The sequence below is a fragment of the Blennius ocellaris genome, assembly GCF_963422515.1.
Source record: "Blennius ocellaris genome assembly, chromosome: 18".
In the NCBI taxonomy this organism is placed as follows: Eukaryota; Metazoa; Chordata; class Actinopteri; order Blenniiformes; family Blenniidae; genus Blennius; species Blennius ocellaris.
This window is the reverse complement of record NC_137667.1, coordinates 8,499,242-8,559,890: the sequence shown is the minus strand read 5'-3', so window position 1 is coordinate 8,559,890 and position 60,649 is coordinate 8,499,242. Positions and strand designations below refer to the sequence as shown.

The window sequence follows — 60,649 nt, the reverse complement described above, 5'->3', positions numbered from 1 at the left end:
GGAGGTTTTAGTGAGTGGAGGGGGAGGACCCCTGCACCGGGTGGGTGTGGTGGTGCTGAATGAACAGCTCCTCTTCTGATAAAGTGATCAGAGAGCTCCTCTGCTCCGTCAGAGCAGCACAGCCATGAGCCAGCCCAGCTCCCCGTCCTCCAGACCCGCACTCGCACTCCGCCCGCGCCCCTAGCCCGCAGCGCCGCGCACCACAACGCACCGCCGCGCACCGCAACGCACCGCGCCGCAGCCACCATGAAGAGGCAGAACGTGAGGACCCTCGCCCTCATCATCTGCACCTTCACCTACTTGATCGTCGGAGCCGCGATCTTCGACGCGCTGGAGTCCCAGATGGAGACGAGCCAGCGGAAGGAGCTGGACCTGCGCAAAGAGGAGCTTCTCCGGACCTTCAACCTGTCCGAGGAGGGCTTCAACGACCTGGAGCGGGTGGTCCTGCAGCTCAAGCCGCACAATGCCGGGGTGCAGTGGCAATTCGCCGGCTCCTTCTACTTCGCCATCACTGTGATCACCACCATAGGTAAGAAGAGACCAGCTTTCATTTTGATGCAGGCAGAAAAGTTGGAGCCACTGAAGTGAAATCAGAGCAAGAGTAACAAGTGTCTGGATCCCGATTCTCAACTGGAGACTGTAAAAATAAGTGATGTTCTGAAATATTCCCTTCACAGCAGCTCTGATCTTGCTCCTCGCTGCAAAAAAAAACAAAAACCTAAACAGAATGTGTTTGCATGAAACGACCTCAAATCATCTTTCTATAACAACCTGCAACAGGTGCATTACAAATATCTAGAATTGCTCCAAATTACAATTCCTGACACACTTCTCGCATTTAATCATGAAAATGCTATTTTGAGTATATAGCTCAGATTTGATTAAAAAAAACCTATATCTGTGTAAACCATTAAAAACCCCACAGCTATGCTTTTTTAATTTTTTAATTTTTTATTACTTTGCAGTATTATTATGGAGTGGTAATCTCATAGTGAAGGTTAAAGCCATGCAGCTTGTCCACATCCATGTCATTTTGATGTATTGGTGGTATTCAGATGTGAATGGAACCAGTAACAAATATTGTAAATTTGTGGTTTTAGGTGCTTCACTTGAAAAACAATTGACTTTTATAATCATAATTAGGTATCACTTCCGAGATGTGTTTGTTTTCAGTTGCTTTTATCACTTTATAGGGCACAAAAAAGTACTCAGAAACTGATCAAATACATGCAATAACATTAAGGATATTAACTTATATGTATATTTCCATAGATTCAAATGTGCAAAAAATATAAAAGTGGACCAAAATTCCCAATTTTTCTCAATTTAACTTAAAAAATACATCTGAATTTGAAGGATTTTGTCTGTAAAGGATTTCAGCAGCCTGATGTCAAAACATTATATGACTCAATCCTCCAGTGTCAACATATTTGTAAATAAAGTAGCAAAGAGGAACTCACCATATTTTGAAAATAATAATTTACAGTCTGCTAGTGTAAAGAAATATGGAAGTTAATAATATGGCAATGTTCAATAATAAAAAAAATTCAAATCAGAGATTGTTACTCAGTAATTTCAATTAATATTCTACCTGCATTTTTGTTACCAATTCTGTTAAGAAACAAATATCCTCCTTTATATTTACACCCACCAGAATATAATCTAATTATATTTTCTTGTTTATCTAAAAAACAAGAAGTGCTTTGAAAATATATATGTTGTACAGTTGAATTGAACTGAACCCCTAATAATGACAATACAATTAAATGCAGTCTTTAAAAAAGTTTTTAAAAAAAATAGTTTCAGGTAAAATGAGTTGAGTCTGAAAGATACATTCACTCCATAAAGCTCTACATACATATATCATGCACATATTTTTTTCTTTAACAAAAGCCGTCGCTCATAATTGAAAAGTATTCAAGCAGTGTGTCATTTATTGTATAGATTTGGCCTGAACACAAATCAGACAGCCTTAAGAGTGGAAATATTTCCTATTGAAGCTCTTTGTCAAACCGAAGCTCTGGATCATGTCAGTTCAAAGTCATATTAGCAGCAGCCAAGCGAGAAACTCCTCAGGACACGCCAGTCCCTACACGTGAGACTCTGTTGCTCTTAACTGAAGGTTTGTTATTAAACTCGATGCTTCGGGAGAGTTAAGTTATGACACATCCATTAGCCTCCTCTCTGCTCGTGCTCATTATTAATGCTGTGGATCCCCCTCCAACACCACCAGGCTGCAAGCTCCTCTTCAGAGGCTTCAGCTTCACTCATCAGTCATCTGACTCAACATTAACACCCTCACTAAAACTGTGGATCCACATTTGCATTTACTACGTGAGAGTTACAAAGATTTAAAGGTTTTAATCTAATGTATTTCCAGTATTTGTGGAAATTTCTAGTATAAGCTGTGGAAAGAACTGGCATGAGAGTAATCGATTAGACTTAAATACATGTTTTATTGTCCCAAGCAAAAAACCCCACAAAAAACACAAAACAAAACATGCAAGCTTCGGTAGAACATCCAAACTCCGCACATAAAGAACCCCAAGCCTGAACATACAAGGGAAAATCTCATAGTGAGGTGAGGTTGCGAACCTCTCCACTCCTGTGCAGCCCACATATTGAATGAATGATGGAGCTTTACATTGGATTTCAGTTCATTTTTCATTTCACTCTCATCCCTCATGTTTCAGGATTTTGACCACAGCATTCATTTTTCAGTCAAAAAAATCTCTTAAAAACTTAATAAACACAATATACTCCCCATCAAAGGGCACACAGACACAGATGCAATTGCACTATCTGAAGTTGGCTAGCACCAAAAGCAAAATGAAAAGAGAGTTTTTATTAAACTAATATATACTAGAAGAAAAGAAAAACATGCAGATTGCTTGTCAAGTTAGAAAAGTTATTAAAAGAATTCAACATCTGTCACTGTTAGCCCAAGCAAACGACATAGGCACATTAAATGTGCTACAATTTTACCAAACAGCTTCCCAGACATCCTGCACGACTGTGGAGCTGAGCGGTATTAACTCCATTATTGCAGCATTTAGTGAAGGTTGGCTCTCAGATTGAACTCATTTAGTCTGTTCCGTCTTTGCATGTGTGAATGTTTTCTCTCTCATTCTAAAAATATCAAATCAGCCATAGAAAAATCAGATAAGGTCCACATGGGGGTGCAGTGGTTAGTATGCTGTCTTCAAAGTGGTAATATCTTTGGTTCAAGTCCATGTTTTGGGAATTTCTGTCTTTGATTCCTTGCACAGTCTGAAAATATGCGTTTGAAGTAAATTTCCGACTCCAAATCATCTGTGAATGTGAGTGTCTTGCATTTACCCTGCCTACACCCACTGTCGGGCGGCTGCAGCCCTGATAAAGTGGTAAAGGGGCTTCAGAACCAAAATCGTTGGGAAAGTTCAGACAAGGGATTTTATTTACATTGATTTTCAAGCTCACTTGCTGAATTGTGTTGTTTTGGAGAAGCCATGCTTATCCCCCCCCCCCCCCCCCCCCCCCCAGTTGGAGTCTTCCTGCTGTATTTAGTGACCGGGGCAGTTGTTAGTGGTGACCTGTGGCTTGTAACCCTATCAGATGCAGGCCGCTAATTGCACACTAAACCCAACCCTGGGTGTCTGTAACCGCATTCTGTAATTGTGAGCCTGCAGGCTGCTACAAACACAGTGATTGGCGTTTCAGCCTGTCATCAAGTATTAATGACAACACCAGAGCCTCACTGTTCCACTGGACCTCTGGCATACAAGATGAACACAGTAGATACTGTACGCTGCACACAATATCCCGCAGCCATGACTTGTAGCAGTGTCATCAACACCGCGAGCTTCAGAAAACAACTCATTTGTGAAGCTCAAATATAAGAAAAATACATGAGAGCGTTATTTCCTGACATATTCTTTGAAATTTTAATTACAGTGGTTTTAGAAACAAGGTCTGATTATAGACCCCAAAGGACCAGGCGGCTCAGCTGAGCAAGAAAAAAAGAGGAAGTGAGTCAGCCTGAATGCTTTGAAATTCATATTCTGTATGACATACAGACTGTTTATTTAATGAAAATAAATCATATCCTGGAAAGCAATGAATAAATAGATACTCGTGTTCCAGTACCTCAGCTGAGCAGGCGGCAGTGAAGAACAGGCGACACATGACTGGAGCCGCCCCTGGCATGCTCTACTAATTATTTAGCATAAGAGAAGAACGGAAGAGAAGCCACAATCAGTACTCACTCATCACTTTCCACAGAGGAATGGGGACGCAGAGGGCTGGGTGTCCATTTACAACTGTGTGTGTAGGGAAAAAGGTTGAAGTGCACTGAGATCCATCACATGAGTGAAGTAAATCAAGTTTGAGTGAGAGCGAGCCCTCATAGTGGAAAGCTACCGGGAAGCTTCTCTGCACGTTTGGGAGCTGGATGTGATGAGAGTCAAGAGCTCAGGGGCCAACTGAAGGAAAGTCCTCTTTCCTCTGCCCTCACCCACCTCCGGGGGGAGTGAACGTCTTGTCAGTGAGTGTGTGAAAGTGCTCCAGTCCAAGGTCGCCAACAGTTCGTAGAAGGCAAATGTACAACATGGAAACTCTGCTCCAGGACTAAGACATGACTCATATCCTGTGTGCGTGTGTGTGTGTGTGTGTGTGTGTGTGTGTGTGTGCATGCCTGCGTGTTGGAAGTCCAATGAGAAGGTGTGATTAAAGACATGCGAATAAGTTGTGATGAGCTTCATGAGCAGATGGTTGTGTCCTAGGTTTTTAAAAACACAGCCTAAAATCTAGTGCAGTAGCCGTTGTTGAAAAAGCAATATTGTATCGCAGTATGTTAATAGAGGTTAAATCAAAGGGTCGGGAAGATGTAATTCAATGAGCCATATGTTTATGACCACTGACAGGTGAAGTCAATTACACTGTTTGTCTTTTTATTGTGGCACCAGATTGTGGTTGAGATATATTTACCCTCAAGTGGACACTGATGTGCATGAAGAAAGAAAAATAAGGCGCATTTGACAATTTGACAAGGGGCAGATTTTGATGCCCAGACGAAATGACTGAGCCAGATCATCTCCACAACTGAAGCTCTTTCCAATCGGCAGTCGTCAGGATATAACACGAGTGACCCAAAGATGGAAAAGCAAAAACGGCTGATCCAAGTATGGATTCGGGTCAGGATGCTTGTTTGAATGCAAATGTTACATGCAGAGATCAGTGTGTGCAGCTCAGAGGTGGGCACTGCTGATCCTGTGGGACAACACCAAAATAAGAGTAAAAAGTTTCACGATAACAAGTCCTTCATGGTGTTTGTATGGTGTGCATCACTTAATTACATACACAAAAAAGAAGTTTGTCCTGGTAGTGTTATTTTTTTCTTCTTCCTGACAAACAACTTACAACAAAAAAAATTTTCTTTTACAAAAGTAAGCACAAAAGAAGCCCACCTTCTCCCACCTGCCTAGTTTTATGTCTCATATAAACTAAACGATAGTTGTAGAAGTGGAAGCCTGTGCAACCTTGAACAAAGTCATAAATTCATATGAGTGGAGTGCTCGTGTTGACTGGACTGGATGGTGAGTTCATCCAAAACAGAAAAGAAGAAAAGTCTGAAGACACAAATACAGTTGGACACAACCACTCGTCTGCTGAGATTCCTTTCTTCATGTGGACATAAGTTAGCCTCTGGTTATTATGCCTCATACCTGCAAAGTTATGAGAGAAAACACAGTTTGGTTACACAACATTTAGCACCTGTTTCATTGCTGCTCCTCTGGTTATAATTAAAACACACACGAGCTGGCAGAGTCATGTTGACTTTCTGTAAAAGCACACATGTATCAACACCATGATGACTTTTTATTTAATGTGAAAACACCAAATGTTTGCACAATTTATCACCATCAGCAGCACTCGGAATTAATCATTACCTTCAGATGTTTGAAGACAGATTGGGGCTGCGGGGTGGTGTAGTGGTTCGGCCTCTCGTCTTGAGGCACGAAGCTCGGCAGTCCAAAATGGTTCGACGGCCTTCAAGCTCATTTAAGAACTCACACCTGGTTCTTTCTGGTGGAAAAGCCCTACAAGTGGAGTTTGCATGTTCTCCCTTTGTGTGGATTTTCTCAATTTACCCTGGTTTCCAGCCACTGTTACTTCAACCCATTGTGACTCTCTGGTTTAAGTCCAGGCCGAGGAACCTTTCTCCCACATCCGAAAATCATGCATTTGGCATTCATTGGTTGAATACTTGGTGACTCTAAAATTACCATTAAGTATGAATATGAGTGCGTGTGAGTATTGTTCTGAATGGATAATGGAGCAGCGACATGTATTCAGTCGGGATCAGCTCCATCCACCCTTACCCTCAGTTGGACGAATAAGGATTGGATGGAGTTTGGATTAAGATTGCTTAAAAGCACAGAAGAAAAACATACATCCTAACTGAGGGGTCCTTCACGTCTGTGCATCAGATACATTGTAGTTAGTGCTGTTTGAAGTCACGGCTACTGTAGCCGCTTTGATCTCAATCAGCTGGTCGAGCATCACAATGTGGGAATCATACAGGCTACAAAATGTTGCTTGCCCATCAGACAGCATAGTATCGCTCCTCGTGCTATTGGAGTTTTATTTTTTATTTTTTGCTCAGACTAACGGAGCATGCAAGGTATGACCTGGTGCAGCTGCTCGAATCTCATTCTGCACCGATTGGAGAAGCACCAAGCCTGGCTAAAATAAAATGGTCATAAAGAATATTTTTTTGGCCAACGTCACATTATTGGTTGCTACAGACATGTTCACTCCGCCCCGGCTGCAGCACACCTGATCCCGAAACCCATCTGGGTCGACCTAAAAATATCTGAAAGCATCATAACATCATTTTGACCGATCATACACTTTTACAATTCATGTCTAGAACCAATGTGCAGTGCCAGTGCCGGTGGGGGGGCAGATTGAAGACAGACATGTGAAGGGAAAGCAATATTAACCTCGAAAAACTCTAATGATATGTTTCTCTGATTTGCCTTAACTAACAAGTCCACAGACTGATGAAAGTGCAATGTAGAACTAACGTCATCGTTATGAAATACCTCTCAGGCTTTTCATTGAATTTGACATTCACATCTAATGACTGTTGGTTGTTTTCATGATTAGCATAATACAGTGATAAGGTTTCTGATCAAACTCTAACACCAGTCTGTATGTACACTTCATTTCCAGAGGAGACTTAAATATTGCACAATCTTTTAAAGGGAAGGAAAATTCAACAGCATGGTTCAGTAAATCTGGATAATCCACAAGCCTCGTGGTGAACAGATTTCTCTATCCACGGAGGAAAATAGGTGCTTTTATGTGGTTTATGATAACAATGAATGACGAATCAGACATAAAAGATGTAATACTGTTCTGTATTTATATGCAAATTAAACAGAACTTCTTAGGCAAATATCTCAAAAGATGCATGTTCAATGACTGAGAAAATGTGTAATATGATTGTTATTCAACTCCTTTATATTAAGCTCGAATGTTGCTTTCCTCTTTTCCAAAAAGTCCTGGAGAATCTCTTGAACAATAATGTATTTAGTCTGTTTGTCTAATATCTGATCACTGAAGTCATTCATCTTCCCTTCTGGCTCATAAACACACCTTATTCTGGAATATGACTCTTTCAAGTCACCATATGGTTATAGTTAGAGGAGCATTGCTTCAAAGAATCACGCTATACTTGGATTTTATCCTTGTGAATCACGTCTTGTTAAACAGTTTTTGCACAAAAATAACTTGGCTGTTTGCCTCTTGTTGATTCAGACGTTAGGTCATTGTTCCGATAGAGGGGAGAAACTGAATGGAAATGCATGCACGACATGTGATGCGTGGTAACACTGAAACCCCCGAGGACAATCTCCCTTTATGTTTGCAGGCAATACTCCTCCAACACATTGGAAAATGTCTCGGACCAGAGTGCTTGGACCCTTCCAGCTCCGTTCTGGCTGCTCTGTCACCGCTGGTCCATCAGCTGTTGATTCACGGGGCGGCTAATAAGTGTGCAAACATGTTAGTGTATGAATGCGGCGTAGGCCCCAGCTGAGAAAGACCAGGCGAACTCAACAAATCGTCCCTGGGTCAGCGAGCCTGACATTCCTATATGCCAACTGGTATCATTCAAATATCTGATGGCTTTTCTATTTCCATCGCTGGCGTTGTCGTTTGATCTGGAGTCAGGTGTGAGTCCATTATCAGCTGTTGCGTAATTACATATGTGAGCACATCCTGAATTATTAATGATAATTACTTACATTAGTTTCATCATTACTCTGTCAGCTGAAGGGGTTGGTGCAGTGAGTGGCTGAGTGCATAAAAGAATATACCTCTCACCAGCTATTCCACACGGGCACCTGTCATTATCAGATGGATGGAGACGTTTACTTCAGCTCCTCTCAGAGGAGAGTGGACAGAGTGTCTATTGAAAACACACAAAAAGGTGGTACAAACAGAGATGACTGAAAATCCACCATCTCATCTGTGGATTTCCTTTACATCAGTCGTTGAGAGGATCTAAATGTTTTGGGTTTTTTTTTATGAGTGTTTTCTGATAAAGAAAGATCTAACAATGATGTCTTTTGGAGCTTTTTCAGTGCTTGACTCACAGCCATCAAGTTATCAATCCGGGCACATTCCCATTGACTGATGTGCAAAACTTAGAAGCTGAAGCCACCTGTGGTGTTAATTTCCCCCTTGAATGCCAAAAAAAACCTCTGCAGAGGAACAACAGGATGACATAATTTAAACACAGTAACAATCCAAACTTCATGATTTATCTTCGTGCCATGTATTATTGAAAAAAGGCTGCAGATTCATTAAAGCTACATGTGAACTTGACAAACATTTTTGAGTTATTTTTCAAAAATACAATTTATGTTTATGGATGGATGGATGGATGGATGGATGGATGGATGGATGGATGGATGGATGGGAAACTGTGAAATTTTGGGAGTGACACAATTATACTTAAAGGTGTCTCTTAAATCACTATAAAAAAAATCTTTCTTTAAAATGCCTTTTTTACTTTATCCAATTATTTTTGTATAGCCCATCTATCTACGCCCAAATTCTATAACACATTTTCTTTGTCTTTTCAATTTGCTGCATTGCACCAGTCTTTATATTTTAGCTTTATCTCTACTTCAGTTATTGGAAAATCTGAATTTTCACTCGAAGGCCACTCTTTTCCGCTTATAGGTTCGTATTGCACGTAGCAAAATAAACAGTGATAAAATAATGTATTTCGGGAGTCAATTGCCTCATGGGAAGAAGAAGGAAGAGCTGATATCAAGTGGAGATAAAGAATGGATTTAAATAGGATAGGGTTTTATTAAATGTTTCTTGTCAATCTTCAGTCAAGCTTTAGGGGTTAGCAGAGGGAGGGGAAAAAAAAGATTATCTAAAAATTCATAGAAAATACATTGTAGAGTTTGCTGAATCCATAGAGATACCATGATCAACCAGGACAGTTTCAGTTTACAGTTTAATTAAATTGAGGGAGAAGTGATCCCGGGCTGGCTGCAGAGCAGTGGCCGTGTTAGCGAATTAGAGGATAAGGTATCTGTAACTCCTCCAGGTTCTTGCATAAATGGGGCCCAAACCACAACATCCTTGCCACACATAACCCAGCCTACATCTCTACATTAAGACTCTGCTACCGAATATATCATGTAAACACTCTTGGATTAAATGTCATTAGCAACACAAAGAAACTTATTGAGAAGCAGTTTGATTCAACAATGGATTAAAAAAAACAAAAAAAGCCTAAAAGTGATAAATGAGAATAATCCAGGAAACCGAAGTTTTTCTGAAATTAAAGAAAAATGTTGTTTTTTTGGCAAAACTACCGGTAATTAAATGTTAGAAACCCAGAGAGGGCTTGAACAGGAACTGAATAATGATGATCAATAAATGAGATTAAACAGACACCAACACAGGGGTAAGTGCAAATACACAGAGGACGAGAAGGAAAAGGATGCACAACTACAATCAGGGGCAGAGGGGGAGCACAGGACAACAAACCCGCCAAACAACAGTAGACAGGAGTGAAATGTGCATCTTGAGGCATCTAGGAGAACGTATTGGTTTGATTTTGCCCAGTTGTTTGTCTGTAGGGCTACAGGAAGGTTTCACAATTCAAAACAAGGCAGGTGGAAGGAGGTGAGTGGGACACAGTCATCTGGGGAGGTGAAGAGGAGGCCCCCAGGAGAAGGTGTCAAAACACAGGCTGGAGGAGGAACATGCTCACACATAAGTGTTTATGTAGGTTGAAGCTCTTCAGAGGGGATTTAAAGATACTAGAACTTAGTAAGTTATTGCGGCGCCGGACGTTTCAAAACGTCTCTGGCTTGGAACGGTTCAAACGGACACAAAGTCAACTATGAACACTTTCAACCTTCTTTGGTGTTTTTACTGTGAACACTAAGAAGAAGCTGAATATTCTTAAGCTTGTGTGTGAACTGTATCTTCTGTGTCTTCTGCAAAAACAAATTTGAGCCACAACAAAGAGATATCATCACAATAGCTTACCTGTGCATGATGTGTGACCTCCTTCAGAGTCATTAAGAGTTGTAGACAGGTGTGGTTTATTAATTCAATATTGCCCTACATGTTTAATGTTCTGATGAAATGCTCATAAAAATTCCATCAGAAGAAAGATGTCTCCTCCGTGAATCCCCTGGACTCACTCTCTGTGAGGCTGAACGCTGCATTAGTGATTTAAAATAGTCTGTACTCTCATTGTGGCGAGTGCTAATTGTCTCTGATCACATCGGGTTTTAGCGTTGAGTGCTGGCCTGCACAGCAGCAAACTTTTTTTTCCTCCACAGAGACGTGGATGTGACGTCTGTCCTCTCATTATTCTCTGGTGGACGCGACCAACTGGCCAAATTCCCAGACACTGGCTGTTCATTTTGTTTATATCCGAAACCACAGCAGGCTTTTTAAAAGCCCCACTGGTGGGTTGGCATTACTCTTCACTCCAACGGTTTGATGAGCGTCGATATATTCTGTTTGTTCGCGACAAATGATGCCTTCAGTTATGAGTTTTAGTCCACAATCAAGGTTTATTATGCAAGTGTAACTAAGTACATACATTTAACCCAAAGCATTTATAAACACTGTACAAGCAGTTCAACTACCACTAAAGTAAACTTGTCTCTATCCATTCAAACAGACTAACCATTTGACGTTATAATCGAAGGATATTTGAAAACTTTTGTCATTTGCTACATGTCATCAACTCATATGTTGAAAAGCATTTTACTGCGGTAAATTACACATATTCAACAATTTCCAACATAAAAAGCAACTCAGCTGGGCACATCTCTCCCTGGATTACTATGAAGTTTCTGTAGTTTAGCCACATGCTACTGATAATGCTGTTTAGCTTCAATTTGTTGCACCACTTGGGTAAATGATTGAAAAATTACATTTGTTTTGTTTGTAAGATACCTATCTTATGCATGATTTTTCATAATTTAACATAATTTTTAAGCGTAATATATCAATCATCAGGAAGTAAATCGGACAGGGTAAGACAACACACCTGCAGCTGCTTCTACCACAGCGTTCAGCATAACGGTTTGATGTATTTTTATTATGTGACTGTTGTTAATGTAAATTTAGTTTGAAAGAAGCAGGGAAAAGCAAAAGTTTCCAAATATGATCACTTTAATATTTTCAAAACCATTAATTTCTACCGAGTAGATTTGATTGGACTAAATCAGACATTTTTATCAGCACTTTGATGTGTCTTTTTATCAGATAAATATATTTTGAGCATTGTGTAACATTTTTATATTTTTATATCTGCATAATGTGCTTCAATCATATATATTTTCTACTGTAAACCTAATCATATAGTTGTTATTTACACTGCAATACAAATACAATCAGTAAAATATAATCAAATCAGATGACATGCAAGACAAAATATGTGATCAAGTACAATTCAAGTACTGCAACAATATTCACTTAACTCAACAACAGAGTTGTATTATTTCCAAATACATAGAAAAGGAATGTACTTTTAATCTGATAATATGCAAATCACAGTACAAAACACCTTTTCACACACGCACGCATGCACACGCTGATTGATGAGGAAATGTTGAACTACTGAAAGATGTGAAAATGAGCACAGTTGGCAGTCGACCAACCCGTCCAAATCAGCAGTGAAAGCCATGTGAGCGAACCAGCAGTGTGTGTGTGTGCGTGCGTGCGTGCGTGCATGTGTGTGTGCGTGTGTGTGTGTGTGCGTGCGTGAGTGCGTGCGTGTGTGCGTGTGTGTGTGTGTGTTAATGTGCTCCCACAGTAATTGGTGATGGAGTTGCTCGGTCACATGTGGTTTATATGCAGCTGTGTCACATCACTGTTATCTGTCGCAATTCAGTGTTCCAATTCACAGAGGTGACAACTAACAAAGTATTTGACCTTAGTTACTGTTCTTAATGTATTTATTTTTTGGGTGTATGTGCTTTAGTGGAGGATTTACTTTTCCTCCCTACATTTGAAGACAAACGTTTGTTCCTCATTTTTGTTTTAACCTCTATAAGGAGGAATCAGAGATACAATGAAAGTGAAAGGATAAAAGCTGCTGATAGCAACATTTACTCAGACTGAAGCTGCAGAAGGGGATGAATTTAAGAGGGATCAGCAATGTTTGCAAGTCAAGATTTACTATTTTGAATGGAAATAAATAGCAAAACTTGACACATTTAGTCCCGATCTCTGTTAATCCTGATGGTTAAGCTGCTTAATTCCTGCTATTAGAATAACAGTAGTTGTACATTTTATAACATTTCATTTAGTTAAAGAAAGAAGTCCTTTTTTTTTGTTAATAGTTTTACTTGTTAATAAAATTACCTCTAAACCACAGGAGAAGCTCTGACATCAACATGAAGCCGTTGTTAACATCAAAATACTGATCATATGAAGGTGATGGCCTTCATTTTGAATCATGACAGTTTTTCTTGAGGTGTTTTATTCTTTTGTTTTTGTTTTTCTCAAACAAGGAGAATATTGCGAGGCACAAGGGAAGCTAACCATTTTACTCTGTAGATTAACTTTGGAAAAAACTACAGAAAAAAATAAACAGATTTTCCATTTCAAAGGTTTTTAGTGGGTTTTGAAGGACTCTCAAACACTAACTTATCAAAGTTACATTTCTTTCTTCGACACTCATTGAAATATTAAAGTTAAACCCATAAAAGAAGGTTTCAGTAGTTCTAAAGCTAAACCCCCGTCAACAAAACCCACAACACTATTATAACTCTTTTGTAAATATTTAAGTTGTATTAAGAACATAATAGTGACCAGATTTTATGATAATTCCCAAAGATTCTCGAGATTTTAAACCTTTATAGCTTGATGAAAAAAGATTGTATACACAAGAGAGACTGCTTTTATTATTTGGCAAAAATATCATAATTTTATTTCTTTCATATTTACAAGTTCAAGTATTGCCATACATTTACAGTTATTAGCAACATGAAGAATAAGGATAATAACTAAGTGGTCAAATGAAGGGTTAATGGCAACAGTTGAGCACCAGTGGTCAGATTCAGGCCTTCACACTGAAACAAACGGAGTCTGCACAGAAACATGTTGAAACACTCAGCTATTATTGGCAGAGGGAGCCCGCTGGTGGCCCAGCTCGTCTGAGAAAGTTGATGGAAGTGACTCTCATTGCTGCTTCTGCCGCGTTCACATGACCAGCCAATGTTTACCTATTGTGCGTCTGCTTTATGCTCCGCTGCCTCAATGGAAAGTTGAACGCTTGCCCTGACTCACTAAACACAACATGATGTTGTATTTATTAGAGTCCATCATCCAGCGGGGGCGGGCTGGACTTTAACCAAATAAAATAGTACACAGTAGTGACATCTCCACCTCCTTCACTGGAAGCTTCCTACACATTCTCATCAAGAGTATAAATATACTTTAAACCTCATGTAAAGATAGTTATGTGAAAGAAATCATTAAATTGTTTATTGTAATGGAGAACAAAAGTGAAAATAAAATGTTATTGTGACACAATACTTTTTTCAGAGCTTGTAATTCCTGTTTGAAGTTTACTTGCACAATGAAATCACCATTATTTGTTGTTATTGTAATAATCCATCACCATGGAGACAGCAGATTTATCATCAGGATTTGATTTGTATCATAGTTATGAGTAAGAATGTAAATAATAAAAAAAGCAATTTTACAGAACGTCTTGCAATTCAACTTTAATTGTGTAACTTTTACATTATTTATCTTCATCGTACATTTCATGAATACATTTTAATAAAAGACAGTTATGGAGTACAAATACTCTTTTACCTCTCTCCTCTCGGGGAAACGTACATTTTTTATGTATATGCCGGAGCCACTTGATTAATATCCTAATAATACATCCAGTAGAAATGTGAGATTCAAGCAAAACCTTTTACATTTGTATTATTCAATATGTACATTATCAAACAAGTAGGTGGAAAGTCACAAGTTGGAAATATGATTGTCCCTGGTTCAGTATATTTTCTTCGTTACTTTGCATGTTCTTACTGTGCATGAGTAGATTTGATTTTTTGTGTACTTTGGTTTCCAAGAACATGTAATTGAAAGTTAACTCGCTACTAAGAATTGCCCGTAGAGAAAACGGTGCGACAACATGCAAATTCCACAAGAAGGAGACAAACTCCGACAGTGTATTGTCTCACTGAGTGCTCATCCACATGTGTGTAAACTGATATATCTCCCTTGCTGTGTGGCATCATTGCTGACCACTGCTTTACCATGCCACCAGAAAACACAGAATTTGTAAGATTTTTACGAGACTCTTTAATATATTGGTAATTGAAAGTACTATGCGGCGTAACAGTTTTTGCTTATTTGTTTATTTGCCAGCAAATTTGAGTGCTTTCAATCGAGACTTTTATTTCCCAGGATGCATCAGCAGCTGTTGGATTCAAGCTTTTTGATTCAGTTAAAGTGGAGAGAAATAATTGCAGATAGACTCAACTCAAGGCTATTTCCCAAAACCCAACTGGTCTGGGTGTGTTTCAATGACCATCTTTCAAACATGTCTGCCTGTGAATTTGTGGGAACATTTTGTTTCTTAAGTAGATTTTTCTTGAATGCATGCATAATTCACTTCAACAACTTTAACAGTGTTACATGCAAAGATGTATGCATCTTCAACCCCCCCCCCCCCCCCCCCCCCCCCCCCACACCATTATAAGAAATAAAAACAACTTTGTTTTCAATCAGTACACATTTTCCAGAGCCTCTTTTTTTTTTTTTTTACCTAAAGACTTCTTCTCTGGCCTATATACATTAAGTAGTCTCATGCTCCCTGCAGCAGGATTTTAAATAAACATCACGTTCATCTTGAAAAATATCACCCGGTGCAACACAACAGTTCGCTGATGACTGTTAAAGAGTGTTTGGACAACCTCAGAGCCGCCATGACACCGAGCAATAACACATGCTGGGGTTTACTCTTGCTACATGGTCTAAAAAGCAATGTTCTCAGTCTTTGCTCCAATTAAATCTTTTTTTCTATGCCAATGCAAAGACAAGCTGATAGAGCGAGACGTGCAACGTGAAGCTCCGTGCTGAACTGGCGGCTGTCTCTGGAATAAGGCAGTGCCATTGTGTTTCTCCCGCTGTGACCTGAAAAGGAAAGGTATTGGAAACTTGTGCGCACAGTTTAGGATGTGATTCCAGGAACGATTCTCATCAGGCGAATGTCAGTGTTACGACTCTTTGTGTTTCCGATTGAGGATGACAGAGACACTGCAGGGTAAAGTTCATAATTCCATGTTTGTTTGATTATTGTTTTATTAAAACATGGATTGATGGGATTTCATTACATTTGTTTTCGGATCTGCTTTTTTATATGTTTGCAAAACTGCATTATGTGCATTGGGGACATCATAAATACTAAAGAGAGAGTACTAAAGAGTTACTTTATCTCTAAGGAGGCACAATACTAATTTTTAAAGGACGACTACAACTACAAGTACTAAACTTCAGCTACTTGCTGACACCGAGTACCAATACTTAACAAATACCATAAAGCCTTTCATTCCATCTCTAGATAATTTGGCAGAACATAGTTTATAGTCATTTATCATTTATGATTCTCATTACTATCAAAGAAACTCCAAACCGTTGGCATCGTTTGTGCTCTCTCGTGTATCCGCAGAAGACATTGCTGACACATAATGTCACGTAGTACTCATCCAGTCATATCATGGAACTTTTTCCTCGCGCTAATACAGGTAGTATCGGGCCCGATATCTAATACTTGTATCGGTATCGGTGCATCCTTTTTTTTTTTTTTTTTTTAAATCTCAGAATTCAGTTCATGTCAATGATCTCTGATGTGAAACATTACAATGCATTTATTTCAAACTACTCCAATAAGAAAAACTTAGTTTAGTTATTGGGGTTGATTAAAAGATTTTCCAAAGGATGTCAGTTGAGCTAATTCATTTGCACCTCATATCAACACAGATTGACCTGTCAACAGTGCTCTGAATAATAAAGCTATCAGACTGTAATCAAAGAATTTGAAGCTTTTACAATGTACAATCTTTATGATGCTTTCTTGTTGACTTGAGATAATTTGGTCGTCTGTACAATGTAGTGGTGACACTAACAAAGAATAACTATATTTTATTATTGTGAAATAAATATTGTGGATATAACAGGTGAATGATGATGAATACTTTGGCATCTCTGAGAGGAAAATATTGCTTTTACCCCCTTTTTTAAATAGTGCCAATACCACAATACCACTTTAAAGAGGTAAACCCAGCTATTCCACATGAGCAAACATATATAATTCACACAGTTCTTGTGAATGAATTGTGGTGTTTTAGAACAAGGGCCGCTTTCATGGATGCATTCATGCTGTTGGCTGAACTTGAAAAGTGGCGTAACCTGTTCTTTTCCGGGGAAGTAGCATCATCCTTGGATGGGAATTCCCGTCACTGACGCAAGTGAAGTAATTAATCATTTGTACGTATAACACATCTTCCTGTAATACCTCCCCAAAAAACCTTTTAGAAGATATTTTGACAAAACATAGTTACCATTACCAAAACACAAGATGTTTTTTACGACATCCATCTCGAGCTTTCTCGATCCACATACAGTGTTTCCAACTGAAGTAACTGATTCTATTTGTGTCTGAATATATGATGGAGTTCATTCTAATTAATTCACAGCAGCACAAGATGAACAATGTTCATCTAAATTTTCAATCTAAATTTCAATTTTAACGTAAGCTTTTCCCTGTAGATTTTACAGTTGCTGGAGGCGGAAATCCCTGGAACCCAATAACAAGTAGCAACAACCTGTTATTTAGTTCAATTCTGCTCTTCATCATAGAAAGTGTCTTATTATTGTTTTCTTGGATATTCACAAGCAAAACTTCAGAGCAGGAAGCTCCCTGATCACATTCCACTCTGATTAGTGTGATCTGACACATCACACTAATGGGACCCCCCCCCCCAGCATTGAACAAACATATAAGGCTACGAGAGCCTTAATCTAAAAAAAAAAAAATCGATGTGAGCCATTTCATATGAACTTCTTGAAAAAACTGGCTTTGTGCTTTGCAAATGATCCTGAAATGTGGAAGATGGGAGTGACAAAAGAGAAGAGACACAACACTTCGGGGACTCACATACATTATAACTCACACTCGGCAGCACAGCGAGTTTATTTCTTTGAGAAATGTCTGAATGCAGATGGGCAATATTCTAGTAAAATGCTCATTAAAGACAAGACAAACTGTTGTGTTGTGCTTGAAATCCGTAACACATTCAAAAAACATTAGACTCAATGTTTAGTGCTACAATCATACAGGCACATAAACAGCTCACTGCATCAAATTTAGCTGAAGCAAAAACTTTAAGGGAAGCATTTTCTTTAAATTCAATTTCAATGTAATTTATGCCAATCATATGTAGGATGAAACACATTACATTGTATTATTTGTTTTGATCTTTGGATTGAATGTTGGATATGCTAATAATTTGTACACGATAAAACATAATGGTTAACCACTCTTAGAATTAAAATATCTTCTAAGTCTGTACAATTTCTGATAAAAATATGTTTTAAGAAAATAATGATATCACACAAGGTTTTGACCATTAAGTTATTCCTTTCTCATCCACAGAAGGAAAATCATGATTCTAATCATAAGGCATTCCCTTGAGTCCCACCACAAGATCTTAAACATTACACACCTTCAAAAATTGTGAATTACATTCAAATGCTATTTCAGACCAGCACAACTCAAAATGAGCCTCTTTCACTACAAAAAATTCCTGTATGTACGTCGTCACAGAGTCACACCAGAGAGATTCTCCCTGAGGAACGTGCAGTGCCATGAAGCCCACCCTTCACAGAGATTTCTCTCTGAAATGGGGGATTCTTGCCAGCCGGCTGATTGTTGAGCATGAGCCCGGAGCTGTGAGCTGTCTCCCCCTGCACCCAGAGATGGTGGAGCCTCAGTAGCCTCAATACATACTTGTACCAAAAAATATATATATTTATAAATCCTTGCCCATCATGTGTAGTAGGGGCCTCAGCAGTTTGTACAGTGTGTATTCTTGAACACTGTGGGGAATAATCTTTTTGTCATATTTTTAAAATGCCATCGTGATTTTACAAGGAAGTCTGAATGAGATGAAACCAGTACATAATTACAAATACAAGATGAAGAAGGATCAAACAATTGATGCATTGTACTACAAAACAGCATGGTCTAACACTCAAAAAAACATTTTAGTTTTACTCTCAAAGCAGTTTAACTCAGACATTGAATTTAAACTTTTGGTACAAATTATACTGATCAAACCAAACCAAAGTGTTTAGGAAGTGGACTTCACTTGCACGATTCACTTGCACAATGCTTTGGTAGTATATAGTTCTTCTGTACATGCAAGTAGATGGACAATAACACATTTTTGCTGCATTTTGGAGGTTCAGTTTCCATGACAATGCCACTGAAAATACAACTTTTTGAAAACGGCTTCCATGGTGGAAGTTTTCGAACAGGGCTCCAACTGGGTCTCTGCGGAAACGTGAGAAAATGCAACTTTTCTGAAACACTGCAACTGCGAATGAGCACCATGGCCATAGTAAGTAGTTCTTGGGTAGAAACATCAGAGAGTAGATTGACAGTAACAACAATGGCGGCCTCCAAAGTGTAATAACTCCCATTGTGACGTCATTTTCAAAATGTTGCTGTATAATGCAAAACTTTTCTGAATTCAGCCCTGGGGAAAACCCTTTGTTGCCTCAAAAGTATTGTATAAAACATAATTTTGAGACTCAAACCCTCTTGTCATATCTGCAATGGGAAAATCTATCATTTTGTCACAAGTCAATGGCTCAAAAGAGATTTTACCATCTCTACTTTCGGGGGGAAAAGGATGGCTTTGACTCATTTGGTACCCAGGTGTAGTGTCACTTTTAATTTTGACTGGCTCCGAGCATTGGTAGTGACTCAGTCCAACAGCACCGACTGACTCTAGCTCGCCGAGGTTACTACGTCTGCAGGGGTAATTTGTTTTCCAATTTATTTCAAGCATCTGTTTAATCTCTCAACAAGCCAACTTGGATGAAGTGGACTGCCATACACTGCTGCGTAATGATAAAACCAATAACAGTGATAGGTGAGTTGTGTTTACCCCCGAGGGCTGTGATCAGAGTGTGAGGTTATGAGTACACATTTAATATTACCCCCCCCCCCCAAAAAAAAGCGTCTCAAGAGAACCTTAGGCTAAAACAACAGGATTCCAACCTTTTTCCCGGTTCTCTTTCCTCCTATTCTTCTCCTCTCCTCCTTCCTCTTCCTTCATTTTCCTTTCTTCTCATTTTTTCTCCTTTTTCTCCTCATCCTCAATTTCTATTATCTCTTACTTCTCCATTTCTTAGATTTATTTTTCTGTTCCCCATTAATGAGAAACACACTTCAATGATGTCAGCGTTGGGCAGCAGAGTATTTTTTGTGATCTAACTTCATAGAAAAGGTTTTTTGGACCATAAACAGATGTATTCACAAGACATACTGATGAGGCAATACCTCATATTTCAAATGCAGATCTAATACAGAAGAAGCTTTTGAATGCTTTCTTTGGTGCGCACCAAAAATACATTTTCTGTTGCTTGGCATTAACATTACAAGCGATTGTTGCAACATTAAAAAGGAATGGGGAGAGACATTTATCATATTCAATTACTAAGCTCTCTGTCACCCATCAACATTTGTGAAGTATTTAGTCTAACAGAGAACAACAGCAGGGCTCCCAACCACAAGTGCACTCTGAATTTTCTGTTTTGGAACTGTGTCTCATTAAACATTGTTCCAAAAGTCAGTTTAAAAAGTAAAAAACTTTTTTTAGGAACGCAATTTCACAATTCAGTCTTTTCTTTCTCTCAATTATAGCCATGCTGTGAATCAGAGAAATTATTTTACGTCTCAAAATAACCACAGCAGTTTGTGGCATTTTAGTTGTATTTTTTACGATGGGTCAAACTTGTTTTTATCATTCTCATTAAAGAATCTCCAAATTGCGGACATCGCTCATGCTCTCTTGTCTACCTGATGCTGATGCATAACATTATGTAACACTCGCCGGGTTGTGTCACATACTTTTCCGAGTACGAGTGCAGAATCGGACCTGATACCCAATACTGCTACCCCAAGACAAGCCGGTTCAAAAGGTCCAGTGTAGATTTTATCTCGCTTATATAAGTCTTAGTTCAGATGTAGTTACTGTCACTAACTTGGAAACACATTCATTCATTTAGAGGAAATAAAATCAAGGATTTCTTTATTTACTTGACTTATTAATTATGTTTTGATTATGATTAGAACTTAGTAAGAAAGTGTAAAGTTTCAAACAAGATTCAATACTGCAACAATAACAAAAACACTTATGAAAATCTAATTAAAAAAACCAAAAACAATAATATATAGAGGAGCTCAACCAATGACATTGACTGAATCTACACTGAAGGACCAACCATCAGTAAACCGAATCCGGGACACAACACAAACAAGCACATGTGGTCACTTGAGGAAAGAAGTGGGACGATCTGCATGAAAAACCTGTCATGGTCTTGTGGCTGTAACAATTCCAAAGGGGCAACTTGGTTTGCAGCCAAAAGCAAAAATGGTAACAACCAACATCAAGAAACACAAACAATTTCAGCAGAAAACACCTCTGCACTGTTGAAGAGGTCAATAATGTATTCCTGAGCTTATAAGTCCTGAATTCTGGCTCCAAATGCCTGTGGCTTCGAGGAAGAAACCTTAAAATCCTTGAAACCAGGACAGAAGAGATCACACTGGACCTTAAAGGACCTCAAATTACATAAGTCATTCAGGCTATTTTGGGTCAAATCTGCAAGCTTGCAGCAGACTTTGACTTTCTCATGTAGTTGCTATTTGTTTTTAATATGGATTGACTTATATAGCTCAGTTTTTACGATTAATTTTGAGTGTCATAGGTTGAGATACCAAATATAAATAAGGTTATTAAACAGATTTCCACATTTATTAGAAGTATAGGACACTGTGGTGCTGCCCTTTCAGCCAATTCCCAGCCTTGAAGTGCAGTTTCTCAGGGCTGCTTTAAAGTGTACAAATTGTCTTATTATGTTTTCTTTAACAGTCTGAATGGAGTTTTGACAATTGAATGAATTTCAGCAAACGCAGAGCGTTCATGCCTTCTGAATTCTTTTACGGCCACCCAGGAGCTTACTGGACTTCAGGCATCAACTGTTTTATGACAGTGCTTTTTAGTTTCACAGGGAATACATATTGGAATACATATCAGCAAGTCTCGTGAGCTGATCTTTAGAAGTTGCTGTCGTAGTGGCCTGAACTTCTGTTGAAGAATAGCAGAAAGGTTAAATTAGACAACTGTGATAACTGCTAACCGACTATGTTTACGCTGACTCCTCAGCACTGCAGTTCCCCAAGTGGGTTAAAACAAACTGCACGCTTGGATGTTCAGACACTGTGTGATCTGGTAGGGCGAGGCTGCGGACTGAGCGAAGGTGGAGCTCCCCGTCTGTCTGCTGCAGCCATATGGGACGCCCGAGGCAGCAGTTACCTCACCAAGGTGACACGGAGGCTTCACAGTGAAAACTCCATGGTCACCCTGTCAGTTTTCACAAAGTTGTTGTACACAGTGTCATCTGATGAGGAATGCTTTGAATCCAGCACTGGGTTCCTGTGCAGATGTGCATGGAGCACTAAAAAGTGCATTTGGAGACAAGTGATGACTGTAAACTGCCTGTAGGTGTGATCGTGATCATGTGTGATTGTCTGTCTCTCTGTGTTTGCCCTGCGATGGACTGATGACCTGTCCAAGATGTGCTGCGCTTTCACTCATAGCCAACTGAGATTGACTACAGCGACTCTCGACTGGAAGCTGGGTGAAGCTGTATTGAAGGTGGATTATGCAATAAAACAGAAACAAGCAGAAAGGAAAAGAACGGATATTTATCATCGGACTGAACTGAAAAATTATTGGTAGTTCCGTTATGAGTGGACAACAAGGTAATGTTTGGCAGCCTGAGGTGCTAAATGAATAAATAGTGAATTAAATAAATACAAGAGTGGAAAATAGGATGAATGAATGAATGAATGAATGATATTGTTATGGTTCAGCAGCACAGCTGTTTCTGCCATCTCGATCAAAGGGGTCAATGAAACGCTTGCCAAGAGACCAACTGGCTTCTGTTTTTTGCTGTTACGTCAATTTTTGTTTGACAGACAACGGGGGCGTATAAACCCATCACACAGACATCACAGCATTCTCTGACCAGGCGAAGGTCTGGAGCTGTAGGTAATAGAGTTTGGGGTTCCTGTGACACTCTAATAAGATCCATTACTCGATTTAATTGCCTGCGGTCATTAAGCCAGGTGCCAGCATGAGTCTCCTGCATCACATGACGTGACATACGAGAGCTTTATGGTGTAGTGGCGAGAGCAGGCAGACAGCATGATGAGGGCCACTTCTGTGTTTAGTGGAGAATGCCACACACACACACACACACACACACACACACACACACACATATATATATATATATATGTCATTTCAAATTTTAATCAAATATTAATCCCCTGAAATTCGCTTACACCCATTCCACATGTTAACAACCACTGATTAAATCATCAGAAACAACAGAATGGCACTCGCAAATGTCTGATAGTTTAATTTTACCGAGGCAACCTTTTCTGTCACATTTTGATTAACCCAGCTTCCCTCATGGAGTTTCCATTTTAAAATATACTCATTTATTTGGAAAAGTGTGTTGAACCAAAGGGTAATATATGTCATTTTCTCTTAAATATTTAATGGTTACATTTTGTACCAGTGCACTGCTGCATTAAGATAACATACTGACAGCTATGTGAAGTCAGACATAAAGTTTTCACTCAAATATAGCTGGAAATGCACACCAAAAATCAATGTATGTTTCGATCCGCTGACATTATGCAAATGTAGAACACTTTGGATAATCATAAAAGGTTGGTTGCATTAATTATCTGACTGAGTGCCATCAAATTATTGCAAAAAAAAATAAATAAAAATGACGCAATGATAGAAGGACACTCGTCTGAGCCTAAACAATAGAGGAGTAGTGCTGCATGACAGAGTTTGACCTTTAAGTTTGTTCATGCTCCAGACTGCTCATCACGTCTCATGCTGGCTGCTGTTTCCTGTCTTCAAAAAGGAGGCATCAGTGGACTTTTAAGTCTCATGCTGCTTCCTGTGTAAAGTACTTTACTGTGTAAAGTACTTATTATATTCTATGACTGTTCCTGTCACATTTCTTTAAACAGCTGGCCACCTGAATCAACTATTTTGAGTTATTTTATTCATCAAGTTGGAGAAAGTGGTGTAGAGAAGTGCATGAATGCATCTTTAGTCAAAAATGTTATTGCAATTGCATATTACACTTGAAAACATTGTTGTGTAAACACTAGAATCTATATACAGTGTACTGTTGATAGCTTAAGTCTTCTTTATTCTCAAAGTTGATGTAATATATCAGTGAAATGTGTATTGGTTATGAAAACAGTTCTCATCCTTCAAGAGCCTCTTCTTGAGCTGATTTTTTTTCAATGATTATATTTTTTGTGATGGTTCAGGAAATATCTGCAAATTAATTAAGTTTATGAATTCAATATCTTGTCTCAACTTTAAATTAAATTAAATTTAAATTTAAAAAAAGGATATAAAGCTAAATGCATCTAAGCGCTGCATGTCTACAAATGTTGGTTTTTGGATCTCACAAGCTGTGAACAATCTGCATCTTTTGATTTGAAATTTAGAAAAGTCCCACATTCAGCGACTTTGCTCAGCATGCTCACTTTACTGACTGCATCTGCAAGGACTGGATTATTTATTAATTAAATCATGATCCACTTGTCCACATGTTGATGGTTTGCATCACACACACACACACACACACACACACACACACACACACACACACACACACACACACACACACACACACACACACACACACACACACACACACACACACACACACACACACACACACACACACACACACACACACACACACACACACACACACACACACACGTGTTGCCTATGGTTGTAGGAGTGAAAATTGTTCAAGAAGTATTTACTAGTTTTTTTTAAGCTCATTCGTAAAACTGATTTCTCGTTTTTGTCAGCGTTAGACACGCCTCGCTTAAAAAAATGTAAAGCGTAGCACTGGGCTAGAAGAACTATGCATAGTGGCAGTTTGCCAGAGAGCCTCTGTGGGCACAGTCGTGATCTCTGGCAGCCTTAATCGGTCTTTTGCTCTGCTGGTTCAGGCCATAACAAACAGCTGAGGTACACATGGGAGACGTGGATAAATCAACAATTTTAAATCAGGAAGTCATAATATTCTCAGCTTAATGGGATGGGAAGTCTGACGTCAGTGGGTGGTGGAGGTAAGGGACACGTGCAGAGTGGTGTGTGGGTTTAATTTGTCTGAAACAGAAAAAAGAAAGCAAAGAGACTCATGATGCAGTCGTCCAGCTGGGTTCTTGGAAGGTTATTACATGGGAAAGTTCCATTTCCCAGGTTTGGGAATTCATATAATCACAAGCAAGAGTGACATCACTCATAGAAGCCAACAAAAAGGTGAAATGAGGTCTGTAAAGTCAATATTATTGCTAAAACTTGTGCTGATGAGGGCTTGCAAAAGAAGTCTGGTTTTAACTCTAATGAGGTTTGCAAAATGCAGCAGTAAGAAATGGCAAGTCTCAGGTAGGAAATGAACAATGTGCAGCTGTGCAGAGTGACCCAGTTTTGTCTTTTTTTTTTAAACAGGAGACAATGCAACCAACATCTACAACCAGTGTGGTGTATAATTCTCCTTCACACTTTTGGCTGCACTCGCTTTTTTACCTGGGACAACAATCTATATCTTGACATTAAAGTGGACTTGTTGGCTGGTGCCTGCATGAAAGTAGTTCATCTCATCCATTTTATCTTTTGTTGGAACTAAGCATTAACTAAACACTGTAATTTTTAAAGGAGTGACTTGTTAGTTTAAGTACCAGTGATTTTCAATAACTTATGGGAAATAGATGAAGCCCTGTATCAAAGGTCCATCTCTTCAGAGCTAACTTTCTTCTTGTGGAGTTTAGATCCGATTACCTGCAGACATTCTTCAATCACCAAAATAAAACAAGCAGACAACACAACAGATCCATTTTTTTTTACACTTTTATAGAATGCCTGATTATGTTTTCTTTTTAAATTTGTAGAATTGTTGAGTAAGTGTCAAAGACAAAACTGACAGTTCTTCAATATTACTGTGCATTTCTGTCAGCATGGTTCACTGTTGACCTCCAGCTGACTACTCTATGGAGGAACACTTCTCTTTGTCTGCTAACTGGTGATTTTTTTACTTTTCTCGACATCAGAAATGGTCTAGTAGTTACGGTTAGGAGAAGTGAGACTGACATAGAAAGTTGCAGTAAGAGAAAGAATCTCATCTTTCTGAGTTTGAAGTATCATCACATAAGATCTGGGCCGCAAGGGCCTACTACCACTGTTGATGAAGTCAGTGAGGATGACGAGGATGATTTTCAGTGCGATATATAAAGAGCGGAGACACACTTACATCCAGGAAATGAACTGGGCCAAGTGTGAATGCGAAGCTGAAAACTCACACATTATTAACAGCCTTTGATCCACTTGCCCTCCAAATGGTGTTTTCGTGTTTGATGCACGTGACGATAAAGAGGCAGCTGGGATGTGGGATATAAATAAAACTTGTATTGTTGTGTTTCCATACAAGGTGAGAAATCACATGTGATGTCAGCCAAGGGGTCATTGGAAAGAAACACAGCGGGAGGATGTGCACAGTGGAGTAGTTGCTTTGGATCACGGTGTAAAAATGTGAGCTTGAGTCCAGCGTTGAAACTTACTCACTGGAGCTGGCATGTCAGCCAATGAATGGCAAGCAGCATAATTTTATGATGTGCAAGGCATTGCTTGGAAAAAAAATAACCCTATTTGTCTTAGTTTGTTGATCCTTTTACTCTTTTTTTTCTCCCACATTAATTCTTTTTCTGACCCCTCAGCTGTTAATTCAGAGAGTTGCCTGTACCTGCCTCTGTCACCTGACTCCACTGATATATGTGTGCATGCTCTGTGCCCGGTTCAGCCCGTTCAGCTGCTCTCAGGGAGCAGATGCTGTCCTAAACAGACGTGTGCTGGCAAAGACGGGAGGAGGGGGAGGAGGGCACCACAGTCTGGCACACAATATGTAAAGATCAGTTTACACAGCAGAAAGAAAAACAATATGGAAAAACCCTGGATTAAATGAGAGAACAGTGGGTCCCACAGACAAATGCAGATCAGTGTCTGAGCCTGGTTACACAAAGGGCTTCAACAAGAAAGTGTGCCTGAGTATGAAGTAAATTATTTAAGAGTTTGAGAATGGAACTGGACTCTACTGTTAGTTAAACTTCTAGATAAAGTTGCTATGCTTGTCAGTCAAACGGAGGGACCAAACGGAGCCCTGCCAGACCATCCAACGATAGAAAACTTGATTGAGCAGGAATTTTCAAAGGTCAGTGAGCATAATGCAACCATCCTGCTCCAACAACTCTCACACTGCACACGCACTGCTAATAAGTAACATTTGTGAGTACAAGTAGTATGAGTAATGTTCTTTGTCAGTGGCTGTTGAGATCTATAAACAGTTAAAAAGAACATGAAGCTCTCGATTTGAGATAGCTTGTAAGTCTTTTATATCAACTGTGACTGTCGTAGCTGTTATCGTTTTATGATTTCGCAAACAAATAAAATTTGATAATTTTAGTGGTCTGAAATGTTTAAATACTCTCATCTTCCGCTATTTGCGCAGAAATTATGAGAAAAGCCATCCCTTTGACATGAAAATGTCCTGGTGGTTTTGACGTTAGAGAGGAGTGGACTTGGGATCTGAAGATCGCACTGACAGCTGACAGGTCACCGCTGTGGGGCCGTGAGCATGACCTTTGACCAGCACCAGCTCCCCGGGCACCATACTGTTTCAACCCGCCGCTCCTACAAATAGAATGGGTTAAATGTGGAGAAATAATTTCCCCAATGGGGAATTGTTTCTGCAATCAGCTGTTGAGTTCTGAGTCTCGTGGTACGTCTGCTAATCTCCAAAAAGCGGAGTGACCTTTAGTCAAATTAGGAACACTTTTATTGGAGAAACTACATTTATTAGCTTTATTACATTTTTTTTTGTGTGTGTACAATTTTTCAAATAGAAATCTGCCTTAGCCTCTTTGGTGAGCAGATTCTGGCCAGCGGACACCACCGATCTCTCCATACTGTTCGCGTGGACCTGTAAATATGTAAATTTGTCTCTAATCATGGTTTCTGCTTTGCTGAATGATGATTTCATGCGCATTTTCAGGCTAATTTGCTCCCCAGTGGAACTCGTCTCAGTGGTCGGATAATTCATCCCACTGGTTGAGCTGTCGTGTCATTACTCAGCCTTTCTCTGCCTAATGTGTGATCGTTCTCAGTACTGACGAGCAGACATGTTCGACTTTCTGGCCACACGCTCGCCGGAAAAATAGTATGCATCCATTCGCTGATGAAACTACTTTACATTCCTGTATCATATTACACAACTCATACTCTCTTTTCTCCCTCCCCCTGCCCACACAGGCTCACTTTGAAAGCAGAGAACTCAAATGAAGCCCTTGAAAAGGATATGTGTGTTACTTGGTTTGACCTCCTAAAAGCTTGGAAAGAAATCCTAACTCACGGCTCGTACATTAGCAATGACTACAAATTAATGACTTCCAGTAACATAAATTTAGTTTTTAATGCATTAAATGTCTAAAAAGTGGATCTCTTTGTAAAATCACCACGGTGCCACGGTGCAGGAATTATGTCCTTAAAATCTGCGCTATCCCTCAGTTAACGTCTCATGCTCTTGTTTTATGTCCTTCTAGATTTATATCCTTTTCCTCCCTGTGCATTATGAGGGTATGTGCAGCCGGTTTTAGTGCAGCTGTGTTGTGAGCTTTGAAACAAGTCTGTATCAGCTGTGTATCAGGTACATAAATCACGTGAATTATTTAATTAGCCAGCCCTTCCAGAGATCTCACACTCTGGCTGGAATGCCTCACTGACTGACCTCATGGAAAACAGCGGCCTGCCAAGGTTTCCTCTCATATCCCCTAAAAAGGAACATAAGGAGTACGTTTGGAAATAGTTGCTGATAGGGATTTTCTTTTTTTCACAGTGAAAGCAAAACACGAAACGATTGGACACACACACACACACACACACACACACACACACACACACACACACACACACACACACACACACACACACACACACACACACGCACACACACACACACACACACACACACTCACACACACACACACACACACACACACACACACACACACACACACACACACGCACACACACACACAAAGGCTTACAGTGGTGCGTTTGATTGTAGATAAAGGGCTTCAACAGAGGAATGTTTTTTGGTGTATCGCACAATGATGAAAAGATTTTGCTACTTGTCAGGTAAATTCAGGGCACAGGCAGCTGAGATCTAACGCCCGGTTGCTTTGGTCTGAAGGCTTGTGATGCTTCAGTGTTTGGGTCTCAGCTGTGTGCAGGATAAGAGCACATGCTCCCAGCCCCGATTTGGAGCCCACACACGGGTAACCGAGTTAAAATGAATCCAGACAGACGCTTTGCCAATGTGCTGTCTCCCCCGGCGGTACATCAGGCTGCTCGTGATGAACACATCCTGAGTTGCCCAGTTTGTCTCACCAGGTTTCTCCCTCTTTCTCGTACTGGCTGAACTGGCTCAATGGCACAAAACTGAATGATGTGATGTATTAAATGTGTTCTGAATGATAAAGTAATATGTTGCAAAGCCAACAAGGATCACAATTGTTTGACTCAAAACAATGACAACAGCCCAAAAGAGTGCAGACTAAAGTACAGCATGATATCAGCATAATGAAAATGGACATTCATCCCTCTTCTCTAGAATCACTTTTTATTGGAAGTACGTCTTGAAAATATAAACATAAATAATTTAGCTACTTTATTTATTGAATGTTGTCCTACTTCACATTAGGAAGCTTTTGTGGTTTTTCTGGCCAAGCAAATGACCCACTAGGGGGTGTATTCCATTATGATGACCTTGTGTAGTGTAAGAAAACAACTGAATCTAATTTTTTTCAGAAAAAGTCTTTGCTCTTTGTAATTCATTCACACATTTCTAGCTGAGTCGTGTTCGCATCAAAGCCATTCTGAGAGTTTGAATTGGTTAAAACGTGCACTGAATTCTGCCAGAAATGTATGACCTGAGAAGCAACAGGCTTTTGCCATCATTAGTCTGGAGAGAAACACTGCGGCAGACAGAATTTCATAGCTTTTTATCAGACTTGGACAACCTCATAAAGCTCAAGGTTAAGTGTTCCTTTCTATTTTTGGATACAACAAAATCCAAAGACAAAATTAGATGACACGACTTTGAATATGTCACAATATTCTGCACCATAGAGACACAAATCATGTATATTGCCCTTAAATTAAAACAACCTTCTTATCCCTGATGTAACAGTTGTACTCAGTTACCTATTGCACATATTCAGAAAACACCACAAAATCAAGGTGTTATTGAGATCAGCGTCTCAAATTGTATCATGAAGGACTTAAACCTTTAATGATGCTTCAACTCATCAGCTATGGACTACCTTCAAAACAAATTCATGGCACAATCAGAAACAACAGCACTCTGTTATGACAGTTGCTTGATGTTAACAGCACAAAATAAAGTAATGTTTGTTCAGCAACTGTGCATGAATGTCATGGGAATAATTTGCTCCTCCAGAGCTTTATTTCATCTGCTCTTGCTTTATGTGTGACAACAAGCTCATTTATCTATTGTTTTGGATTCCGACCGAGCCATGTTCCTTGTTTTTTTAACGTGAGGTGAATGCTATAAACTGGGTGATGAGGCCTTTTCCAACTAGTAACTACTCAGCTTCCCTAAAGCAAGAGCACAGCAACAGTGAAAAATAACTTTCAAGAGTTATACTCCATCAGTGGGTATAATTTCAAGAAATACCTCAACTTTTTTAATCACAAAAGACTCAACTCCAAGTGTTCTGGGAAGACTTCCATGTTATAGTGTTGAACCACCGAAAATACAGACTTTCTTAAACTTTACCTGACCCTCCACATTGCTTCCATTATTAAATACCTCAACCAAAGGTGGACGCCACTGATATACAGTACAGTAGGTGTCGTTGGACCATATTGACTGTATGTGTCTCATTAAAAACCCGCCATACAGCTGAACTGACAGTTACCTGCACCACATCACAGGAACCCTGCATTGCCTTATTCAACTTAATATGAACAACCCATTTTTTTTTTGGGCCAGTTCCATCCAGTTTACACAGATGTTGAAAAGACGCCTTCTCGGTCCAATTCAATCCATTGAGTGGAAGATAAATAATCGCACTGCAGGTGCTGATGTTTTTTTCCGAATGAATCATATTCCTAGAATTCTTTACCTTCACAGATGTATACATTATTCACAGCAGCTGCCGGCATGGCTTTGTGGGTCAGAAGCCAGGCAGACTAATGGAGGGAGGACTGGGGCTGTGTTTAAGTGCCTGAATAAACAACGGTAGGGTCGTCTGGAGTTTGAAGTGTCTGTGAATGAGGATTAATGAAGGTCCGTAGGTTCACACTATAGATAGCAAAGGCATATAACTCACAAGAAGGACCGCCTATAAGGTAACAGCTTTGGGTGTGAGCTATTGGAAAATGTTAATGCGTACAACTAGACAGGAGTTACAGTTTGAAGAGTCGTGTGCTCATGATGTCTTTGGCACACGTAGCTGGAGATGAAAGAGTGTTGTGGAGAAAGCATGCTGGGAAGTGGAGTGGGCAGCTGCCCAAAGACCACCTGTAGCAAGAGGATGATATGATCGATGTTTATTTGCTCGGTTGTACAGAACATTCTCGGGCCTGCGCTGCTTCTTCGGGATGACGTAAATGCAGACAAGTGCGACGTCACTCTGGGAAACTCCTCACAACACCTGTAGGTTAAAGATCTAGGCTGACCATGTACGGCTGAAAGTCACGATTGTGTGCAACACCTCTGAGCACACTTCAGCTGTGCAGAAGGAATTTGTTTCCAGGAAAGTAAAGTTGTACACACAGACAGTCGTGTCCTCTCAGTGAAGATATAAATTATCACAACTACTCCACAGTGGCTCTGTTTCAATTGTCTTGATTATAATTAGGCTGCAATTATTCTTACAAAAAGGTCTAATTTAACAATTTTTTTTTTCTTTTTTGGTTTTCATCCACATATTAGATCAGTTTTACCTACACATAAATTAGCAAACAAATTGTTTGAACTAAAAAAATAAAGAGCAGTTAGTGTGTTTCACTTCTTTGTATGAGGTTTGGATATGAGTTGTCGCCAGATATCTGTATTGTCAGTCGACCCATTTACCCGTCCTGCTCCTTTTCTTTGAAGGCTCACAAATTGCGCCTGTGGACCATCCCACTGAACTCAGATTGCCAAAATGTTTACAGTGAAGACAAATGCTGGTGGACACGTTCACCAACATGTCTAAACTGGAGCCTTCAAAATCGAACCCGGTCCAGATCCTCAGGGCTGCTCCAGAGTGTGTAGAGCATCTAATTCTGGATTTATTTGAAACGTCTAGTTTGAACAACTAAGCTACTCTGAGGTTTTTTCCTCAACGGGTCCCAAACCGTGGGTCTGGAGCAACTGAATGGACCAATTCTGATAAAAAGAAACGGAGCTGAACAATCCAACCAGAGACAAACCTGATTGAACAAGATCCATTTCCATCAACTCCATCATTAAGTGATGGAGTTGATGGAAAATACTCGGTAAATACCTGTCGAACCTTCAGGAAAACTCATGCAAATTGTATTTTCTTAATATACTTAAGTATGTTTTCTTCACAACAATGGAGGTCGTAACAAGTCATTTTGAGGCTACTTTAGATTTAGTATGCAAATATGCTTGCAAATAGCGTACATTACAGTGCATATATGTAATATAGATAAAGTGAATTGAAAAGAGTACTATATACTTAAGTTTTACTAGTATTTGTGATTAAGTTTAAGTAGTTCTACTGAAGTGCACAAACTCTGGGTCAGAGTGTGGTGATATGCAATATGAAACTCACAGTAAAGTTGTAAAAAAAACAACCAAAACAATGAAGAGAAAGATGCTGATATGCTGCATATTAAGAAGTGCAGAGGTAGGTGGTAAATTACAAGCACTTCTCTTAATGATAATGAGTTGCACGCATTGCATGATAAATACTTTTTTTTTTAAATAATGATTTTCTGTAATTGTTTTCTGCTCTTCTTTTCCAATGTATTATTATTGTCTCATACTTTGCACACAGCTCAAAACGGTTGTTTTTAGACAAATTGAGCTCTCCATACACTCTCATATGCTTAACTCTCAAATGAATATGTATGAGGATGATTTGAACGCCCATTAAAATTTTTTTATCACAATTAATGCTTAGTTAAGACCAAAACGTGTCATGTTTCTTTTGATATAATTGTAGATTTAAAATCCTGTTGTGGAAAGCCCACACAAGGAAAGCAATAAAATCCAGCAAGCGGCTGTTTGTACCTTTGCCTCAATGAAACCTTGCAGTAGACACACATGCACAAGTGTATTATAGAGCATGACACTGCCTGGTCTCCAGGGTGCAGATGTCTGAGGACATTATCAGTCAACCCCAGAGTCCAGTACTGCCACCAGCACTTCTGTTACAGCGCTTCATCCCCAGCGCATGCACACAGCGTGCATGCACATCATGATTTGGAGCCCCTACATTGATCACCTGCACTGTCGTCTATTTTTGTACTTTTCTTGAAGTCTTCAGCTTTTGCGTCATGGACTTTCTATTGGTTGCTCACAGGCTGCTTTCTTCAAATTGGTGATAAATTAGTCCCCCAATAAATGCAGCGAGCCTCTGAGAATCTCTCCTCATTAGGTGAGCAGGCGCGCTTGATGAATAGGTGGAGCTCTTCGTCTTGTTGGTGGGAACAAATTGTGCCTGTTGATCAATGAAAATTTAATCGAGTGACAGAAAACTGGAGTCTTAACAGTTGCATTTTGCCCTTCATTGATGTATTTTCAAAGCCTGTTTTCTTCTTCTTTTTTTTGCCTAATTAATCACAGTAATGATGACTTTAGATGCAGTGGGAAGGGTTATTGAGGAACTACAAAACAGTGTGTTCTCTTCTCTGGAAGCAAACAAGCAATCACAACACTGAAGGGAGAAGTAAACATCAGCCAGAGGAGGAAAGAGTAAGAAAAATGAGTATTACATTTCCAAAATGTGCTCGATTGCAACAAATACTACTGCTTTTGAAAGGTACAAGGGAAAATATTGTTTTTGAAACTACCTGAGTGCAACTACTGTCACATTTTCTCAAACATTAATCACAGATAGAACTATAGTTGTTGAAAATACAAAATGAACTCAATTGCAAGTGAAAGTAGAGCTGCCGAAAATCCTTAAATACAACAGCGTTTTGTGTTTCCTCCCTTGTAGTCAGTTTAGCATAAATGTATTCTATTTGCAAATATGCAGGTAGAACTACTGTCACATTTCACATAGCAAACAATTGTAAAATAGTACTAACCCTAACCCTAACTGAGACATTTCCTAATTTGTATTCAATAGCTAGTAAACAGATGTATTTGTATTGTTAACAGCAGACATTAATTTTCATTTCATTTTATATGATTTTTGTAAAATGTATAAATGTTAAAGTCACATTTCCCCACAAAGTCAATAAAGAATATAAAGTATAGTTATTGTTACTCTTTCTTAAACTACACAGTGTATAAGTTACTTTTTGAATGGATTGATTTGCACAATAAATTGCAGCCATTTATATATTATTAATTCAAATAGTCACATTGTTTCAATGAAATATTACTTTGAGGTCCTTTTACTGAGACCATGTAGAATCCTTCATACTATTAGAATCTTGACACAATTTAAACTGACATTTAAACTATTTGAGGTTTTGAGATAAAATGTATCAATTTCTTCCCCAGTTGTTTACAAAACAAAAGGCCAAACATTGGCTTTAAACATCAATATTTCATACAGACACAGTCAATAAGAATCCCTGCAAGTAAAATGCATTGAATACAGTTAAAACAGTAACTAGCTCTAAAGAAAACTGTACTGTTTTTCTACTTATCTCAGGCAAAGTACATAACATTTTCACTGTTGTAAACAAATTCAATTCCCGTCATGAGCATACAGTTATTTTTTGAAAATAATACACATAATGGCTTAAAAAAATGTTTGAATATTAATCCAAATTGTGAGTATATTTATCCGGTTTATTTGAATGAAGTTTGAGCAGAATTGTATGTTTGGAAAAATCCCGCATATGTTAAAAGTATATATATATTTTATTCCTTTATGACAGTTACGTAAAGATTTCCTTACATCCGTGTCTGAAACCAGCAGCTGTTTGATTTCTGCAATCGAGTCCTGTTGGACACCAGACATTTAATTTGCAAAATCTGATTGAGGGTTAATATGGTGAGGCGCTGAATAAAGCTGCACACCCATCTGCTAAAGTGAATGTGAGATGATTAAAAATTGCAAAATGAATGAGAGAGCAAAATGTGTTACAGACCACGATTGATGTCTTCAAATTTAATCTGTAATTTATACAATGTCTGCAGTGTTTTAGAATGGTAAAGCTATCATTGGGGAATATTTTCTTCTCCCCCGTTAAATGATTGGAAGCCTTTAATTTAACTCCAGCCTGTTGCTAGAGGCATAGGCTTCAATAATTTCAATTAAATTCTGATTTTATAATGAGAAGCCAATGATGAGATGTGAATTTTGAATATGGTGCACCTGTGCGCTGGTGACATTGTTAAGCTTCTCTGCTCGTTAGTTCTATCTAATAAGTTGATATAAAGCTCATATTGTCCTTCAATGTTATGCAATTTTCATATTTTCTTTCAAAACATAATTACAGAAATTACGTTATGAGATAATCAGCTTCAAGATGCAGCAAAAGACTCTGATACTGGCTTTCTGTCTTGCAACAATCCCCATGCAAATTGAGAAACCAAGCTAATTTTAGAGGAAATTACTGTTTCCTTAGGGGAAAAAAAAAAAAAAAACGTACTGATAGCCTGTAATTTCCCAGATGTCTCCTCTCGCTTTTCTCTCATCAATCCTTAAAATATGTGCAAATACGTGTGCAGCCATTCTGACGTAGCTATTTTATTTTAAAGCCAAACATCCATCTATTCAGCTTCTATATTTGTAGTTCTCAGTTTACTTTGTGCAACGCCCGAGGAAAGGTTGAGCTGTCTAAGTGAAATCAACATGACCAACCTGGACATAAAGAAGTGGAGGCTTACCCATTTAGCTATGGACATTTAAGAAAAGTGACATGTTTACTAATGGTATGAGGATTATTTATTGCCATGTCCCAGTCACAGCCACACAGTACAAAGCAGCAGCATTACAACAGTGACTTAAACTCATCCTAACAAGGTGCAGCTCCTCTTCACCGCTCATGAAAACAGTTAAGCAACAACATGACAAATAAAAGCTGTTTTTCATCAAATATAAAAGGAAAATTCTGATTATTTTAAATAGGAGTTTGATGTTTTAAACATCCTTATTTAAGTTTTAATATTGGACAACTATCAAAACGGCATCATCGTCAACTAAAGACCTGTTTATTTGACAACAGTGCTCGGAGCCACTGAAAACTCAACTTTTTGGAAACATTCCGCCTCCGCCTCCATGTAGACGGCAGAAAAGCCAACTTTTTTAAAAATGCTATTATATCAGAACCAAACCCAGAGCACAATGTGTCGGCTACACATTCAAAATAACGCGCAAAACCACACTGAGAACCCCTCAAAGCCCAGATTTAAACAGGAAGACTTTCTCAGTTTGAGTCGAGAGTGCTAAGCATTACAACACTGTGCGGGCAAAGCAAGAATGTGCTCGGCATTATTGCAGCAGCTGCTTCAGACAGCTGACATGAGAATCTGCAGTTGCTTAGGTGTCAATCAAGCTTCTTTGGCCCGTTGTTTTTACACCTCTCGGAGTGTGAGGCAGAACCTTTCCTCCGCCTGTGACTGTAATCGGTACTAACAGGGCAAATCCCCTGGAGTCCCCTGGCGCACCGGGACTCGTCTCGGAGACACACTGTCTCATAATAACTTGGTCACCGCTCAGAGGGCGGCACAGACTCGGGGAGGATGAGCTTGTCATGCAGGCCTCTTCGCTCTCTCTCGCACGGCACGAGGACTACTGGTCCTGTCGCCTCCGGCTTCCATGTCGGCGGCGCCGCTGTCACTCAGGTCGTCCCCGCGTCTTGATGTCCCGCTCCCTGCTGCTGACAGCTGCTGACAGCCGAGTGGCTCAGCCTGCGTGTTCACCTGAACACACTGTCCTGCCTGATCCACTGTGAACAGTTATAAAAAGCCTGCCGGCATTTCTTTGGTTCTCACACATGCCAACAACATGAACCGTGTAATTTTTTTAATAAAATATATACGGCCTTTTTCAAAAGCACCGAGTTTTTGCCCTTTTGAGGGTGCACCTTGCCTGGTTAGCTCCAGTACCTCCCGGCTGGATGAAGCTGTATAGAACATGAATAAATGGACGAGTTCATGCCCTGGCAACCTGGCAACCTCGCATCGATCAATATGACTATGCAGTCTATTTACAAGAAAATATATTTTTCCTGATGCAAAAAGAACAAGTTCAAAAGGCACTGTCCCACTTTTAAGGTTAATTTATGATTTTAGTCCATAGTTTTATAAAATATAACACTTCATGATGAAGAACCTCAGCTAAAGCCTCGGAGGATGGATCCAGATTTATTATATTTATTTAAACAAAACAAAGGAAACATGTCAGTTATCAGTTATAATAAACACCAAAGGCAGCAGACTGTTTATGTTGTAACAGCTGAATATTCAGGGTATAACTGCTACCTGGAGGCTCCTCCAGGAGGAAGTGCAGTCAGCCGTGCATGACAAGGTTGTGAATAATGAGGTATAGAAAACTGCGTTCCTAAAAGTGTAATTCGCGTACTGAGTCTGATGTCAGTCCCGTTGCCACATGGTGGTGAGCAGAGAAGTTGTCACTAAAAGATGATTAATGTCTAAAATCCATATGCATAAAATAATGGAACTTTTAACTTGACATCTTCTCAAGTTGCCACCAACCCTGAAAAGAATGGAAACCTCTTATATGTTGACTTGATAATATACACCTTCATATACAATCTACAGCAAGGGACTCAACTCCAGTATGTCACTTAAAATAAAAATAAATAATAAAAACACGTATGATGTCAAACAAATATTTTTTTCCCACAATTAAATTAGAATTTCTTTTGCAGTTTGAATTAATTAGTTGCAGTCATAATGGAAGTGGAAGATGTTTAAAAATTATATTTGCACACGCAATCCCCCAAAAATATTGTTTGAACTTTTTTTTCATTTAGTATGAAGAAAATGTATCTTTAGTGCTTACCGAAAGAAAGGACCAGTTTGTCAATGAGATATTTAAGAATGTAGAAAAAGATGTGGTTCTACAGTTTGTAGTTCAGTCAACAGTCTCCACTGTCATTAGTTTATTTCTAGTTTCAGTTATCATAGTTCCAGTTCTGCTTACTCCTCCCATAGCCCATCCAGACCATGATTCTCATCACACACTGGCTGCATCACTTGTAATAAATACTCACTTAAATCCAGGCTGTATGGACCTAAAGAAGTAAAGTTGTCCACAGCTGTGCCAATTAAAACTTTTACATATACGTAAGTCTCTCGAACCAAAGTACCTAAAACACAACTTTTTCCTTTTAGTGTTTTTTGCACTAAATAATTGCATGTATTATAATTGCAATAAAACTTGTGTTTTAATAAAGAGTTTAACATTTTTACACTCTACTTATTGGACTTTCATCTAATCTCCAACCCTCATTCCCCCATGAATCTCCACCCAACCTCCGTGTTTATTACCACCAAATTATGAACCGAATTCATAAGTGATTTTGAAGTTAATTCGACTGATCTGTTGGACTTTAATGTGGAAAAACCATTGCGCTTTACATCTTTATTATGGTAATCAGTTTGTCAGATAAAAAAGAATAAAGTCATCATTCATGCTCGTGTCATCAGAGAATAGTGAAACATCCATTGTTGAGGATGACATTAAAGATAGTGTCCTGTGTGTCCTCTGTGCTTAGCGACCAGGTCGTTTTTTTTCCTTCCATGGAGAGATATATCAGTTGTAATGACGCTCATTTTGGCGGCACAACTGGGAAAAGCTTTAAACCGATTTGGCACCAGACTGACAGATGGCTCAACGGCACAGATCAGCGTGACAATAAAACCAGAGCCTGAAGAATTAAATCAACTCTGCAGTAATTACATTCAAACTATTGGTCAACCTATTCCATTTGCTGATCCCATCATTATCAGGGACGTCATCTCTCAGCTCTCGTGTGCGACAGGTCAGCGCATGGGGAACATCTCTCAGGCAGCAATGATGCTGCATGCACGAGCCCTAAAGCGGAAAAAAGCAAGTGACGTGAGGAGCGAAAAGGTCGACCCTCAACCTGAAAATCCACCGTGACACTGGTGACGTAGACAGTGAGACTGCTTACGAAATCTCGCCGAGTCAGCACAAAATGACAGCTGCAATCAAGCAGTTTTTACACAATAAGTGGTTTATCAGCTGTAAAGATATGATGAAACTTAAACCTTACACCTCCATTATAATAACCAAATCATCAGAGTGCCAAGTGCTTAACACACGACTGACAAAGTGATAATAACACAAACCCAGTCAGAACGAGAAAACAGTAAACACAGGATAAAAAAAAAATAATAGAAGAGAAGGGATAGTTATATCGTCACTACAGTTCCATGAAATAAAATAAAACAAACAACTACACAGAAGGTTAAAAGAATAGTCAACATAAAACTGGACTTTTAAACTTAACACTTGTGTATTATCCGGTGTCTGTTCTTTATTTATTAATGAATAAATCTGAAGACACTAAACCAAAGTTTATTATTAATATAAATCTCTTTTTAATGTGGATTTGGAGGAAACTCTCAGCAAACATCAATTCTTGGTTTATCTGGCATTGCAGTAAATACATGAATTAAACTACTGAACAATTAAATAAACCTCATACACAATACACATACTGCTCAATACAAGGCTTGGTCAAATCCTTGTTCATGGTTTGATCATTTTTTTAAATGAAACCTTGAAATTCGAACCAGATACTTGGACTTTTCTTGGGACTTTGGATTCTGTTGACCAACCCTTGATGTTTTACCAGTTATAACACAAGCTTTGCATCTTTCACTATGATTTCTTCAAGTATGTTACACACATGTCTGTTTGTTTCCAGGACTGATTTTTTTAGGGAGTGATTCAAAGGAAAACTTTACACTTATATACTGTTTTAACGATCTTAACTTTTTTGTATGTATATTAATAGTTAGATACTGTCAAAAGGTAAACTTCAAACTTTGACACTTCACCACACTATTGATTCACTCATATTTTGATATTGTTATGTTTTTTAGGTCTTATAAATGTAAAAAAAACAAAAAACAGTTAGCTGAATATTACTTTCATGCTGTTGATGTTTTAATTACTTGCTCTGACATCCTGCTAGGTCAAGTTTTTTTGTTCATATGAACAAATGAGGACCCGTGTTTAGAACCTTAAAAATACACAAACGTCATTAGATGAAGCCACTCTGCGGAGACCACTCGCCAATAAATTATTCAAGCTCTCTCTCTCCTGTACATGACATCAATACTTTGGTCATTCCAGCCACACGGCTGTGTATTCTCATCTCCACCCGCGTTCGGCTGCAGTAAAATGAAGAGTCTTTGAATTTGTCCGACGAGCTGCTTGTAGAATACAAATCATTTATATCCGAGTTGTCCAGGTTTTGACTATCTTTCCAGCCTCCAGCTTTTTTTCTTTTCAGACCCCTGTCCTCTGCACTGTAGATTTAATTAGTTCTGCCCCAGTAACCCTGCTTCTTTCTGCCTCCTTCCCTCAGGATATGGCCACGCAGCCCCCAGCACAAATGGAGGGAAGGCGTTCTGCATGCTGTACGCCCTCCTGGGCATCCCCCTCACCCTGGTCATGTTCCAGAGTGTGGGCGAGCGGATCAACACCTTTGTTCGATACCTACTCCACCGCCTCAAGAAGTGCCTTGGCATGAGGCGCACCGAGGTGTCCATGGTCAACATGGTGACCATCGGGTTCATATCCTGCATGAGCACGCTGTGTGTGGGGGCGGTGGCCTTCTCACACTTTGAGGGGTGGACATTCTTCCATGCCTACTACTACTGCTTCATCACCCTCACCACCATCGGCTTTGGGGACTATGTGGCGCTGCAGAGCGAGCACGCCCTGCAGAACCAACCGGATTATGTGGCCTTCAGCTTCATCTACATCCTGACGGGTCTGGCTGTGATCGGAGCCTTCCTGAACTTAGCCGTGCTTCGCTTCATGACCATGAACGCCGAGGACGAGAAGAGGGACGCCGAGCAGAGGGCGCTGCTCGTGCACAACGGTCAGGCTGGGGGACACATCAACTGCACGATAGACCCGGCCTCCACCTCCTCCACGCCGTCCGGGTGCGGCGGCGGCGGCGGCAGTGCGGTGGGTGGAAGCGGGGGAGGAGCGGCGAGTCGGGGCCTTCGCAATGTTTATGCGGAAGTCCTCCACTTCCAGTCCATGTGCTCCTGTCTTTGGTACAAAAGCAGGGAGAAGCTGCAATACTCCATACCCATGATAATCCCACGTGACCTCTCCACCTCGGACACCTACATGGAGCAGGGGGAGGCGTTTTCCAATCCCCTGCACTCCAACGGCTGCGTGTGCAGCCTGCAACACCATTCAGGCATAAGCTCGGTTTCCACCGGCCTGCATAGCATCAACACCTACAGGAGACTCAATAAGCGCAGGAGTTCCATCTGAAACACCAGGAGGGTTTCTTGTTTGAAAACCGAGGGAACCGCCTCCAACTGTGGTGTAGTATTGTCTGTGGACATTGGGAAAAGCCACTTCCAGTCAGACGCCGGTGCCTGCCAACTGGGACTGAAGGTGCAGCGGACTTGCGACATGTATTTAACTTCCGTTAGCTCAGCACAAACCATTTAGCACTAACGTCATTGCAGATGTCACAGAGAAATCAGGCTAATGGTTGTTAAAGAGCATTCATCACGCAGACTCTGGAGCTGTTTGAAGATGGGGGAATACATTTCTGTACCTCTCAATACTGAGAGCATTAGTTTCTCTGTTCACTATAAAGAAATACATGTTCTCGTATGAAGAGAAACAAAACACACTGTGAGACATGTTTGGCTTTTTTTGTTTGTTTTTGTTTTTGAAAGGATTGGGGTGTAATAACTGTATATAATGCCCAGCTAAGATTATTTTATCAAAAAAAATGGAAATCCACATTTTTCAATGACACGTTCCCTGAAGAAGTGTGAGCTTGTAAGTTGAACACTCACTTTGGAAAAATACAAATGTGTATATATTTGAAAACTTCATCACTTCCAAAAAAAAAAAGAAAAAAAGAAACAACTATTTTTTCAGTCAAAACTTCAAAACAAAAAAAAAGATATCTTAGTGTCTTCTTGTGTGTGTGAGAGAGTGTGAGTGTGTGCATCGCTACAGTTCAGGATCAACGAAAACACAAAGTTTCTCTTTATGTTTTTGCTTCCATGAGAATAATCACATGACAGGCACATGAATGACCGTTCTGACTGAGAATGACCGAGCAGGTTTGGTTTAACTGTCTTGTGGACAAACAGGACGTGTTGGACGCTGTTCTCTCGGCAGTGTCTTGAACCGCGGGGCCTCCCTGCCACTCCTTTCATACTACACTATGAATCTCTTCTTCATAGTTTCTTTGTGTGCATCGAACCTATTTTATGTCCATGTTGCTTATCATATGTTTTCATACAGCACAACTATATTCTGAGAGTTTGAATTAGAGCGTGTGCGCTCACTTGTGTATAGTAGGACGTCGTATTTTATTCACTACTGCACCTTACAGGACTGCTGTTTTTCGGACACTGGACACCAGTCTGCAATTTTTTTTATTTTTTTTTTTAGGGAATCACAATGTGGTTTTTTTTTTTGTTGTTATGTAAATTACACACTTTTGTTACCGCTTTCTTGTGTTACCAGTGAGAGATGTGTAACTTGATACTGTGTAGTTTCTGATTGAGAATAATAGCAGTACACCTCACTAATAAATGGCCTCAGAGTTTGCACCTCATGCACTTAGAAGGGGGTTCTTCGCTCCCGTCCCATCAAAACACACTTGACTCAGCCACCTGAGGTCTTTATGCTGTGTTTCTATTTGTTTCAGTTTTCTGAGGTATTTTTCTTCCATGATCTGTGTCTTATTTAATTTTCTTTCACTTTTTTTTTCTTCTCCAGTGTCTCATTTCTGTTTCATTTATTTTCTACTGGAATGTTCTCATGAATTGCAATAGGCCTGTTAACATTGTCCAGCATCTCTCATTAGCTGATGAGTGTGTAACTATACATTTAAAATATTTTTGTTTCTTTACCAATAATAAAATATAATTTTAAGTTAAAACAGTGGCCTTCTTTATTTCGGTCTATTATGATCTATGATCTATTGCACTCCAAAAAAAAACCTTGAACATTTTGAGTCTCAGACCAACTTCAAATATATATTGTATAACGTATTTATGTGAAAGTATTTCTGTAAATTCTGACCCCTCATAAAGACTTAATCATCTTATATTTGTTGAAAAATATCTCCTCATCGGAACCATCGAAAAAATAAAATGACAGATTGATGGTCAGTTAGACTGAATAGCAGTTTCAAGTGATTTGAGTAAGTTTTTAATATGATTTGTGCACTTTCAAAATCTAGTATGACAAGGATTGTGCTTCAAAGTGATCAAGGAAATATGTCGATGAAGATGAATGGCAGCAAGACGTCAGTGTGGCTCCTGTTTTCTGAACAAGGTGGTGCATTCAGCTGCGGTGGAGTCACAGTGAGAAGATCCTGTTCCAGTTCGGTGGAGTTTTGTGCCCTTGAGTTCTTGAGTTCTTCTTTTTGTATGCTGATTGTCTGAGTCACTTGGCCCAACTTGAATAAAGCCATGTTTGAAAATAGATTTAGTAGAAAATCAAAGCATATCGTATCACAAAAAGGTTACACATGTACATCTAATTCCTTAAACTGCAAGTAAACAGTTTGATCTTAAAGAGACTCTTGAGAGTGCAGTTAAATAATTAATGTTTTCAGCAGATCTCTCTAAAAGTGCATGCATAACACAAGCCCTTCTTGTGATTTATATGTCAGTGAAAAAACAGCCAATAAATGTGTCACATATTAAAGAGGATGAGACTTTCGGTAAAGGCTGCCTGCCGCTGCTAGAATTAAAAAGGATCCAGTTTGTTGCACATCATTTCTGCTGCACCAAACTTGGCTGCAATACGGTCAATAGTCATTGTTTACTAGACAATGTAAATTCCAGAGCAGGCTGTTTAAATGAAGCTTCAAAGTTTCAGACAGTGTGAAGTGACTCGATACACTGAACTGCCGACCACCTGACCTCATACTGCTGCAACAACTCTCAGATTTTGAATCACACTCTGTCGCCGCTGCTTTCATCAGGACGAACTTTTTAGTCAGGCTTCAGATAGATAGATAGATAGATAAATACTTTATTCATCCCCGTGGGGAAATTCAAGTTCAAATTCAAAGACAAGTTGCATAACCAAAGTTTTGGATGAGATGACTCGGGGTTCACTCACCCCTGTTATGATATTTATTATGTAACCATCACCGTTGCACCTCTGTTGCCGCAAACCGTGAACTTTTCCGCTCCACGTCCAAGGAGAAAGTGTCTCGCTGATCAGCTGGGATCCAGCGCGGTCTGAGTCACTCTTTACTCTGCAGTCCTGCAGCTTGACAACACTTTTTTTCTCTATCGTCACGTCGTCTGTCACTCTGATTTAAGTGACTGCTGCGTTGAGCATGTTGGCCTTTTTGTAACTGATGCAAAATGTTTTTTGGGTTTGTTTTTTTTTAACCATTTAATTTTTTTTTATTTCTATTGTTCTTTTCATAGTCAAATAAAGTGTAAAGCTGAAATTGCTTGACACAATTAAAAACAAACACAGAAACGCTCCTAACAAACACACACAAGGGCTTATTTGTAACAAAAAGTGAGGAGAGCTATCTCACATCTGCAGGAAAGAAACACTAGAAATGAAAAATAACAATGAAAAATAAGTTAAAATAAATATTACAATCTATAAAAATGAATGAAAAATAATTAGGTTCAAAAACTAAATAAACTATAATTTAAAAGTGTTGGTAACAAAATATGATAAATAGTTAAATGTAGTGATCCTTCATGGTCAGCTGAGAACAGCTTGTTTTATTAGTTAGGACTTTGAGTTTGTTGATACCAGTTTATATTCATTGACGAGAAGTTTTGGTTTCTGAGTATGCATCTGAACGTTTGGTGCCTTTTCCCTGCACTGCCTTAACCCATGTTTATTTACATTTAGCTTATTCACACATCATCACATTAAATGCAGTACATTTCCAGGATATGTTTTCACAGTGGCCGCACATGTGAAAGGGTAACCCCAAGAAAGCTATTTCCAGCTTTGAGCAAGTCATCCAGTTTCCCACAGACACAGTGGTAACAGACAAGATTTGGACAGATATCTTTAGAATACAACAACATACAAACAGACATATAACAGAAACAATCCCAGCATCCTGCTCACATTACATCTGTGGATGTAGGCAAAGATATAGCACTAACTCAACAATAAAGTGAAGAAATGATTGGATGAAATAGAAATATTGCCAAGATGTTTTTTTTCTTCTTTTTCATATGATCAGTTGTAAGTTGAAGTTGGTTTGTTTTATTTATTGATTTATTGATTGATTGATTTATTTATATGAAGCTCAATCCAAGTCTGTGGCCCTCTGCTCACTAAAGCGGCTTCATTTTAACCTTCGTGTTTTTCCTTCAGTACATATGGAGAAATGTTAGAAAGAGGTGAAATTGTTTATTCTTGAGTTTGTGGACAGTCTGGTCCATTAAGCAAATGCTCTGAAGGTAATTACAGTTACAATTTACATTCTATAAAGGAAATGCAGAAATCATGTTCTTTTTTTAATGAACTCAGTCTTTTATTGCAACACTCATCTGATGAAAATAGAAAATGTCACACACAGTATTGTTTAAAAATTTAATAAAAAACCCTGATGAGCAATTCCCCAGGCATGGTGTGTCCATCTATCCATCCATCCATCCATCCATCCTGTTAAACAGCTTCCTTCAAGAATGGTGAATGCAATCAGGAAATCACTTTAAACAGACAGAAGACAATCTATGGATCTGTAATTTTAAGCATGCAGGTGACAGCTGGTAGGCTGCAGTTCATAATACTCGAATGGTCAAGCATCACAATGAATTTCAAGAAAATTTCAATCTGAAGCGAACTGAGATTATAGGTATGTTCTTCCGACATGACTTCAATTCAGAGAGTAGTTATGGTAAAGTAATGTCCCTCTTTGCATGATTGCTATACATCACACTCGAAACATCATTTCCATCATTCATATACCTGAAACTGGCAGGTCTCCTTCTGTGTCAGCTGGAAAAGGTAATCTCTGCTTCACCCTGTCAATCAATTACTGTCAAATCAAGACATTAATGGCAGTGAACATTTAAGTGTCTCTAGGTCAATGTCAACGTTGAACGGTGCTGGCAGGAGAAGAAATGCTTCATAAACTGGAGGCATTTGAGAAGTTTCTATCCACCCATCCATCTATCCATCCATCCTTCCATTCATCTATCTTTGATCTTGCTTTTCCTGTTCAGGGTTGCGGTGTGCTCGAGTCGATCCCAGCATACTCTGGGCAAGGGCAGGATACACCCTGGACAGTTCACCAGGTTGTCCATTTAAGGAGTTTCCACCTGTTAAATCATAAACTTTTTTTTTAGATATATTCAGCTCTTTCTCAACACACTCTACCTCTCAGTGCTGTATCCTCAAAGACAGCATGTAGAATAACCCGTAATCTCCTCCCAGATTGATCTCTGGAAGTAAAGCGGGCATCATTGGTTGTTTCACAAACAATGGATTTTTTTACATTTTATTTTTTACGTCCCTCTTGACCGTCAACCTTTGAATGACCGGTTCTTCTCGCATCTCTGTCTCACTCAGGAGCACAAAGCTCACTCATCTTTCCCAAGAAAATGAAAAATACACCCTGGCTGGAAAGACTTTTATCTCCCGAGTTGAAGGGATGGCCTGCTTGACTCCAGCTGTCAACCTCATGAAAAGGAAACGTCTTTTTTAAGTGATGGAGACTATCCGTGATGAAGAAAGCAGAGAGATGTTGTGTATCAACCAAGTGATATGTCAAAATTACCAATGCAATTACTTTCTTGTCCTCGTCAGACAGTATGTGGCATCCAGTCTTCAAAACAGTCCCTTTGTTGTCATCTGTGAGGCTGACAGGGAAGAAACATTTAAATTGTTGCTTCTTGTCAGTTATTTCTAAAGTACAAAAAAAAATCAGATGCCAGTTGAAATTTGTGTTTTTGATGTGTCGTTCTTGTATTTTGGAATTTTTCTTGTTTTTGTATTCTGAAACAATAAAATATGACCTTGATTACGAGATGATATCTGAAAATGTTCATCTTGTCTTTCCAACAACTGAAATGTTATTTTACAATCTAAATACAATAAAAACATGTGGAATTAAATTGCTGTTGTTTACCCACGAAGCTGCATGCTACTGTAGTGGTTTGACTCCAGACCGGGGTGATTCGCTTTCTTCACCCTGTGGTTTGGGTTTTTCAAAGTTAGTCGAGTTTCCTCCACATAACACATAGTAGTTGAATTGATGTCTCTACCTTTTCTGTGGCTGTATATAATACGTGTTTGTGATTGCTGAGGAGACCAGCATCATGTACCTTTAGAGAAACATATATTGGAGGAAGGTGAGTTGAAGATGATGGTTGGTGAAGCCATTGAATACATTGCATTTCAGAGAATGAGCTCCATTGACAACAACTGGCATTTTCAATATTTCAGTGTCTTTTGGGGGTATTCCATTACTTGCTTTGTCCCGGTGGTGCTACACATCATGTATGAGAAATCACATGGTGAGGCTGAAGATTTCCTTCTCACCCTGCAGTTCCTCCTTATAAGAGTCAGCCAGCAAGTTACATGTTCTAAGTTTCTGACCAACTCACACAACTTCTCCCCGAAGCCTTCAACTCTGCACCCTCTTCATGTTCCAATCAGTCGTCAGAAGCTACGCTACCCCAAGCTTACTGCTGGTACGTTCCAGTAAGCTTCCGGGAGATGGACAGAAATATGGACGAGATGAACGCAGAGTACTGATGGAAGGCTTTGTATTCGTATCTAACATCGAGCACGGATGAGTCGTACGTTGGACAAAGCAGCTGGAATGATGGCACCTTTTTTCTCTGCCTTGGTTCATAGCAGAAGGCTTGGCTTTATTGTCTCCCCGTTGGCGTTTCAGGGCATCAGCACATCAAACTGTTTACCAATGTTGACGTCACTGACATCACAACAGGCTTCAATGGTTTCATGATGAACAGATGCTGATGAACCGCCAGCTGTCGCTAATCTCGTCTTCGGTAAAATCAAAGACTGGCGATCAGCCTGAGTCGCTCCTGGTGATGTTTAGTTCCTGGTTTCAGATCAGCTCTCTGATCTGATATAACAATATATAATGACCCTTCAAGTAAGTACTTTTTTTGTCACATTGCTTGTGTGTCTTTCAACTTCAGTTTTGTTTAGCTGAGATAACCCCCCCCCCCAACTTGTTAAATGGTGGACATTGTTGGTGCCGTTTTGTTGTGGTTTTTTTAATAGGATGGAAGAAGGATTCAATTTGCAAGTCTATTCTAAGTGGGAATAATTTCAGTTTTTGTTCGCTGACATTTAAAGACGAATTCTTCACAAAGATTGACAGTGTTTTCCTTTCCCTCCACATTGCACCTGGGGCTTTTCTCTCCCTTTAAGCAGATGAAATGATGGGCTGCTCGTCATCATGTCAGGTACAATGAATAAACAAGTGTGACTCGACGCCTCTCATCTTTTCCCATTTCAATATAATTTTTTTGTTTTGCGTTAGCCGCATATTGAAGCAATCACAAGAGGAGGAATGTGTAACAACCTGATCTGACATGCTCTGATGATTATGTGTCAAAATCAATCACAAGGTAACTCAACAGAGCTGAAAGATGTTATTTAATGACAGTCTTACAAAGACATCAAACGTCCATGGCGAGGTCAGAACATATAGACCACGTTTCATCTTTATTATACACCTGAATCCAGTGGACATGCTGGTGAGAAGCAGTCAGCCGCCACGTTTCAGTTCATCCCTAATGTGATTATTCTCACTGATGGAAAGAGAAAATGGCATGGAGCAACAGGGAGGCTGGGGAGGGTCTCATCTTATGTGATGGTCTGACATTAGCGTTGCATAACTGTGACCTCCGGCTCTGCTGCTGCTGACTGTGGTACAGTCAACCCCCACCCGACTCCCCGTCCTCCCTGTAATCATTCTGCTCGCACGGCTTCAGACATGAGCCCGGCTTTGTGGTCAAACAAGCTGTTGGCACTTGCTGTGATGTTCTTCTGATCAGATGATGCCAACAGCTGAGAACAAGAAGAAACAGAGCTGAGTGTGCGGGTACAGGCTGAGAGTCATTTCTTTTTTTCTTTTTCCAGCATAAAGCGATGGTGAATCTATGAAGCTAGATGAACTGTAATCTCCTGACCTGACCACTGTGGAGTAACTACTATTACAAACGTTCAGTTCTTGGTGTTTTCTAACCTTATGTGAATGAACTGTGAATCCTCAAAAAGGCAACATTACACACATGCAGCAACCGCAACGCGCTCTCCGCCCCGGCTCCTTCAGCTTTCACGCCAGACACGTTTTGTCTCATGCCAAGTAGTAATGTTGAATGGTGGGTTTTTCTCATGTCTTCACACATTTTAAGATATTGTTGTTCATGGCAGTTCCAAGCATATTTTAGTATTTTAATTTGTCACAATGCAAACAGCCGGTGAAACTCGACTGTTACTTCTCTCTTCTCTATCTCACTCTCTACCCTCCCTCATATCTCCTTGTTGAGTAATACTTTATTTATAGTGAAATGTTTTGTTTCTCTTTCTTAATGTGTTTCCACTGTCTTGGCCGAGTGCGACGTCCGTTGTGCCCCCACAACAAACACAGAGAAGAAACAAGCTCAGGGATATATGAATAGCAGTGATGTGGAGCCCCTCGTTCTGGTAATCAACGCACACATTATTGGATTTATCTGCAGGTCTGCGTGAAGTCAGAACTAACAGGTGACTAATGAGGAGGTTTACCAGGTTGATTTCGTTGAGCAGCAATTACAGAGGGACCATCAAAGGAGACATTTTCCTGCCTGGAACATGAAAAAAAAAGACATCACAATGCTTCATCAACACAGGCTCACAAGAAAGAGGGAAGACACGGAGGGCCAGACATTTATTTCAATCAAGCCGAACCTTGTTCCTGAAGCCGATCATCACTCCATCCATCTTCTGAAGTGCTTGATCCAACTCAGTGTCTGTGGAGCCGTTGACCAGAGCAGAAGACATCATGCCTTGTTTTTGTTTTAACCAGAGAGAAAGAGAAAAATCAGATTTATATTTATATTTATAAATCTGACACATGTTTGAAATACAGCAGAGCGTTCACGTCTCATGCATTAAAATCACGTCATTAACTCTGAACTCACACTCACGCAGCACAACTTATGGAAATTTTGGTTGAAAATGAATCATTTCCAACAAGTGACAAATGTAAGTAACATTTGTTAAGTGATTGTTAGAGGGTTTTACGAAACCATAATCATACAGCTGAGGCACCTGTAACATTTAGTATTGTCTTCCATTATGACTCATCAGCATGTCATTTAGTACATATGTTGTTTTCTTATGCCCTCTTTCACCAAAATTTTTTCTATCATTCTTTTAAAGCCAGATTGTACTTACAGTACTGTACTTACAAGTGATTTCTTTATAATAAAACAATGCCATTGTTTTACAGAAGTTGTCCCATAAAGAATAAAGATAAGATTATTTCACAAATATTGTGTTTAAACACTAACATTTTGAAAACCATGTCCCTTTCCATGGAAATGTCAGAAATGCCGAAAATGATTTTGTCGTCATTTTGGGCCTCTAGAAAACTGGATAAATCCCACGCACGCACAGGAAGAAGATAGAATGGGGAGCTGACCACTACATCCACGTTGCAACTCATCTCAGGAATACTTGTATTCTCCATAGCTTTTCCTTTGTTTTCTCTCGACATTGTCACAATGCATTGTGTTCAGGCATCAGCCAGTTTTCCAACAGTAGACAGAGCTGCAGGGGGGGCTCTGTCATACGTCAACCTTGGAACCTCAACTCTGCGTTGACAGCCAAAAAAATAGTTCAATCACTGTGTGTGTGTCTGTGTGTGTGTGCGTGCATGCGTGTGTGAGTACGTGCGTGCGTGTGTAACATCATTCCACGTGTCGTCACATATCTTTTTCTTTTTTTTTTTTAACGCCGTGCACACATTCAGGTGGGAAAACATGCCACAGCTCGGCGGATCAGCACATTGCGCACGCACAACCTGCAAGGACAACAAAACCTGACATTCAACGTCAAATGGAGCAACGCTGTCCGGGGCGACAGACAGAACCTGCACACGAACGAGCTGGCCCCCGAGCTCGGCTCCCTGCCACAAAGCAACAGTACTGTGAGGCACGGAGTTCCTCTTCCTCCTCCTTCGTACTCGTAGCCTAAAGGTGTGCATAAATGACTGAAATAGGTATCGCGTCTCAGCTCCCATGGCATGGTTTCAATTGGACTCTATTTTCTGGAAAGAAGCGCTGAGAGCCTTGGAAATGTTTCTGACTTCAGCACAGATTAACATCAAGTTTGCAGGGCTGCTCCTGTGTCACTTGTGATTAGGTGTCCTCCAAGAAGATCTGCGAGAAAATTTGCCAGGCCCTGCGTACACTGCACACCCCGGCCACGTCGTGAAGCCCCTCCATGGTTAGATAATCAGTTCAGATATGAGCTGGAGTGATTATGAAATCCACACACACCACTTGTGTAAGATCATCAACAAGCAACAATGACAGTTAATGATTCTGGACAGACAATGATGAACTAATAATAGAACGCTATCATAAATGAGGAGGAGGAACCACAACGCCTAATTACAAAATATAACCGACAGTAAGGAACTCCAGTGAGCTTCAAGCAGAAAGCTGGTATCCAACATCTTTCACAAACATGTATTTTATTATTATCAGAATAACCACTAAGGGACTTTTACGGTTCGGGTGCTGAGAGCAACATGTCACATTCTCAGCTGAATTATCTTTGTGGGGATGATTTTAATGGATTATTCCTACTTCACACTGATATTATGTTAAGTATTTTTAGCTTGCAACTGCAGCACATGTTACAGTTATCCTTTTTTTGGCATAACTTTTTAACCCTTTCAAGGCACTTGTTGAAATATGAAGAGTTTGGAGAGGAAGAGAGAGGAATTACTTGTGAGGGTTGAACTGGGATTTTATCAACTAACTAAATGTTGTTTCATTTTAAAAATGCTATTTGATTAAATGATAAACAATTATTTAATCAAAAACACATTCATTGTTAAATTAAATTAAATTAAATTAAATTAAATTAAATTAAATTAAATTAAATTAAATTAAATTAAATTAAATTAAATTAAATTAAATTAAATTAAATTAAATTAAATTAAATTAAATTAATTCACAAATGCAGTAGTGGTGAGAGCAGGTAACAAATACCAAAAGCAAAAATAATATAAAAGCAAATTTGATGCAGAAGATGTCATCATTTTCATAAAATCTAAACTGTACTGTTTTATCACGTATTCAGAGGTTATTATTACCCTACTATAATTAGTTTGGATGAAATGTGAAGAAATTAGGAAGTTACCCAACACAGTCACTTGCCTCATAAGAGGTTATTCTTGATTAATTTTCAATTAAAGGTTGTATTTTCCAGCCTGTAGAACCTAAACTTTTATAGGGTTTGATTTTTATTTTAATTTCTGTGAAGCTTTGTTTGACGAAGGGCCTGTTGAAGATCTCGTGAGATTTCCGTTCACTGCAGCTCTGGAGAGCAATTGCATAACTCAGCCGCTGATGCACGATCATGACAACTGTGTTGCTGATACAGTAGATATATCCATTAGAGAAAAGACAAGTGGACAGGAAGGACAGTGGATCACGGGCTTGGCATGTCTGCGTCAGAGATTTTGTCACATTTTGAAATGTGCAGCGTTTTGTTACCACTTTGCCGCACTGGCAGGAAAGTTGCTGATGGAGCAAAAAATGTCACAACCGGTCGTTTTGTGTCACATGTTGAGGAAAAAACTGTGCATTTTGACTTTTCATTTGATTCCTCAAAGTGTATAGTTTTGTAGTGACGAGCAGTCTTTCCTCACAGTTGGAAAAAACATTGTTTGATTCCACGATTGAGGAAGTTTGTATGTTCTGTCTGTTTCTGCTTCCTTGAAAATGGAAATGTGCATTAAGTGGATCAGTGTTGTCGGGGGCCACTTGCTGCTGCAGTGGGTTAAGTCTCGGTTTGGGGTCTTTATGAGGAGGTTTGTCTATTCTCCCTCAACAGTCCAAACATAATGCCTTTGAAGTTATTTTCTTCTCATGCGATCATTTTAATTTACATTCCGATATGAGGTATGTGCTTTGGTGTTCAAATAAGCTCAAGATCATCAATCAGAACTTCAGTTGTAAAACACCACATTAATCTATATATTATGTTGTTTCAAATTCAACAACTGTCTTTTGAAGCTGATATAAGTCTACAAAGTTCACACAGAGGCTGCTGGGACTGTGGCCAAATATGGACGGCTTTCTGACCTCACTTCTCTGTTCTGGTTTGTTATGTAGAATATAAGATTAATGTCTGCATCACTAGAATTTCCGAAATTCTGAGAAAGATACACATTCACAGCCCGAGTTTTGACCTCCATTCCTGATCTCTCACAATCAGTTCCATTATAGGAAGCATTATGGAAATACCTCTGTATGGAAGTTGTCATGGTATTCAATCTGTTTGTGTAAAACAATGCTCATACAATTACTTTTAAATCATCTGAGTAGATGTTTAAACAATGACAATATCTGAGTTCAGCTATAAATGACGAAGAGGTTGAAAAAACTTTCACTCAAAGTGTTGCCTCACACTAAGCAGCCAATTGTGGGTGAAACCTGAATATTCTACTATTCAAATATGGAAAATTTCTCATCTATGAATATGTTTTAATTTGCCTTTTATCATGATTACCATTGAAAACCATTGATTGAAAAAATAAATGCTCTAAGAAGTTTACTTTACTCAGAATGACTTACTACTTGGCTGTATTTAATTGTATCGTCAGCTAAAATGTTTAATTCAAAGAAAAAAATTATTGCAATGCAGATCACAAGAATTGCATATTGATTAAACTTAGTTGTGACTTATAATATTGAAAGCTGCTTAAATTGCACTCAAATATAAATGTGATCTTCCCTGCTTTACATCCAGAGAGCTTTCAAATTTTGTAATTAAAATACCTGCTTGTTTAGCTTACAATGAAAAACACTAAGTTTAATCATCTGTGTCACTGTTAATGGTTAACAGTCAATCATTGGACCAAACTGAGGTCCATGTTGAACAAAGTCTCTCGCCTCCACCATGATGTCCTGATCAACAGCAGGACCTTCAGCTCCAGACTCAGACCACCAGTGCAGTACAGGATCACAGAAAATCATTTTTTCCTGTGTCCATAAGACTCTGGAAATAGTCTTTGTTGCATTGTTCTGTTAATTTCGCTCTATATTCGCGTCACTGTTTATCCCTGTAGACATCAATATTTAATTTTACTTATTTACTTTTTCCAGTGTGTGTGTGTGTGTGTGTGTGTGTGTGTGTGTGTGTGTGTGTGTGTGTGTGTGTGTGTGTGTGTGTGTGTGTGTGTGTGTGTGTGTGTGTGTGTGTGTGTATGTGTCAGTAAGCATAAAACCTTCTTTCATCATATCTTAAAGAGCTGTTAGTCCCATATTACCCAGCAGAACACTTTGTTCTCAGAGTGCTGCTTTCTGGCGGTTCCTAGGTTTTCTAAAAGTAGAACGGGAGGCAGAGTTTTCAGTTATCAGGTGCCTCTCATCTGAAACAAGCTTCCAGTTTCAGTTTAGGAGACTGTCGCTCTCTGTACTTTTAAGGAAAGGATTTAGACTTTTGTATTTAATAAAACCTACAGTTCATCTATCTACATTCTATCGACACAAAAAACCTATTTCTCTCAAATATTGTTTGTGACCACTTCTCCTTTGCTGAGATAATCCATCCCACCTCACAGGTGCGGCATATCAAGATGCTGATTAGACCGCATGAATATTGCACAGGGGTGCCTTAGGGTGTCCACGTTAAATGGGAGCAAAAACAAAAGTGTTGCGTTTATATTTTTTGTTCAGTGTACAAGTATTGAGAAATGACGCCAACAATGTTTCCGTGATGTGAAGAGAGTATTTTGGTTTCACCCTGCTGTCCTGATCCACAGGGATTGTCGTTTGCTGTTTGCTGGCTCTCGTGTGTGAGGGAGACAAAGAGCCGCGACCTTTGGACACAGTGTCACACAATAGTCTAATCATGATTCAAGACTCGACCCCCGCTACAACAACACAACTGTTGATGATCTCCAGCTGACACTCTTTCCAGATCCACGTGTTCGCCTCACATCCAGCCAGAAATCATTATAGTTTTCGATGATTCATAGTTTTCAAAAGGTCAAGAAGAGTCTTCGGTGAAACTGCGTGGAGGTAGACGCTCGTGTTCATAGTTCATTCCTGTAGTTGAGCTCCGTTTAAAGGCTGGGAATACATTCAAGCAGAGGCAGAAGAATACATTTAACCCCCGGCGGCTGACCCAGCAGCATGTGAGGAGATGGTTGAAGTGGTTTGCTCTCCCTCGGGGGCTTCAGGCACAGTAAAGCTCCCTGAGACAGTTTCTACTGCTACTGATGCAACATGAATGAGCTGAAGCTTGGTCACATCCCAGGAGAACAATACACTCTGTCTTATCCAAGACATGTGTGCAACTGTTTGTCTTTCTATTATTTGACTGCATAAAGAACAACTTTGTATGTTACTGTCAATTAGCCCTTTATTCCTGTCTCTGCTGAACCGTTATTGTTTGCATATTTCCGATAATCGTAACTCCTCTTTGCTTTCTGACAGTATCACACAAAAAAAAAAAAAATGCATTTCTGAAGCAGTGATATAAATGAAAGTAATTTCAAAGAACTACAGTAAGTATTTAAGCATTGAGATAGAAATCCAAGAATATTTGTACATTGCATTGTGTATGTGGATATTAGAGACAGTGGAGTCTTATATTTGTCATACAGAGGCGAGTTATTGTGAAGTTTTATGGTGTTTGGAATAAATGAAGTCAGGTATGATTCTTTGTGACAGTAGAGCTGTGTGAGTCTACAAGAGAAGGAACTTCTGGAGTTTTTCCTTGTTGTTGCTGATAGAATTGTTTTTCATGACTTGAAATGCAAAATAAAAGGTTATTTAATTATGGGGAGTTTTTTTTCCCTTTCTACTTCAGGTAAGGCAGTACATGAGCTGGAAATGGCGCTGACAGTTTAGGACCTCTGGTTTATTCTAATGAGAAAATTCAAAATTTATTGCAGTAGTTCCCTGTACTTCTGCAGAACATCAGCTTCTCATCAAGATCACACAGTAATACTGAAAAACTGTTAGATATTAAAAGTTGCAGTTGTCTTGGGAAAGGGTGTAGCGGCTCTCACTCGTTTCACTTTTTTTTTTTAACAATCCTACGAATGCAGTCTGTCCTGCAGTAGAAAGACCTGGAAATAAAGACGATGTCCAGTAGTTGCGGAGGCAATGTGCTCCTTCCTGGCGTTTAACCTCTTTTGTAAGGTGCAGTTCATTTACTCCTCATTTACAGTGGGCTTCACTTTCACAGTGGCCTGGTTTCAAGGACAAGGACGCTTGGGACAAGATGTTCAGTTTGGCCTGACAGTTGTGCATCTGTCAGTTTGAATTTGATGACTTTCTGGGGTGGAAATGTCAGGAAGACGCCTTGGGCTCAGTGGGGTTAAATGAGCTGACAACAAGCATCACAACATGTTCCACTGTATTCTCCCCAAAATTATTAAATGTACATTACGGTGTGTTATCGGATGGTGCTGTTGATCACCTTGTCAATTTCACTTCGCATAAACTGATGTGGATCATCATGACCAAGAATGAATCTGGTTACGTTTCGACATCAGTGTAAAATCAGCTCGACCAAGCGGGATTATGCAACCACGTTTCTAAGCATGTGGCAACTGTGAATGGTTAAATAACTCACTGTATGCACTCCTGATCAATACCGCTCCAGCTGTTCACTGACCTGTAGCTGTCTTACTACAACATGTATGCATATAGATAGAAAGTGGAAACCAATAGCAGAAGAGGTAGGTGGATGCCTACATAAGTACATCCAAATGAAGGTATCTCATACATGTCGAAGCACAAAATGCAAATAATGAAGCAATAAAGACCTATTCCAGTTTTCTAATATACATTTGAGTTTGAAGTATATGTTGGGGAAAAAAGCTTTTCAACTGCAGCCACTTCATTGGTCACCACAAAAAGTCATTGCAATTTGCACCAACAGGGGTGGAATAAAGCTGCGACCAGCAAGAAAGAAGGGCCACCACATGGACGGGGAACCGAACCCTTTCCAGCACTGGAGGACCAGAGTTTGACAGTTTATGCTGCCATCAAAAGTCACAGTGATGAGAATCTGATGCCTCATCAGTGGTTATTAAAAGATATCCTTCTGGGTGGAGAGGTATTGAGCTCAGGGAAAAGAAAGGGTATTTGTGGAACAACTTTTCTGTCCATTTAAGGGAAGATTCCCCTTTTTATCTGGATTTCTCTTCAGTTACTTTTAGTTTAAATTTTGCCCTGAGAGCTCTGGGAAATCCAACCTGGACACAATGAGTAACATTGAGTGGAAACCGAATATTGATAATAAGAGGAACTAATCATGAGTAAGATCTTGCTTTATCATGATGTGCCTGACAAAATTGTATGAACAAAGACACAAATACAAAACTAACAAAAATAACTATTGAAACATTCAACCCAAATGATTTTGATCCGTATGTAGACAAAAGAATGTCTTTCCAACTTTGAACATGACATTGATATGTTTGTTTGCACAGTCAGAGCTGAGAAAAATGCTGAAGAGGCGAGTGACGAAAACATTGCTTTCCAGCAAGAAAAGGAACTGGAAGAGAGAAAGTCTATTAATACACTCATGATAGAGGGCATTTTTGATTATTGGTGGTTGCATTTTTTGTGCTTTTCATTTGCCAAAAACTTTCCACAAAAATCAATTTTGCCACACTACTAAATACCAGATAACAGAATAATGACAGTAATAATAGTTTTCATATTCTTTTGCCATATTAACAATATTTGCATTATTTATAACAGATTTAAAAAGAATGTTTACTGTGCGTTTCAAGACTAATTTTCAAAATAACTCTCACTATATTGTTTAGATTTATTGTACCAGGTATGATGACTGAATAAAATCTTACTAATAAAACAATTGCTGCAGTCTCTCTTGAGAGTTTTGATTTCACCTGTGAATAGTTGTTATTTAAATAAAGCAGTCTTCAGGGTGGGATGACTGATTCTTAACATTTGTGATGACCTTTTGCATTGCTGGAATCATTTAACGGCTCTTTCCCGGTGCAGTTCACAAGAAAAATACCTGTTTTACACATGCTCTTCTTCTCTAGACGGTAAACTATGCAATTGGTTTGGTTGGGTGAAACACTATTTTGGTCCACATCAAGTTGTCTGGGAAACAAATGGATCGACCTTGACTTTTGTCCAGATTGCAGCGGTTCCCAGGATATTTGTCCCAGGGAGTCCAGAGCCTCCTTGACTTTCAGGCACCAGCAGCAGGTACAAACTGTTTGACCTGTAGGTGTGTAGCATACAATACTGCAATACCATTTTAATTGTAATAAAGCCAATAAAGTCATAACTTGTCAATAGTGTAATAATTATATTTGAGCCAAAATCATAATACATTTTAACAGCAATTTAATTATCATTTCTCTCAGGGATTAATAGAGTAATTCTGATTCTGAATACATTATTGGATTGTTGAAGTATCTTTATAACAATCCTTTGAAAGTGTAATACTGCAATAACTGACATAATAACACATAAATAAAACTGCATTTCTTAGGGTGGGTGTGCTCCCTGTACAAACAATAGTTTGACCTCCTTTGTTCCTTTGTTTGAACGTATCTGCAAACTTAAGACTATATTTTGGTTAATTAGTTAGTTGAATTGTTAGTTTCATTTCCATCCTAATTTCCTCTCTCCCAGTTGTGCTCCAAGTCACTAAAAGAAGTAGTTTTTTTGCATAGATGGCAGTACTTGAACAGTTATCATATCCTAATATTAACTGGCAGGAGCCTTTACTGCGAGAGGAGGAACTTCACGGGGAGTTACTGAACAAATCACTCCTTGTTCTCATCAGCTGTCTTGACAACTTCAAACTCCAGGAGATGATCCCAAAATATCTCTGAGGCCAAGAACAAACTTTATCTGCCATCTTTGTTCTGCCTGGCTTTTGGAGTTGTTTGGACAGAATGGAAGGTGACCCACACAATTCACCTTTATCCTACTAATGTTGTTGCTGAAATATGAGCTCTGAAATATTGTTGACCTTTTATTCATTGGTCTTCAAAAGCCGTAGATTGACGTAATAAGAGAGCACGACATGGAAAATGGACTGCATGTTCTAGTTTGAAGAAGTGTGAGGCCGCAGAGGAGAGGAGGAAGGCTTCAGGGGTCCCAGTTTACAAGTTGAGGGGGGTTTTCTGGTCTTTGACTCCACCTGCTGTTCCATCAGAGTACCTGCCATGAGACGTTCAGGTCCTCTTGGAAAATCCCATTTGGTAAATTAGACTATCTTTTCCATCGATAGAGATGGTAAAGAGATGCAATGCAAAAAAGCAATTCTTTTTTTTTGGGGGGGGGGGGGGGGGGGGGGGGGGGGGCTTTTTCAGCTCCACCTGCAAGGTGAGAGAGAAAAATGTTTTTTTGCAGGTATTATGAGAAATGTTATAGAGGGGTTGGAAAGCCGTGTAGGTCAGTGTAATACTATCATGAGAAAATGACAAATCTCCCCAAGACCCCATGTGTTTCCAATGAAGGGTTATCAGATTACGGTACATTATTTTCATTTGACTTTCCATAACAACTGAACAAACTTCATTAGTTGATGGTTGTTAGATGATCAAATCAAAGGCCTTAAACCAGCAACAGTATTTCAAATATTAGTTAAAAAAATTAACAAAAGTACAATGGTATAAGATATTCCATTCCCAATAACCCAGCAGTTCATAAGGTTGATGTAGATTTCAATCATCATGACTGTTTTTATGGCATATTTCTTCTTTATGTGTCCTGTTTTAGATACGATGGTCCATATTAGGCTACACTTTGGCAGATTTTGGTTGAATCCTAGTTGTAGCAGTAACAGCATCTCACCCAGTCTTGATATGACGACCACTATAAAATAGTAGTAACCAATTTTGTTTTGGATATCAGGAACATATATTCTACCATGAACACGGGGGCAGTAAATACAGTGTTTTTCAAGTACCATTTATAGTGTATAATCTAGTTAAAAAGAGTGGAATGTATATTTATTTACTCATTTGAGAAATGC

At 39.3% G+C, this 60,649-nt stretch overlaps 1 protein-coding gene across 1 annotated transcript; it reads left to right on the top strand.

Annotated features, from left to right (window-relative positions):
* Positions 1 to 246: 246 nt before the first annotated feature.
* kcnk3a (potassium channel, subfamily K, member 3a) lies at positions 247 to 41,701 on the top strand (the record flags this gene model as incomplete). The annotated part of the gene is made up of 2 exons (XM_080514586.1): positions 247 to 529; positions 40,776 to 41,701. The coding sequence occupies 2 exons, from the start codon at positions 247 to 249 to the stop codon at positions 41,699 to 41,701; spliced, it is 1,209 nt and encodes a 402-aa protein (XP_080370712.1).
* Between the last annotated feature and the right edge of the window lie 18,948 nt (positions 41,702 to 60,649).